Source organism: Peromyscus californicus, unplaced genomic scaffold (genome assembly GCF_007827085.1).
Source record: "Peromyscus californicus insignis strain IS unplaced genomic scaffold, ASM782708v3 Scaffold_7__1_contigs__length_154581171, whole genome shotgun sequence".
Taxonomy (NCBI): Eukaryota; Metazoa; Chordata; class Mammalia; order Rodentia; family Cricetidae; genus Peromyscus; species Peromyscus californicus.
The window spans coordinates 140,053,711-140,123,810 of NW_026294595.1; the positions used below are offsets into that span (position 1 = coordinate 140,053,711).

Consider the following 70,100-nt stretch of genomic DNA (forward strand, 5'->3'; position numbering starts at 1 on the left):
CATCCATCTATCTATCTATCATCTATCTGTCTTCTATCCACCTATCCATGCACCAATCTAATAATCCATCCACCCACTTATCCATCAATCCATTTGCCCATGTCCTCATCTGTCCATTCCTCTACTTATCCATTTATTTACTCATCTGTTTACCCACCCACCCATCTCTCATTCACCCACCCACCCACACACCCATTTCAACCATCCATCCCCCATCCATCTATGCACCCAACCACCCAGCCATCATATTTCCTGAATGCCTTTCGTGTCTATCTCACTGCAACTCTGGACAAACTGGGCTGTCCCCAAATCAGCAGTTCCTACCGTTTTGCGAGTTAAGAGCACAATACCTAAAACAAACAAACAAACAAACAAACAAACAAACAACACATGCACATCCATGCCAGATGCTGCTCTCCTCTGCAGAGATTCTTGGTGGTCCTGAGGACGGGGACACCATGATACAGTGGGGAACTGTCTTGAAGAAAATTGCCTACCAGAAGTCATGCCGGGGCGGGCCCACCACCAGTGACTGAGCACCAGGTAAAGGTGCTTCTCCCTCAGGGTAGCTCTGATGGGCCCTCAGCTCTGGTGCCTAGGCCCCAGCACTGCCTTGCTACTTCATGGTCAAGTTGCCAAGTCCCCCCTCCCCTCCCCTGCCCTGGGGCCACTTTCTAGTAGACTTCCATGTCTCTCAATGGGCTTTGCAGATGGGCCACTGGGTTCCGAGAGGGCACGGTGGATGTTTTAATGACTTCCAGTCTCCATGGCTCACACCAGGCAGGCGCCTGCAGATGCTCCAGAAACATTTCCTGAATGTATTCTGATGAATTTCCTTGTCCCCAACAGGAGGGTTCTCCTCAGACAGTAAGAGAAAGGGATGGCCCTGCCACCAGATGCCAGGGCCTGGGGGTTGCTGGCCTGCTTCAGGGAAATGTACTAGGTTGCCAACGAAACTGTAAATAACCATGGGAACAGCAGTCAAGTTCATTGGTTGCTCTGAAGCTGGGGGAAGGGGCCTGGCTGATGTCAGGGCTGTGGCTAGGGGGCAGGCAGAGGCTGGACTGGCACTCACTGCTGGTGGTGGGGGATGGGAACCTGCCCATCTTACTGAGCAAATCATTTCAAAATTACAACTAGCACCACCCCTTCACACTCTATTTCTAAAAACATTTTTGTAACAGCTAGGGAGGGGCGCATGTGAGTAACACAACACACTTGTTGTGGTCAGAGGACAATCTGTGGAACTGGTTGTCTCATTTCACTGTGTGGGGCCCAGGGATCAAACTCATGGTTAGGGACTGGTGACCTGAGCCACCCCCCCTTTTTTTGTTCAGAGCCATCTCTCCACTACTGGAAACTCCTCCATGAAACAAACACTCATTAAGAGGCTCCTATGTACAACCACTAAATGTTGGGGCTCCAATGCTGGCTGCTCCTCTCCCTTGTCACCTGGGTAGATTGTGACATCTGAAATCTAGAATGGCCATGTGCCAACATTGCCAGTAGATTTCCATGCATCCCTTATCTTCCCAGTTGCTCAGGCGACAGAAGTATTCCGATTATGGGTGAAGACCCAGGCTCAGGGGATCAGCAGCATGCACACGGCCACCCAGCCCACTGTGGCAGAGGAAAATAGATGACTTCTAGATCCTTGGCTTCTGTGAGGTTAGTTCCACAGCCAGGATGAAATGGGTCCACAAATTCTAGCTGTACTGGGCCACTTGGGATTAAATAATCCACATGAAGGGCCAGGGAGTGGCCCTTCTGCCCTGTGCTCCCCACCTCTTCTTTCCCCGGGGCTAGAAGGACTATGACTCTACCTTCAAGTCTAGCAGTCTAGCAGTCTGCCACGTGGCCAACATTTCCTGGATGGCTCACCTTGGAAGGCTGATCCAGGAGTCCCCACCCTCAGGTCTTTGGACTATGCCAATTCATGATACCTAAGATCCTTGCAGGTACCATGGGGCGAATTCTCCTGGTCCCAGGCAACCCCTCTTAGGCCACTGGGGTTTTTACAGAGCAAGAAGCAATGAGGATGCTACCCTGAGCCCCTAAGGTAGAGAGGGTACCAGAATGAAGATGCAGATATACCAGGCTCTCAGCAAACCCCTGGCTTGTTTTTGTCCACACACCAACCACAAGCATCCTAGTATATTGGGGTCATCAACCTTCCTCCCACTGTGGGCTCCTGGGAGAGGTGGTGGACATGTAAGCACTTAAAACTCAGACCTAGGTCAGCCTTCCTCTTCCGCTGCTGCAGCAGCCTTGGAGCTGGGGACAAACAGTACAGCCTCAGAGACCAGTCACATCCTCAGCTTCCCTCAACCTGGGCAAACGCTGAGTTACCATGGTGACGCTGCAGCCCCCAAGATGCAGTGGTTGCAGACAGCATGGGTAGTTGGAGGGCTCAGGGCTGAGGGTGGACAGTCTAGACCAGGAGGCCAGGCAGCTGGGTGGGCTGGGTGGGGGAGGAGGGAAGGGAGGCCTCCTCTAGGCCTGGCTGGTAATTGCTGCTAAGTGAGGGGCTGTCATTGAACCCAACATGTGAGCGGTGAGGGCCCACTCCACACCCTGTAATTACTGCACCAGACAGCGGTGCCAGCTTGTGGCCTGGAGAGGGGGGCGGTGCAAAGTAGACAGGAAGCTCTCATCCACCTGAGCCAGCGGGCTGCAAGGCCCTCTCTCTCATCGAAGGCAGTCTCCCCAGCTCCCCCTCCCCCGCTCCACCCCCCTGCCTGGTTCTTCCCACATCACTGGGCTGGAACAAGAGCGTTCTGTAATCTTGACCTCCGAGCTTACAGAACCCAAGGCGAGCTTGCAGAACCCAAGGCGGGCCAGGAGCCAGATAAGGTAGCGCTCTGGAGTGCTGTGATGGGCAGGGACTCAAAGCTGATCACAGTCCCAGGCCCTTTAAAGGCCTCAGGCAGTCATTACTGTTCCTGGGCCTCAGTCTCCTCGACAGACTCTCAATCCACAGGGATCCCTCTCCAGCAGGGGTGGGCAAGAATTCACTTTTGGAAACCAGATTTCACTGGGAGGTAGCCACGCCCCTTTGTGTCTGTGCCATGCAAGGCTTCCTTCCTGCTTCAAGTTGCAACAGACACCATATGGTCCTCAATGGAAATATTTACTATCTGTCCCTTCCAGAAGTCTGTGGTCCATGCGTTCTGGGCATAACCAATGGAGATCTACCCGCTCCAGCTCTACACAGAGCCCCTTCTGGGTCTTTGCCCAAAGCTACACAGATGCCACCGCCGTCAGGCACCCTCTGCTGCCAGGGTTTGGGCAGGGGTGGCAGCAGGCAGGGCTGGAGCCATACTGTGGGCCAATGGCGCCACCTGCTGTGAGTGTCTGAAGCATTTCTACAGGAACGCCTCCTGGGCCAGCAGAGGAGACCAGCTCCACCAGGAAGGTACAACCATCGGGCGCCAAGGCCAAGCCACAGGAGGGCTCAGCCCCACAGCAGGGCCCTTTTGTCTTCCACTGGACTGTGGTCTAGAGAAGTGCACAACTTGGCCCACAATCCAGAACCGAGTCCCTTCTCACACATAGCAGCCTTGAATCCTTGCCCAGCAGCTCAGGAAATTCTTTCTTTTCTAGGTCTTGGTCTCTTGGTTCTTGACAGTATTTTAGGAATACATACATAATATTTAATCTGTAACATTCTCCAGAAAGCCTGGGATAGGTGACATCCTCTTTTCTTCTTTTTCTTTTTTTTAAACAGATACACAACCTACAGCACAGAGGAACTAAGTCACCCACGTAAGAGTCACACAATGAGTACACAACAGAGCCAGGATGCAAATCTAGGCTGTGAAACTAGTCTCCACAAGACGGTACTGAGCAAACACCCATTTATTTCTGGTGGTGGGTCCATAGTGTGGCCCCAAGGATGCGGTCTGGGGCACAAACAGAGGCATGAGCTACAGAGGGCATGAGAAGGAGAGGCCAGGCCCGGGGCTCTCCTTGCTCTCCTGCCTCAGGCAACACTGCGCAGTACAGAAGGAAATCATTACTTCAACTATAAATAAATCTACTCTCTGTGGAAGCCACTGTCCAGGTGATGAGGCCCAGCCTCTCCACGACTCCTTCCCAGATGCCCTGCAGTCCAAACCCAGGAAGAGAAACCACCACACACCTGAAGTTCATCCTGGCTCTTGGAGCCAGAGCAACAGTGGAGAAGAGGTCACTGGCCCCCTTCACTGCTACACTGCGTCCAGGGTGAGCCTGGCACTCCTTTTTGGACCACCCTCCACAGGAAAGACAGGAGTCCCCCTCCAGTCACGGTCCTACAGGTGACTCTGAAGCCAACACTTATAGCTGCTCTGAGGAACCAGCTGAGCCCCCAGGCCACACCAAGAGTCACCAGCAGCGCTGACTGTAGAGTGGCCTGTTTCCGCTGCTCCTGGGCTGGTCACTGTTGCCCCTGGGTGACAAAATACTCATCGTCATCGTCTTCCTCCTTCTGGCTGTTCCGGAGCAGCAGCTCCAGGTCAGGGCTGGGGCCTAGGCCCTTCGAGAGCTTAGGGTCACCATCACCTTGGGGGTAGACACACCACAGTCACTAACCTAGCAACCTTCTCTAGAGATGATCCTATACCTTCCCAGGGTGCCAGCGCCATGCAGCACACGTCCCGAGCTACAGCGACAGTGGGTGAGAGGCAGCTGGATGGCGGGCGGGACAGTCAGTACTACTAAGCCATGGGAAGGAGGCCACCATACCTCTGGAATGCAGGGCCTTGAGGGCCACATGCAGGGAGATGCCAGAGAGGCAGAGGGCAAAGCCCAGCCAGTTCAGGAGGCTGATCTGGTCACCCAGCAGGTGAGCTGCCAACAGCAGTGTGCAGACTTCCTGTGGGCAGAGGCAGGACATGGAGTCAGAAGCTGGCATGACGGGATGACTCATAGGGCAGAAGTGGGAACCTCTCTGCTCAGATCATCGGCCTGCAGGCCTCCCAGTGTTACTGAGATGCAGGTGCACAGGGGCTTTCCATAGACTCTCAGCAAAAGCAGAAAGCCATCGAGCCCCAGAGGATGACACAGGCGTCCCACAGGGAGTCTGCCACTGCTAGGCACCCATAGCTGGACAGACAACCGCCAGCATGGCGGTGGTGAGACAGGCCTCTCTTCATCATAGGCAGAGGACCCTGACACCCAAAGGTTCACTTTGGGTGTCACTGCTCCAGCATGGGGTTACCTGTCCAGAGGGAAGCTCCTCCACAGATCTGACCTGTGTGCCCAGCTTTCAGTGATGGACTTTTCACTGATCAACCTAGACGAGGGCTCCAGGCCACTGCATATAACCACGCTGCAGTTAAGTGCAGTGCAGGCACACCCCAGGCCTGGTGGTGAGACCTGGTCTGCGTCTTCAGCTGTGTGCACTGGTTAGAAAGGACACTTCCTCAGCGCTGCAGGGGCAAGATCACATCACATCCAGGGCCACACTCTGCAGCCTCTTCTCCCGCCCTCTCCAGATGCAGAAACAGGGACAGAAGCTGCTAAGAAAAGCCCTCATGGGGCTCCTTCTAGGGTAGGTCTGGGGTCACTTCCCAGTGAGTACCTTAAAAATGCCAGCGATGGAGAGAGTGAGGCTAGATGTTCTGGAGACCAGGAGAAACTCAGAGAAGCCTAAGCCAAAGGCCAGAATCCCACCAAGGAGGAGGCTCCCAAGAACCCGCAGGAGCAGCCCTGTGTCCTGGAAGCGGAAGATTTTCTCTGAGGTGGACAAATGGAGACCTGAAACCAACAGAGAGAGAGAGAGAGAGAGAGAGAGAGAGAGAGGGGAGACAGGGCCTAGGCAGCCTGCTGGCCCTACTCAACAGCCTCTGTGCAATGGGGGCCTAGGCAGTCTGCTGGCCCTACTCAACAGCATCTGTGCTTCTTTAGCACAGAATGGAGGCCTGGTTTGCTGACTGTCTGAGGTAGGAGAAACGATGTGTGTGTGTGTGTGTGTGTGTGTGTGTGTGTGTGTGTGTGTGTGTGTGTTCAAACAGTCCCACCCAGATGGCCTGAGACTCAGGGACCACAGTGGCACTATAGAACTCAGGGCAATACATGTCCATTATCAGAACAGGGAAGTACTGAACCTGTGGGATGCAGGACTTCTTTAGATTATGTGCATGCGTACATATATGCGTGTACGCTAGGCATATGCTCTACCACTGAGCTATACAGCCCAGCCCAAATTTAGGCCTTGCTACTACAAAGCTATGTACAGACCTGGGAGGAGCGATGTCTCCTTTCTGGTTACTGGTTCCCCTACTGAGAGAATGACAGGACTCTGACTAGATTGTCATTTCTCCAACAAGCAGTATAGTCTAATGAATAGATCTCAAAATGAAAAAGAAAAAAACTCAAAAAACTCCAGAGCGGAGTGTGGTGGTGCACACCTGTGACCCCACACCTGGGAGGTGGGGCGGATGACTGGCTCAAGTATCAGTTACATAGAAAGTTCAAGACCAGCCTGGGCTACACAAGACCCGACCCGACCCAACCCAACCCGACCCAACCACACATGTAAGTACAGGACAACGCTGAAGCCCCTTGCTTCAGGGAACACTGAACAACACATCAGTCTTTGCTTCAGTTTGGGGGAGCCGTGGCCCCTCCTTAAAGAGTTCCTGGGCTCTTCCCACAGCAAGGCCCCCACAGTGTATGTGTGGGGGGGAGGTCAGTATCCACTGGGCACAGTAGACACAGATGGGAGCTGAAGTGGACAAGAACTTTGGGGGTCGAGGAGGGGCAGGGGGCACAGAAATTTGACAACACTGTGCCCCATGCCAGGAGCCTGGCGATGCAGGCCATCTTGTTTGGTGCTGGGCTCAGCAGTACTGCAAAGGCAGTGGCAAATTGAGGAATCCGGGGAAGAGCAACATAAGTAATGAAGGCGCTTGGGGGATTAATTTACCAGAGAAGATTAAAGGAGCTAAATCCACGCAGCTTTGCTAAGTGGCGGCGACCAGGGGCTTTTGGATGAGGTTTGCAGAGCGGGGAACAGTGAGGACGCCTGGGGAGGGGGTGAGTGTGGTGTTTGCTACAAGGGGCATAATGAAGGAATGGGGAGAGATTTTAAAAAGGAAAAGCATGAAGCTCCACACACAAGTTTCCTGGACAACGGGGCTGCGGAATCATTTTCTCAGGGAGGCTGGAGACGCTTCGCTGCTTGAAACTTAAATGGATGTGGGATGGAATTTTCGGTAATGACCCTGAGGACAGTTGGGACTCTGAGAAGGAGGGTAAACAAGGGACAAAGACTAATCCCAAAGCACTGGAGGAAAGGAGGTGGTAACATCCTGCCCACTTGTACAACCCCCTGGCCTTGCCTCTTCTCTGGATGTGCCCAGGCTGTCCCCCAACCCCAGCTGTGGGAGCTGCCACTCTGCCCATGCTCCCCGAGCACACACAGCAGAGCCTCCGGTCCCTGCTTCCCAGGGTGTCCTGGTATCATCAATCCATACACCCACCACTCATTCTCCACCATTCCCCTTTCTGACCCAAGTACTCCACCCGGGGCAGACCCCGACTCTGCTCCTGGGGGCATGTGTACCATGTGACAGTGGGCCAAGCCTCCTGATGCCAGGCTGCTGGGCACCAAGTCTGGTTTGCTTATGAGCTATGGGACTTTGGGCATGCTTTCACCTCCTCGGTTCCTCAGTTTCTTCCTTTTGCCAAATAAGGACGGAAACAATCCTCCACATCTAGTTACTGGGGGAATGAAAAACTAGTGCATCAACAGTTCCACTACCTCTGGAGCTGTCCACACCCTCTGCACTGACTCCTTTATTTCACACATAACTTCTGTGCACCCTTGTCATGAGATTCTAGTCATTCTGTGTGTGTCTGTCCAGTCCCAAACCACAGCAGCTGGGGAGGGACTGAGTTCTAGATCTGGGCAACCTCTGTGGCTAGCACTGTGCTGAGCCCAGAGCAGTAATGTGGGTTCTGCTGTACTACAGTGTTCAGAGGTAGAAGACAGAGCGTACCTTCAAATATGGCAAAGAGAGGGAAGAGGCCCAGGAACATGAGCGGCTGCAGGTGGAACATGGTGTCAATGGGGTTCTGAAGGCCTGCAGAACAGGACATGGGGAGCTGTCAGACCTGGCCTGCTGGCCTATGTCTGCCCGACCCCCACCCCTCGCCAGGGGCTCACCCAGATCAGCTTTCTGCAGAAGCATTTGTGTGAGGGTCCAGCGGATGCCGCCGATGAATGAAGCTCCCAGCACCAAGGCAAAGCCCTCCACGTTGAACTGTGTGGACTTATAGGTAAACATGAAGAGGCCCCCAGCAATGAGAAGGACCACCAGGACCAGGGCTGCACGCTAGGAGAGGAACAGTATGGCTCACTGGGAGCTTGGGGTTCAAACCACACCCTAGGAGGGGAACAGTATGGCTCACTGGGAGCTTGGGGTTCAAGCCACACCCTAGGAGGAGAACAGTGCGGCTCACTGGGAGCTTGGGGTTCAAGCCACACCCTAGGAGGAGAACAGTGCGGCTCACTGGGAGCTCTGGGCTCAAGCATGTGCCATATCTGAAGCTGGGGAAGTGAAGCTGTTCTGTGCCTCTTCACTTCCAGAGGTCCTGGCCTACTGACAGACACAAGGCTACATACAGCTGGCATGTTTCTAGTATCATACTTATTTTGAAATTCTGAAGTGCTGGTGCCCATTCCAGACTCTAAGTGCCCCCCGCCAAAAACAAAAACCACCAAATGGCTCCAAGGGAACCCCAGGGCCCCAGGCCAACGCTGGCCCTCCTGCACTTGTTTCTAGCCCTTCTGCCATTCACCCGTTTCTAGGTCCCCTCCCCAAGAAAGGCATTTCAGAGACCCAGGCCAGCAATCTCCTGTCACAGAGTGACAAGTCACTGCTTAGATTTCCTCTTCCATCCCGGGCATCTGCAGTGACAGGAGGGAAGGGGACGCAGGGCCTCACCAGCTCCTCCAGCTTGAAGATCAGAGAAAAGATCAGGATGAACAGCACAGCAGACGATTTGGTCATTGTGTACCTGGAACAGAGATACCCACAATGCACGGCTGCAGACCCCCACCCGAGGGCAAGCAGGCCCCAAAGAGCAAAAGCAGCCAGCCAGTGGGGTCTGTGCAGACATGCGAGCTTTCATGGGAAGAAGTCTCTAAGAGGCCTGACGGTCACTGGGAGAGGAGCAGCGGGTGTGACACCGAGTTTACTGAGTTCTGTTCTTTACCTGGCTATATTGGCAGAGACCAGGTAAGAAGGATGAGAGAAGCTTAGACAAAGAGACATGAGGGACCGCACTCTCTGAAGCCAGGCATCAGAGCTGTGACTGCTGACCAGCTGGGTTCTGACAGGCAGTGCTCCACGGTCTGGTCCTCCACTCAGCTGCCTGCCGCCCCCATCCCCCATCCCCTATCCCACCCCACCAAGCAACTGTGGCTGCTCTGTCCAGTTCCCTGGCTTCCCCTGACTGCCTGGCAGGCAGGCGCAGCATCTCTCTCTGCACTGGGCTTCCGAAGAGCTGGAGGCTTCGTGGAGGGCTGCTGGGTGCCAGCAAGGAGCTGAGGGAGAGCGAGGGCTGGTCCCCGAGACTGATGGAGTAGTTGGCCCGCTGCTGGCTCTACAGACTGCCAGCTGGACGGAGCAAGTGAGCTTGGCCTGAGCGGCGGGCAGAGGGTGTGGCCAGTACTCACAGCGACACGGTGATGTAGAGAAAGCTCCAGTTGGACAAGCCCACATCCAGTGCTGTTGCCAGTGCTGTGGGGACAGGGGACACCCAGCCAGGGCAGCCGGTTGGCAAGCATGTGGCTGAGGCACCTGAGGCCCTGACTGCCCTTCCTTTCCACCAAGCAACTCCAGGTTGACATCCGGCCCAAACAGCCCATCCTGATTGGCCAGGCCTGTCGGTCTCCTCTGTGAATTTCAACAGCTCCAGACAAGAGCATAAACCTGACCCAGTCAAACTGCTATGGGGCACCTGGCCCTCCACAGCAGTGCGGCCTGCCGACCCCCCCTCCTCCCTCACCATTAGAGTTCTTCCTTTCTAACTTCACACTCCCAGGGCCAGAGGTTCCCATCCGCCCTTGAGGTCTTGCCCACTCAAGACTAGTCCTGGGAAATCTTTTAGCCCAACCTGGTGTGGCCACTACCGTGAGGCTCCCGTTTTGCACCTGGTGGAGCCCACTGAAGCCCACGTGAGCCAGCGAGGACGGGGGCGCTGCCTGCTTTGCTGAGATGCACCAGCGGGAGAGGGGTGAGGAGGAAAGGTAGGGTGTGGCCTCAAGGCCACAGGGCTCCTCTGATTTCTAGCCTAGGCTCTCCAGCAGCCCTCCGCATGCTGGACCTACCTGTGGGGGCCACTCTTCTGAGGTAGTCAGTCCAGCTGAGCACCACTCGGGCCCTGTGGCTGGAACACTGAACCAGCGCCCTGGACAGGGCCGAGAAGAGGAAGATCACGGCCAGGTGCAGCATGGTCATGAAGAGGGGAAAGTGGAAGCTCTGTGGGGCCGGAAGCAGACAGCAGGCGTGGAGAGATGCCCCACAGCCCCTCCATCTCCTCCCTGTGGTGGCAGGGTCCAACCCAGTGCCTCCCCGCTCCCTGACGTCAGGGGCCAAGCCAGTGCTCTACATCGGGGACTCAGCCACACAGTGACTCCTTGGAACCCCAGTGTGGAGGTCACACAGAGAAGTGGCAGCCCAGGGGCTCAATCCCTGCCGAGTTTCATCACAACCTGCTGGTCACCTGCTTAGCCCTCTCAGGGCCAATGTCCAGGAAAAGCCACCATCACCCAACACAACTGTACCAACTCCAGCACCTTCGGGCCAGCCCTGTACTGGTGAGGCCGTTACCTTTGTCAGCCATTTGTTGTAGAAGGTGATGCCTATGGAGAAGCAGTAGTAGAGCAGGACCAGGCCCAGCGTCAGCACGGCCTTCCACACAAAGGCTACGTCAAGGGCCCACCTCCCCATCCGTGGGCCAGCAGGAACAGGAGCCGCTCTTGAAGATGGTTGGCGGGAAGACGCAGCAGAGCTGGACCACGGTTCTCAAAGGACAGTTCCCCTAACTGGAAGGGTCCTCTTCACCTCCATGGTGAGGAATGTGCACTGGGCCCCAGATGGAGTCCTCACCTAAGGGGCTGGTGGCCAGAGCCAAACTGTTCCATGGCTAGCTGGATACACAGGTCACAGATCCCCAGCTCTGCTGCTGGAAAGAAGGAAAGGAGGGTCTGGCCACAGTGAGACTGCAGAGGCAATGGGTGCTACCCCAGTACAGTGGACATTCGCACTGTCCTCCACGGGTCCCCACTAAAGTGACCTTTCAACAGATAAGTGTGGTCATGTCAGATCTTGTTTTAACCCTTCAGCGGCTCCTAGTTCCCTTCACAAAGGCCGAAGCTGCCTGCAGTTCTGAGGTCTGACCTGGTCTAGCCTGTCTCTGCCAATCTGCCCCCGGCACACAAGGGATGGAGGGGGTGCTACACCCAAGCCACCCTTCCCTCCTTCCTCAGTACAGACTCTCTCCCTCAGGGACCTATCTACAAGCTACCACTGCTCTCCTACTTTCCTTTTGTAGCAACTGAGAGAAGTGTGATCTGAGTAGACCTCTTTCTTCTCAGTGCTGTAGACAGAACCCAGGGCCTCATGCTAGGGACCAGGCTACCATTGAGCCACGCCGCCATCCCCTTGAGTAATGCTGCTGTTCCTGGAAGGTTGCACTCCACAAGGGCTCACACACACCTGGCACTCTCTATGTTCTCATTTGGTCTGGTGACCCCATGACAGAGTGTGTGTGGATGAGATTTCAGGGGACTTAGGTCTTGAGGAGCTAAAGTGGACCAGGTGTACCTTGTCCTGGTCTCTAACAGCTACTCCCAGAGAGGAGGTGCCCGCCAAACCAAACTACCATTTGTTATGAGTGCCCAGGGCAAGCCTGGCTCAGGGAACACTGGGGACCTGGCTCTGCCTGGTGAGCCTTGGCCCACTGTTAGGTGGACTACAGTGTTTCCTCTCCACCATGCTGAAATGCCAGCTCCTGTGGGAACCTTCCAGAATCATGCGATCAGACTTCTCCCCTACCAGTCTGGACAGTCCACTCTGCACTCTGGAACCTGTTATCACATCCCCTCCCTGATGGCAAACGGGGCTGGCTCTGGGCTTTGTCAAAAGGACTCCTGGACTGTGGCTATCTTCAGAGGAGTTTGGAACTCTGGGTGGTGTCCCAGAGGCAGCTCCAGGCATTCAGTGAGCAGGGACTACAGGCCCTACCCAAGGAGCTAAGAAGTGTTCTGCATTCCAAGCACCTCTGATATTCACAAAGGCAGGGGACTTGCTTCTGATTTCTGTAAACATAGTTTTCCGGAGCTCTACAATCCACTGAAATTGCTAAGAATTCCATGTATGCTGTCAAGGTGGAACCAAGAGTTCCCATTCTGGAAAACCCACTTTGTTGACAACAGCTCACATCTCTGGGGCTGCTGACATGTTAGCTGCGAGATGACCTTATGGTGGGCTCACTATTCTATAGCAAGAGGAACCCACCAGCGGCCTCACGGTGACTCCAGCACCACTGTGCCTGAAGTGACAGATGGAAACGTTTTATTTCACCCTCAACTACCTTCCTTTCGTACTATAGTTTGGGCACCACTAGTTTTTAGGTTAATGAACAGGCTGTGATTAGACATGGTGGGTCAGGGGAGAGTTACTGCCCTACTGGTCTAATGCAGTCTTGCATCTTGACATGCTTTCTGCAGGCTAACATTTCCCCAGCATGCAGCCTGGTCCGGTCCCCGTGAGCCCCTAGAAGCAGATCCAAATGCTGACCTGACCTATTCACCTGGGCCACTAATCTTAGGCTCTTGTTTGCACTGCTAGACAGTTTGGGACACAGGCTCAAGGTCCACATTCTCTCAATGCTCAGGCTCCGAAGCCTGGCACTACTGAACCTTTCTGGGAGGAGTCAGTCCTCTGTCCTGTAATCCATTAGCAAATCCCTGTCTCTACCCACGGGATGCCAGAAAGTATTATGTCCCCAACCCCAAGGTGTAACACCCAGACTGTCCAGAAGGTATGTACCTTGCAGTGCTGGCCTAGCATGTGGAGGGCCTGGGTTGAGTCTCCAACACTGCAGGAAACACACTATGTTCCCTGTGAACAATGCTTTCCCTACCCAGGCAGTGGCGGAGCATGTCACATGCCAGGACAGCCTGTTCCCTTTTCTTTCAACTGACTGGCCTGCCTACTTCTGCTCAGTTCCTACTTGGTCACTATGGTGCTCTCTGTCCACTTTCAAACCCGCCTTTTCCTTCTGAGAGCTTGTTTAGCTCCCCACCTTCAGGGAGCACCATGTGTCCGCAAACACAAGGCCAAGCCTCAGCTGGAAAGGCCCCCAGGAAGCACACAGACATTCACTCCATGTGTTATCATTAAGCGGTGGCTTGCCTCTCACTGGATATACAAACGGCTAAGGTCCTCCTCCCTCACTCTGTGGTAAGGGAGAGCAACTATGCAATTGCATCTGCCCAAGGAATTCTGTCTCCCTTTTCTCAAGAAACAGCAGCTACCTCAGAGCAGGGCGGGGCAACGCTGTAGCACCTGGCTACCCTCCACCACTTCAGCTGTAACATGGGTTGTGTAGCTTAGTGCTTCAAAGCATGGGCTCTAACACCCAAGACCTGTGAGTAAACCCTCTGTGTCCACCTACTACTGAGATTCCAAGTGACCTGGCCTGTGTGGACTGTTTCTCTAACCATGTGCAGGGTGTCCTTGGCATGGGAAGCAGCATTTGACACTGACTCACGGTCACCTCCTACAGCACAGCTTTCCAGTGTCAGCCCCAGGCCCTCACCTCAGTCTGTCAGGCTGTTCACACGGGCCACCACTACCCTTTCCCTCTTCGGGGCCAAGTTTCTGTGGCTCCCTCTTGAAACTGGCCACTTCCTCCTCGGAGACCTACTGGGCGAAACTTGTCAAACTCTGGAGTCCTCTGCAACTCAGTCAGTCAGAACTGGTCCCTGAGGGGTGGAACCCAGCTCCTTTTCTGCCTTCATTCCCATCCCACCATGACACCCCAATCTTCCTGTGAGGACAGAGGGACCTAACTGCCATTTAGGTAGCTCCAATTGACAGCTCAACCTCAAGGTGCCCCAAGGAGCCATCTTAATATTCCTTAGGTCTCCACCCTACTCTGAAGTCACTTAGGACAGTCATCCTGACAACCGTTCACTTCGGCCAATGAAATCATCGCTGTCCCCTGCATTCCTCACCCCCTGCCCTGTCAAGTCCACCTCTAGTTATTTGTTGATCCATCCATTTCTCTTCCCTTCTCCACCACCGCAGTCTAAGCCACAGTAACCTTTCACCTACTGCCCGCACTTCAGAAAGAGCGGGAGGCTGGTGCTGTGGTTAGTGGTGTCAACCTGACACCGTCTACAGTCACCTGGGAGAGGGGCCTTGGAGCACATCAGTAAGAGATTCTCTAGATCCGGTTAACTCATGTGAGGAGACCCATCTAGTCGTGGGCAGGGCCTCCCAGACTGCATAACGATGGGGAAGGGACATGAGCGCGCATTCACAGCTCTCTGCTTCCGGGCTGTGGATGCGATGTGACCAGCTGTTTCAGCTCTTGCCGCCCTGACTCCCCCACGATGGACTGCACACGGAACTGCGGGGAAAGTTCAGCCCTTCCTTCCTGAAGTTGCTTTTGTCAGAGTACGCTACCACAGCGACAGGGAAAGACGAAGACATTCGGCTTCAACAGACTGCAGACCCGGGGCTGGGTCCCCAAGTCCTCCTAGGACCCCGCCTGCCAGAGCCCTGCAACCTCACGCTCAGCCGGTGTCCCCGGCTACCTGATGCTCTCTGCTGCTGGCCCCTTCCCCCAGGGCCCCCACTGCGCGTGGCACTTCCCACCGCGTGACGTCTGTGTTTGCTCACGTGTCACTGCCCCGCCAGCCCGGCAGCGTCCATCTGGTTCCCCCAAGACTCGGCCCCTCGTAAATGATTGGTGAATGCCAGGCGAACGGGCCCACGGCCAAGTGAGGGCTGGGGAAACTGAGGACCAGGCCGGGAAGGAGCGCAAGGGTCCCGCCCACCACGCTCAAACTTACCTCCGCCTAGGCGCTCGCCCCGGAGACTCCTGCCGGAAGCGCGAGCTGGGCACTGGGCAGCTGGAGGAGAGACTTCCGCCGGAAGCCGGCGATGGTGGGTGGGGCCAGAGCATTTTTCTCTAGCTAAGCCGGCCACAGCAGGCCGTGCAACCCGGTCTGTGTCCCTAAACTGGCGTGCCAGGACTGAATCACATATACTAGTAACTCTCGTTTGCTTTTTTCCTTCTGGGACCTCAAGCAGCTGGGAAATGATTAAATTTTAGAAATGTAGGAAGTCTGGTCAAAGTAATAACGGACACTTGAGAAATTACATATACCTATACACTTGTGAGAATTATTCAATAGGTTGAGTAGGTAAAAATCATCCCAGAGGAAATGGAACCCAGAAGGAAGGGGTGTAGTCTTACTGGGAGCCCAGGAAAGCGGGTTGCAGTGATTTCAGGACGCCAATCTAGCACAACCAGATTCGATTCATTTTAGGTGCAGGGCATGTGGGCAAGAGAACCTCTAAGCCACGCAAGCTAGGGCTGCAGACCCGAGCCGGCCCAGTTCTCTGCTTTTGCTCTTTTGGGCTCTGTACTAGGACTGGCTGCAAACAGGGATCCTTGCACATGACTTGGCTGGGCTCCTGGCTCCTAGCAGAAGGCTCAAGGCCAGAGTGTAAGCTGTGCTTTGTGCACAGTGCTGCTGTAGGCCGCTGCCAGCTGGCATCCCGCAAGCATTAGTTCATTCAATGCTTCCTAGGACCTACAATGGTACCCATCGCAGCCCAAGGTCTTGGCTTCATTCAGCCCTCAAGGCCTGTGTTGCATGCACTTTCTATGCCTTCTGAAAGCGCCTGTCCTCACCCCCTTCCGACAGTGGCAAGAGGAAGTATCTATTTTCATCACTGCCCTCATTCAAGCCTCCCAGCTACCAAGGCTGCTGATGGGAGCAACAGCTTAAAACACCAGCTGGAAGGCTGGGCACCGAGTACAGGCAGCACACCGGGTCCAGAACATGTCTTCTTTGAAAGGCACAAGTACTCGAGCTGTTCCCTGGCTGTGTCCCTGGCAGGGAAAAGAGGGAGGAGGGGATCTTGGGGGTGTACAGTATGCCTTTCCACGTTGTACCCAGCAGGGCTGAGCAGGAAACACGCTGTCCTGGTACCACAATCTGTGAGCTTCCTTCGCCAGCAGGTGTGAGTAGTCTGTGCATGACACAGTGGGATAGATGAGGAGGGGAGAGGAAGGGCTCCCGGAAGGTGGCTGGGAGCCCTCCAGAAGCTCCCAGGCACAATGGAATGAAGGTGTCAGGTGACTCCCTACCCTTGGGGCAGGGAGCAAGTGCAGAGGAACAGGTGTGTATAGGAAGCAGTCTACATGAAAGAGTATTTATTGAAAACACGGTCACTGACAGGAAGCTCCTGGCTGCTCTCTGGTTACAGTCGTAGCTCATGACTGCGAGCATTACATTTTTACTCTCAATTTTATCTTCCCTTAAACATTCTATCCTAGAATAGGATGATCTTATATAAATATATATACACGTCTGTATAAGTATGGCCTATAGTAAAGAAAATATATAGTACACTCTTCATTGGGTAGTACCACCATGCCAGGCTACCAGTACTGAATACCACCATGTTAACATGCGTCCAAGGAGAGAGGCTGTGCGTGTGCTTCAAGTGCTGCAGCACCAGAGAAGGCCCATGGCACAGCTGTGGCCCTAGCCGCTTCTTGAAATCATGGCTAATGGCAGAAACCACAGCGCCAGGAAGGAAAGACGGGGAAGGCGACCTGCCCCGAGCCAGGAGCCAGAGGGAAGCAAACAAAAGGGCCTGTCACTAAGGGCATGGGAGCAGTCTTCCTCAGCAAGGAAAAGATGGAAATGGAGGAGAGCTGGGGGCCTCAACCTGACTTTCCCTGCAGTGTTCCTGGAGCCTAAGAGAGCAGGACTCAGGCTGGAGGCTTCTACCTGGCCAGGATGAGACCCAGTGCTTGGGGAAGAGATTGCTACCTGTCCTGATTCCTACATGGGCAAGAGAGATGGATACCTCTAGAGACAGAGATGTAAGGGCCAACCCCGAGGCAGCAGCATCTTGGCACAGGATGAGGCTGGAATGAGCCCTCAGAGACCTACTAAGCAAAAGCACTCAGCCTGTCCTTGCCTGAGCCACCTGAAGACAGTCACTCCAAGGCTCTCACGATTCCCAGGACTCCAGTCCCCATGGGCAGCCTTTCCAGCATCTGCTCCAGCCCACATGAGTTCTCCAGAAAACCAGAATAGGCTCGGGAGGGGATGGCCGTCAGTAAGTCCGGTTCCAGGTGCAGACTCAGGGTGGGAGGCAGAGCATCTTGAGTTCACTCCTCCAGGCCCGACCCCAGGCTCTGTGGTGCTGAGGAGGGCGGCATGCCCTGACTTCGTGACTCCTAGTGAATGAGGACCAAGAGAAGCTCTGGGTCCCATTGGGTCTGAGGAGTAGTCACCACAATCACTATAGAGTCTGTACAAGTAGAAGGCAAGGCACAGGCTGCCAGTGTCTCTCCTGGGCCCCAGTTCCTTCTCGCTCATCCGTAGTGATAGACGAAGTCATAGCTGCTGGGCTCCTTGGGGACGGGTGGTGGTGCCTCGGGGATCTGGATGTTCTCCAAGTCCAGAAGCCGCAGCTTCATCTCCATGCTCAGCAGCGTGTCCAGGTCGCTCTTGGTGAGCTCACTGGACATGTCCTTCCCCAGGAGGGCGCTGAGTCCATCTATCCAGATGCAGTACTGTGGGCAAGTTGCAAATGTCACACAGTGGCCCCAAGGGCTGCAGTGGGACTCAGGGCAGTGCTGTTTGGTACCATTCAGAATATGCAAAGCTCACAGGAGACAAGAGCAGGGACGGCTGGGGGACTGTCACTATCAACTATAGGATTCTAGGGGGGATTTATGTGAAAACTTTAAAAAATAATATAAAATGGAATTTACAGTGCAATTAAGGAATAAGAGAAGATGGAAACCAGTCCTGGCAGTGGCAAGAAACGGGAGCGGGAAACACACTCAATGAAAAGAGAATGCAGACAGGGACTTGGGAGTGCTATTTTTTTTTTTTTTAACCTTTTTAGAGCTTTACTGGGAGAAAGGGAGGGAGAGAGAGGGAGGGAGGGGAGGGAGGGAAGGAGGGAGAGGAGGGACAGATGGAAGGAGAGAGTGGAAAGAGAAGAAGGGCTTTTTTTTTTTAAAGTAAATTATGTTAAAATAATTTTTTTAGCCGGGCGGTGGTGGCTCACGCCTTTAATCCCAGCACTCGGGAGGCAGAGGCAGGCGGATCTCTGTGAGTTCGAGGCCAGCCTGGTCTACAGCGCGAGCTCCAGGAAAGGCGCAAAGCTACACAGAGAAACCCTGTCTCGAAAAACCAAAAAAAAAAAAAAAAAATAATAATAATTTTTTTAAAGGAAAGTACAAAAGAAATTGATACAGCTTTCATGGTGGAACATGCTTATAACATCCAAGCACTTGGGAGATGAAAGCAGGGGGATCAGGGGTTCAAGGCTAGCCTTAGCTACACGGGAAGTCTGAGGCCAGCTCCAGGCTATCTGAGACCCTGTCTCAGATAAACAAACAAACAACAACAATCAAGCCGAAGCTCTCAGAATGCAATGGTACAGCAGAGCTGTGCTCTGGAGTCTAATGCTGTTCCCTTTGGGCCTTGCTCACTCGGCTGTCATCCCAACAAAGCCCTGCTGGGCCTAGTACCTGCTCCTCCTGAAGCTGACCCCAAGTGCTCAACGACAGGCCCTTAGTTAACAATGAGTTAACTGAATTGGGCACTAACGTCTTCCTGGGCTACAGGTGAACTGGGAGTCCCTTGTTAGGGGGAGCAGATCCATCTAGCTCCATAGCCTGATTGCATCTGTTCCATGGAACTGGGACTCAACTCACCTGGGAAGTTGTGACTGCAAGATTACAAAGAGGAAAACCATCCCCATGCCAGGCCTAACCGTCTAATAACTGCCAGCTGCTCCTAAGGAGTAAGGCAAAGGCTTGCCTTTAATCCCAGCCCTCCAGAGGCAAAGGAAGAAGGACCTCTGTGAGTTCAAGGCCAGCCTGGTCTACATATTACAAAAAAAAGTGAAGTGGCGAGTCCAACCCAGTGGTAGAAGGCCCACACTTGGCGATCCATCGTGGCCACCTGCTTTCAGGGGGACAGTGCTGTGCTGGCCACACCTCTTCTCTGACTGAAGAGCCACAATTAGGGCACTGCTGTTCAAGGCAGTGTGGCACAATGCTTACCTCATACTTATTAGGAGCGATGAAATTCAGTGTCTCATCAGGATCATACAGGATGGAGAAAGCCAATTCCAACACCTCCTACAGAGAAAGAGTTTGAGTGACTAGGAGCAATGACCAGTTAGGTCACTGAGGTCCCTGGGCATGCACCTAGGTGTGAGTTAACTGGCCTTAACTCACCCACTCCTTGGCACAGTCACACCTAAGAGGTGGTAGTAGTTTTTAAATCTGGAACTCAGTGTGGGGGCGCCTGCCTCGATCCCAGCAGGTGGGAAGTTGAGGATTTGAGATGAATCTGGGCTACATGGGAAGACCCACCCTCCTCAAAAAAGCAAACAAACAAACAAAACCTGATTGCAGCAAGGTACTTTTAACATTCAGAACCTTGAATGCCAGGACCATAGACCACCCTATGTTTTTATCTCATCTCCCAAGATGACTGACTGGCTTCCTCTTTCTATGGTGCTGGACTCTGCACAAAAAAGTCCTGAGAGTTAAACATCCCAAAAAAAACAAATTACTGACGAGCTGAGACAGTCTGAGCACCAAGAAAATAACCTCCGTACAAAGAGTCACACGTGATCGACTTAAACCCATGAGCTCATAAGAACACTAAAAACACAGAATGGAGACATAAAAATTGGTCATCACTGTGTGGTACCAGGAAACAACCCACTGCTTTAAGAGCAGTGATATGAAAGGAGAGTCAGGTCACTCGTCAGCCTTTTCCATACACTGCCATGGGGAAGCCCGCAGCAGAGAAAGGCAGGTTTCTTCACTGAGAAGCGGTTCAGCTCGTTAGTAAATGGAATACTCCTAGTTTGCAAACCTTAGCTGTGGAGGAGCTACAGTCTGCTGACATGACAGAGCACCACCCAGCCATTATGGGACTCCTGATAGGCCCAAATGCCATCTAGGATATGGCCATGCCAGGGCAGTCAAACAGGAACCAAATCAAACCTCTAGGTCCCTGTGCCAATTTACAGATTGGGGACAGAAGCAAAGCACAGAGTCAGTCAGCAAAACCCGGACTCTGGGAAATGACCACATAAGCAACATGGTCTATTAATCTAATAAACTGCAAAGATGGGAAGAAGATGGAGGGAATGCATGAATGAAGGACTTAGAGATGCACACACCGCAGCAAGCAGACCCACCAGAACTGATTTAAAACTGGGCACAATGCGTGCATGTGTACACATGACAGTAACAGGACAGCGGGTGGGCACTTCAAGGCGAATGGAATACTTGATATTAAGTAATTGCTTTTTATCTTCTGCTAGGTGTGATATGTGACTCTGTGGTTGTGTCCTTTAGAGCACACAGTAGATACTCATGAATGAAGTGGGGTCTTCCAGAGTCAGAAGGAGAAGTGGGTGGCAGAATTTGCCAGGGTTGCTGAGGCTGTGTCTTGAGATCTATTTATTTTTATAGTATTCAAAGCCCTTGATATGGAGTGTACAGGAATAATCTACAGTGGGAAGAGAGTTGCGTGCACCTTGAACCTGTGTCTGCAGACATCATGGGCAGGTGCAGGGGCTCAGGACAGCCTCCCCACTCACCTTGTTCTGTTTCAGGGCGTTCTTCTCTTTCATGTGGGGACAGTCTTTCCCAGTGACAATGGCCTTAATATCTGCAACAGGAACTGACAAAGAATGGGAATTAACATCTGGAAGCTGATGCTGCAAACTGGTTCAGCACTGGCCTCAGTGCTGGAAGAGAAGCCTCGGGCAGGTGCCAGGATGCAGTAGCTCCCAGGCTCAAGGGTCCTCCCAGCTCAGGGGGGTGTGCATGTGTGAACATGCCCTGCTCTTTGGTCTCTTCCTGTAGACCTGGCGGTGTCAAAGCTCACAGATGCTACTTGGGCTCACCTCCGTCAAGTGGAGCCTTGGGCACCCCCCCACTTCTCTTTCCAACAGTGGCGGTGGCAAAGAGCCCAAAGCAAAGGGCACTGCAGCTAACAGTGAGGCCGCCACCTGCCAGACAGTGCCCCGTGGAAATGTATGCACGTCTCACACAGTCCTCCGTGGGTAGAAGTCTGCATTAATCCCACTGTACAGTATAGTAGTGCGGATTAACTCGCAACACCTAGCATTAGCAACTAACCAGGGGCTAAGCCAGGGGTTTCATTTAGACTCCGCAGCCTTAGAGCCTCTGTGCTCCTCACCGCCTTTCAATGGAGGCCTGTCCTGCTCTTCATGACCTACACACAGCCACATGTGGGAGCTCAGTAACTCTCCCAACCCTGAGGTGGGCCAGGGAGAGGATCTTTAGCATGCCTGAGACCAAACACTGGGTTTGAGAAGCCAGGACTAGCTCTCAGGGGACCATTGAGTATGGGTGTCACAGCACACCAACAGAGACATCCACCTACTTTTCTCCTGCAGGGACTCAAACGTCACCTCCCCTTGAGGGTTGTCATCCAAGTCACCATAGTGCAGGACCTTGTGGTTCAGTGCCAAGCGGCAATGCCAGAACCGCTCTGGAACACAAGGGCGGCAAACAGGTGAGGCATGGGCAGTGCTGGGCAAAGGGACACCGACAGAGCCACCCCGGCAAGCATCTCAGGCAGGCTCCCAGGGCCCCAGCCGCCCCCTGACCTTGCCGCCGACGGTTTCCGATTTTTCGGAAGCTGCTGCCCTCACACAGCCGGTTCAGGCGCTGTTGCTTGATCAGCTCCAGGATCTCGGGCTGGATTTTCTCCCGAAGCTCCCTGTGGCACACCCCCAAGTCAGCAGAGACCACGGATGGCGGTGCTCGAGGCCGGTGGCAGGCTGCCTCCCTCACGGGCTCTCCCGGTTGACACTTACACAATCGGTGGGGACTGGAAGTCGTCCTGGCTCATCCTCTCAGACTGGCGCAACCGCAGAATCTCTGAATAGCTCAGGCTGCGAAGCTTGCTCTTGAACTGGTCCAAAGAGTTGGGTTTAGAGGGCAGAGCCCGGGTGATCTGTTCTCGGACGACTTGCATAACCTGGGCAAAGAAGGTAGCCACAGGCCACTCTGAAAATGGACAGGCCCCCTAGAGACCAAGGCTCTCCCTCACCCTGTGTAGAGTCCTGATTCCTAATGGACACCTTCTCAGGTGGCGACTCGGGTCACGTGACTGATGGTGACAGGAGCTTCATTTTTCACACATTTAAGTAGACATGGTGGTAGGAACATGGGTTCTGATCTCATTCTTTTTTTTTTTTTTTTATTTTCTGGTTTCGTTGAGACAGGGTTTCTCTGTGTAGCCCTGGCCTTCCTGGAACTCACTCTCTAGATCAGGCTGGCTTTGAACTCACAGAGATCTACCTGCTTCTGCCTCCCCAGTGCTGGGATTAAAGGCATTCGCCACCACCACCTGGCCTGATCTCAACTCTTGAATGCTCTTAAACATATTCTTTCAGCAAGATTAAACATGCTTATGCCTCCATCCCCTTGTCTCTACAGAGAGGAAGGCATCCTGCTTGCTGTCCACTGCCATGAAACAGGAGATGCTACATGGAAGGCAGGTCCAGTGCCCAGCAGATAGGGGTGTCACAATGTGCCCGTCTCCCTAAAAGAACTGTTAGAGCAGAAGGCAGGATGCTTGCCCTCCCATTGTATAGCAGCATAGTGAGGAACGAAAATACACACACACACACACACACACACTCACACAAGTCTTATAGGCACTTCTTTCTTTTTTACACTTTCTATGATTTTGTTGTTTTGTTTTATTTTCTTGAGATAGGGTCTTGCTATGCAAACCAGGCTGACCTAGAATGCATGACCCACCAACCTCACAGGCATGCACCACCATGCCAGCTCCCTTCTAAAATTTCCACAATGAGATAGATGGTCAGCCTCAAAACACTGGGCTCCTGGACTGTTGGCCTGTGAGGGCCTAGCACAGTGCTGCACACTGGGGCACTCAGAGCACTGAGGCCTGACAAGGACCATGGTGTTCACAGCATGCCAGCCTCCCTGCCTTGCTGACACTGGTTGTTCACGGAACTCATCTACCATACTGTGGCCGTGACAGGCACAGCTCCCCTGCTCAGCTATTCCCAACCCCTGTGGAGGACAGCGGCAGGTGTTAGCTTCCTCAGGCAAATGAAGGTCTTGGGCACCATGAGGAAGACGCCCGCTCAAGGTTACAAAGGGAGTCACAGCAGCTGAGCCAGGCTCCCCTTCAACCTCGTGACTCAGCACGGCCGACCAAGCTGGTTTTCCAGCTCGGGGATTCCCCAGGCGCTGGCCGGCTGTCGGCGGCTGCAGCGGGCCGGTCGTCTTCTGCCAGCCTCTGAGCGGCCGGCAGCGCTGACCTTGTTGAAGTCCTCGGCTGTCGCCCTCATCTCCTTCCAGGTCTTGTTCAGCAGCTGGATGCAGATTCCAAAGAGCTCTTCAAAGGCGCGGTCATGGGTGAAGAACATCGGATGGTAGTCATTGCGTCCTTCATTTGCTGTGGAGAGAAACGCCAAGCGTGGCAGCTCTGCCCTCAGGCACACAGGGCAGACACCTAGATTCTCTGCACTCAAGTCCTGAGGACAAGGAAAACAGACCACAGACTACAGCCATCAAGGAGCAGGAAGGGCCGTCCCTCAAGGTCTTAGCTCTCCCCAGGGGTTTTCTCCCTTGGTCCCTCTCTACCCTGTTACAAGCTCAGCTAGACCTAACACACAGTACTCGGGGGTGTCAGAGACACCTCAGATTACCTCAGATCACTAGCTCAGACAAAACGGCAGCCATGATCACCATGAACAGGTAAGATGGATGGTAAGCTCATGACCCCTGCCTAAGGCCCTCCAGTCCCCCTGACAGTCTGCTGCTGTCCATCATCTCTAGCTGGAGACCGGCTTGCCGAGCAGGAGAGGTGCAGACTTACGGAGCTCCCCGACCTGCAGGATCTCACAGAGCATCTTGGTGAGCTCAATGGCACTGCGGCCGAAAGGACACTCGTGCTTGTCTTCCCGGCTACTGTTCTCCAGCACAATCTATAAGCAGAGAAGAAAGAGGGGGTTGGGGGAGAGAAGCATGGGTGGGCACCAGGACTGCCAGGCAGCCCCTGCCTTTACCCGGATGTAGGTGTCCTGGTGGACTTTGGCCAGATACAGCATGTTGTCCAAAGCCAGCATTCCAGGAGGAGTCTGGGTGAAGTCCAAGGCTGGGTTGATATGGTTCTGGAGAAACCAGGAGACCAGGTGAGAAGATGGAATGTGTGGAATGACCTGGGGGCATCCCCTGCCCTCCCTTTCTCTTGGCTCCACCCTAGAGTGTCCAGCTCCTGGAGCACAGACTAAGGCTGCCTCGTCATGTGCCCCAGCAGCTGGCAGGCCAGCACTGAGTAAGCACACATACAGCTAAACCAATCTCACTCCCAGATGAGTGGTGTTTAACTAGAAAACAGTCACTCTAGCTTTGTGAAGAGCAAGCTGTGCTGGGGAACTGATTCACACAGGCTGTGGGTGCCATCCCTTCCTCTCCACTGTAGGACAGGGGAGGCGGTGGAAGCAGAGGTGAGGAAGCACACCATTAAGGTGAGCACAGAGCACCAGAGCTAGACCTACTCCAGGCATGTGGTCCCCTCTCCTCTACTGAGGCTGGCTTCCTGGGCCTGTAACTAATGGATCCAGTTTGCATGCCCCGATGATATATGCCCACTGAATGCCCATGGCCAAGGCAAACTGAGCACACAGGCCCTCCCCTCTTTCTGTCTGCTCCTCCAGGGCTCCCACTATGGGGGTCGGGGGGCTGCCAGTAGGCCCCCTGACTTCCTGTCTGGGAGGCGCGCTCTGGGTACTTACAGTAAACCCCAGCATTTTATAGTCCTTGGTATACATGGCCTTGCGCTTTTCAGTCCCGCTCCCAGGGACATTGCTAGGGTCCGACTCTGCGTCAAATGCAATCCTCCTCAGTTCAAATATGATGTCTCTCTGAGCCTGGAAGGTACAACAGTAGGCAGGTCAACTGCCAGCCGAAGGGAGCAAGGAAGAGAACAGGAGGGCGTGTGCTCCCAAGTCTCTCTTGGGAGAGACCGGCAACAGGACAGAAGGACAGAAGAGGGCTCTGTCCCAAGTCCCCAGAGATGCAGCCCCACTAGCTCTGTCGGGGCTGACAGACACTCCGCACAGCGCGGCCCACACCGAGGCTGCAATGACCACAGCCGTGCGGAAACAGCACACTGTACACCAGGCGGCCCAGCACCTGCCTGGTCATTGGGGTCCATCTTCGTCATCATTCTTTCTTCCAGGAGGTTAAAGGTCAGGACTTGAAGGACATACAGCTGATGGGCCATCTCCGTTTTGATTGGACGATTCCCTCGGATCACGTGCTAGAAAAAGCAAAGGCAGGAGCAGGGCTCAAGGACTGTCTTTTTCCTAGAGAGCCACATCCATGCTGGGGGGCGGGGGACAAGCACGCTGGACAGGGATGACTTCCTCCTTGCCAGAGCCTGCGTGCTCTTGAGGGCTGGAGTGGGGGGGCTGGACCGAGCCTGAGTAGATTCATGCAGGCAGGCCTTCCTCTCCACTCTTGGGCAGGGGAGGCCGAATGAGGGTGAAGGCTCAATCTCAGACACCAGAGGTGGGGAGCACACCACCAAGGTGAGGACGGCCCACCAGACCTAGTCCCACCCAGGCTTCACCTCACAGGCCTAAAGCCAGGGCAACAGTGAGGGCGTGGAAAAGGGCCACTGGTAGACAGCTTTACAACAAATCGCTTTAAACGGTACGGAGCCACCTATAAGGAAAGCCACTTGATTTCCCCATCCAACCTCACGCCACCCTCCCACTCCTCTCTCCTCTGCACCCCATGTAGGTCCTGTATCCCCCAAATCATGGCCCTGCCCACACTTTAGCTATCCGCTCTATCGCCCACTGGTGGCTCCTCGGCTTCCTCTGACCTGATGCTCTCCTCACCTTCTCTCACCTTGCGGCTTTTCTCCCTGCCTGTCCTGGCTAATCAGCTTGGGTGTGGCACATGGGTCTCTCAGCCCCGGTCCTTACCCCCACAACACCCTGCTTTTCCTCCTTGCTCCCTCGACTTCTCAACCAATACCCCTGCCCCACATCCTGAATCCTGTCACTCTGGGTTCTTGTCCAGCTTCTGCCAGGTCCTGTGTCCTTCAGGTCTTACTCAGCAGCCCGACTCTAGAACCTCTCTGTACAGTGTAGCAGCCACTAGTCACTTGTGGGTATTTGTGATTGTGGCCGAGTCACAGCAGCCACCCTCTAAGTGCTGGACAGATTCCCCATAGCTAGGGCCACCAGCACAGCACAGAGCACTACAGCAGCATGGGACTTCCTGTGGTGGCCCACAGAGGCTCCCTAGTGAGACCTTACTCAAGGTCAGAGAATCTGCCCAGCGGGGCTACACGATGGGAGGATTTGACCAGGAGCGTGTTTACCAGGTGTTTGGAAGGGTCTACACTTGGCTGTATGGTGTGCTTTGATCTTGCAAGGGGAGGTCTTTTGCCTCTCTCCTTGGCATATTATAAAAAGCCCTTTTGAATAAAGCTCTGGAAGGCTGGGTATTGACCCAGGGCCCTCCTGAAGCTATCCTGTGTCACTGTCTTTCTTATCATCTCTATCTTTCTACCTAATATTTCCTCATTCCTCTCTCCTCCACCCAAGAACCCTTCGACAGGTGGGGGTAGTCAGAGCTGATTTCCCACAGTCTCCCACAACTTCTACACAACCCTGCCCTAGCACTAACTCTGCAAAGCTCCCCTAACTCAATACCCCCCACCCACCCACCCCCGTCCCCTACCATCTGCTCTGACTCTAGACCAGGCTTTTGGACCTATGCAATACAAGTTGATGGCCCTAGGCTCACATGGTTGGTGAACACTGGCCAGGTCTAAACTATGGTATGCAGTGTTTACAACACACCAGACCCGGAAGCCTTGGTGTGAAGAGTGAAGGCTGGCATGTGTCACTGATGCCTCATGAACTGCCAGGAGCCACGTGACTTCTTCAGGAGACAAGGCCTGAGAACAGCACAAACAGGTTCTCCTGGAGGCAAGGCCCGGGAGAATTTAACCCGTTTTTGGCAAGGCCGATGGATAGTTCACTGCATAATTCCAGGCATGACCCCAGGAGCATATGGGCTACCCGCTCTCCTTGCTCTCCTTATACAAACCGTACTGCTGGCTGCCCTAGTCTCACTTTCTTAGAGCTAGGGATGAAGTGGCTTTCATATAGGAAAAACATCCCTCTGATGACTCTCCTCTGGCTGAGCCAGAGGGGAAGTTGTTAAAAATACACGATGGACCTGATTCAGCTCCTAAAGTCTTTGATGTATCAGGTGTGGCCATGAACTCAGGATTCTCAAGAACAGGATGTTGCCTTTCCATGGCACTTTGTGACCAGCCTGAAAGAGTCACAGTAGTTCATGACATTACACATTTGCCTAACTGTCCTGGAGAGAATGATTCTGACCACAGGAGTCTAGGAGAAATACAAACAGATGATATCAAGAGTTAATGGGAACAGTCTAGGAACAGGGAACGAAGCCGAATCATAGGACTCCACAGTGCCCTCCTTCCTAACAGCTGTGCCAACACCGTAGGAAGCTGAGGAAGGGGACATGAGAACAAGAAATAGGCAGTGCCATAAGAGTCATGCAGTTCACAGGATGATAGGAGAAAACCTGGTAGATCCTCCATAGATAGAATAGTACCGAATGAAGAATGAACTGATTCAGCCGTGGCTGATGAGTCAATTGTGAGAACTTAGATTTGACTAGAGGTAAACATTAACCACTAGAGGCAAACCTCTCTTTCACGTTGCATGATGCCGTAACTGCAATGCTGCCAACGGGCACACTGTCCTACCTGTGGGTGTGCCTAGTTAGAAAACGTCCTTTGCTGCTTGCAACGTTGCTCATGCTTCTAATATTAAAGCTATGAATCAAGCAGGCAATGGTTACCGGTGGGAAAGTTGGGGGACGGGAGGGCAATGAGGTGAGGGAACAAACTGGCAATTGTTGTAATTACTATTAGAAACTTAAGGGAACAAATCTGATTGTAAAACTGTTCATGTAAACGGTATAAATAAAAACGGCCCAGGCTATCTGGGACCACTTGTTTGAAACAGGTGGTCAGAATTTTGTCATTGCGCCTATCTGTCCCAGGCCATTGGACCTGTTAGGAGCAAGGCTCCCAGCAATGAATGTATCTATTGCATGCTGAAATGTTTTTGGTATCATGTGTTAAATAAACCAGACATTAAGCTCCATTTCTCCCATTCCCTTAACACTGCTGATGGAGCATCTCAAAGTCCACACCAGGCTTGAGTTCTATTTCCCCTAGCTGGGCCTATCCCAGGCCTCATCCTCAGCTGTAGACCTCAGGCGGTCTGCTTTTTCTACATCTCTGCTGCCCAGTCCAGACACCAAAGCCACACACAGTGGGATGAACCCCACTGAAATCAAAGTCATCCATTCAGGCCCCTGGTTCTTCCAAGCAGCATCCTCTCAGGACAGAACTTCCGGAAGCAGAATGTGTGTGGAACCAGACCTGCCCGGCTGCCCTCAGAACAGAACTGGGATGCCTCCTGCCTTCTAACTCCTGCTGACACAGGCCCTCTCCATCTCTCCAGCATGCCTCTTACTAGCTGAAGCTCGGGTATCCTCTCAGCCCCCAAGGCCATGCCCTCCTCCTTTGCTCTGCCACCCAGCTTATTGTCTCCTCTCCATCTCCTCTTCTACCTTGCCCCAAATTTCCTCCCCGACTGCTCCCTCTCCCTACCACCCTACTGCACCCTGTATGTCCATCTCTATTCCTTCCTCCTCACATCTCTCCCTCATTCAGAAGACGGCTATGAAGAGAGGTGAACATCAATGTGCTCTTGGGTTTTGCTCACCTTTCTCAGGTGAAGGGGAGGGAGGTGCTCTCCAGCAATGGCCGCAGCTCTTTAGTGTCACTCAGAGTATGCTTCTCCACTGCCTAGCAAATCAGTTAAGCCCTGATGCTCAGCTGCCTACTCTGTGGGACTCTCTTCTGATCCATCAAGCTAAGCCTCAGCCATGGTAGATTTTTCCCCAGAAGTGCCTCCCCACACCTGCACGAAGAGGGGGTACCTAGGCAGCTGTTCTGGTGTGCCCACAACAGTGCACAGCAGCCTACGCACTCCCCACACTGTAGGGTCAGCGTTTCAAGCATTTGCTGGGAGAGGGCTTGCAGTGACCTGGGGACCCAGTCACGCAAGGTAAAGCCAGTGGACTCTGCAGGCTTGCTCAGAGCTCTCTTTTGGAGCTCTCTCAACACACACACACACACACACACACACACACACACACACACACACACACACACACACACACAGTCTCTCTCATGCACCCTGCCAGGCATAGTCTATACATTAGCTCCTTCAGTCCTCGCACCCAGCTGAGCAAATCAAAGTCCAGGGATTCGAGGTCAGCTGCTCAAGATCAAAGCAAACTGGAAAATGGCTAAAGCCCACCATCAGCACCAAATCTTTCATGCTTGACTCTGATGTTTCGTTTATTACCTTCATTGCTGTCTCTGGGTTTTCCTTTGTTTCTGACAACTAATAAACTCTCTTCCTTTTAGCCCAGATCTTAGCTCCTGTTCCCACTTCCCATAGCCCACATCACCACCACAGTAACCTCTGCAAGTGCCCAGCTCCTACAGCACGGTCTGTGGTGACCTAGAATCCAGTGTACCTCCACCACCATCTTGAATCTCAGCCATGCTGGGGAGGGAGACTAAAGCCTGATCTGACCAGGTGCTCAGCAGAGATCTGCCCCTTGCTCCACCCCTGTACTGCTGGTTGCTGTGGTTAGGCTGGGTGTCTTGCCTGTGTGCCTGACATTTGCAGTTCCTTGAAAGGTTTCCTGACCCCTCCCCTGCAAAGCAGATCTCACTGGCCCTGCCTTTTCCTGGCCACGGCTGTGCTGGACCCCACCTTTCCTACCAGAGCACAAGGTTGAGAGCAGGTCCACCCCCTCATCTGTCAGCGCCTTGTATGCTCCAGGTTTCTGAATTTCTAGGCTGTTGCTGACTCTCCTTTTTTTGTGTTTACCAGTTTTGAAGTCGTAACAAGCAGCAGAGATAGCGTTTACCTCTTCTCCCTGGAAGGGCTGCCATCTCTTGGGAGCAGTGGGAATATGTGGTGGCTTGAAAGAAAATGGACCCCAAAGGAAGCGGCACTATTGGGAGGTGTGGCTTTGATGGGGGAAGTGTGTCAGTGTGGAGGTGGGCTTTGAAGTCTCATATATGCTCAAGCCACGCCCACTGAGACAGTCTACTTCCTGTTGCCTGCATATCAACACGTGCAGCTCCTTCTCCAGCACCATGTCTGCCTGCACCCCACCCTGCTCCCCGCCATAATGATAACAGACTAAACTCTGAACTGTAAGACACCGCCTCAATTAAATGTTTTCCTTTATAGGGGGTATGGTGGTCATAGTGTCTCTTCACAGCAATAGAATCCCTAACTAAACAGGATGGCTTCTCAGAGGCAGCTTGGCTCAGGAGTTCAAGAAAAAGCTCAGGTTTCAGAAGCACCCAGCACTGTAACAGGTAATAACAGGAAGCCGGCTCTGTGCCCCCCACCCTCAATGGCAATAATCACAGCCCCCACTGGAATGGTGACAACTACCAGCAACAGTAACAAGCACTAACAAGGCAGTCCCTAGGAACTCACGTTCAGGATTATGGACCGAAGGTGCTTCTGCGCAAAGGCGTTGGCCATGTCCTAGGGAGGGAAATCAAGAGACGTACGGTAAGGCAGGTGTACCTCTGACTGCTGTCGGGGGACTGTGTCCTCACAGCCTTGAATGCTTTCCTTTCGATTGAAAAGTGAAGAAATCCACGGACCATCACACTTATCTTACTCTAAAAATTTCCCTGCTTCTTTTCGTGAGTGCAAATGAACTCAGTTTCCCTTCGAACGGGCACAGTAAGCTGCACATCTTCACAGGGGACTCTTGAGGACAAGACACACGTGAGACAAGGATGCTGGCGATGGACACTGCAGGCAGAACACACAGCAGCACACGCACCGTTCCAGGCAGACAGCTGAAGAACCCTGGGCTGCAGACTACTCTGAGGCCAGGGCCTTGGCCCAGCACAAATGCCTGGTTCCTTGTGGCTGGTTTAGAGAGTGATATGCTGTGTGCCTCTGGGTAATCTTTCACGGTGGTCTCACCTTCCCCATCACATTTGGCTGAAACTTTGACAGTAACATTTTATTTATTAAATATCTAGAAAATAAAGTATTCTAAAAGGTGAGTCCTCCACAGAGATTTTTAAGGGCCCATCGGCATCATTTTGACCATCTTTTAAAAAGACACACAAGGGACTACAATGATTGTCATTCAAGCTCCTCCCAAGCTTGCTGGGGATCACTCTGCCATGACACTGTCACCCTGAGGAGCTTTTGAAATGTCACCTAAACAAAATGGTCCCATATGAGAATGCTTCTGATATTCTCACAGCTTTTCTCAAACTCTCAGTCTCTTCCTTCCAATGTCAGCATTATGTCTTAGTGATGTTGCCTTGGTTACCTTTATGGACGTTTGTAAGTCAGCGGGCCTGAGGGGGCTGCTGCTCTCCTGTGTGTTCCCTCCTGTTTCTAAGCCTCTGTCCACGTCCCCCATGTCTGGCCAGGAGCATCCAGGTTTACTGTGAGCCCCGAGCATAACCTGGCTAGCAGAGGACGGTGCCTAGAAGCTTCTCTGGTAGCCACAAGATGTCAGGTAAGACTATAGACACCTACCGGTAGACTTGACAAGCTTCTCCTTGGGTGGGGAGCACACCCTCCTTCAGGTCCTTCAGGGAGCCTTTCCAAAGCTCCCTCTACCCAAGAATAAGCACCAAAATTCTTTTTAATCTTAAAAAATTTGTGCATGGGAGTTTTGACTGTGTGTGTCCACGTGGGCAGTATCTGAGGAGGCTGGAAGAGGGTGTCAGATCCCCGGAACTAGAGTTAGAAACGATTGTGAACCTCCACGTGGGTGCTGGGAACTGAACCTGGGTCCTCTGCAGAGCCAGGCCATCTCGTCACTCAAACTCCCTTTTGTAAACTGTCTAAGCCTTCTCATTATCTATCTAGGAAGAGTCCAGATTTACCCCCACTCTGGCTTTGGCAGCCAGGAGGTGACACATTCTTGGGATCATATGGAAGAAAGTCAGGCTGTTTCGCATCTGATTCCAAGCTAATTCCAGACTCACACAAAGGTATCCTGAGGGCGTGTCTGGCCACTCTCCCAGAGTGGGCATCCCTCAGTCCTCCTATGAGTCTCACCTACGGTGCCTTTCTAGCATTCCAGTAAACAGACATATGCCACCTTTCCAGGGCCTTGGTTCCCTGAGCAGCCAGTCCAGCCCATATGCTTCCTGTCCAGCTTTGACCTCCCCACCAGGAAGAGCCAGGCCCTCTGCGACAGCAGCGCTACTTACAGTGACGGGCAGGTCTAGAGGGTTAAGATGCTTGTCCTGCCAGCAGAAAAGCAAAAAGCACAGAGAAGCAGACAGGGTGAGCTTTCGGCTTATGGTTAACACGACAGGAAGGGAGATGGTCACAGAGCCACACCGTCTAGACAGACAGGACAGACAGACCCTGGATGTTCCTCTACTAGAGAGACCCTCTAGTAAAGGAACTCCTGAGAGCCTGGTGCATGACCCCACTTGAACTTCATTTAGTGGGCCCACGATAGTGACAGAGAATTAGAAAGCCTTACTTCTGTACACTCTGTGCGCTTTTACCAGACATCTGGTACGTTAGGATTAGAAGGTGCTTAGAGCTTGTTTAATTCTGACCTTTCATTTCACAAAAAGAGGCACTCAGACTTGGAAGGCTGATACACGTGCCTAGCCAGAGGAAGGACAAGCACTCTGCCCAGGTCCTCCTTAACCAGCTTCTAGGTCCCACACTACAAAACAGGGGTCTCTTGTGACTAATGACATCACCGTGAGTGAGTGCTCAGGGCAGATGCTGTCACTCCCACAGTTACAGAAAGCAACTAAAGATGAGACAAGGAAGAGCCTGTCATGACTGCATGCACCACACAGCTGGTGACGGAGGAAGGAGGCTGAGGATGTACAACTTGGTACTTAGTCCCAGTGGCAGTCAGAGGGTCTCCCCTTCCCTCTTCTTGGTCCTCTAACCCAGGGATTAGCAAACTAAAGGCCCAGTGTGTGTGTTGTCTGTATAAACACTCTGACTGGAAGATATCTGTACCACTGTTTACCTCTTGTCTGAAGCTGCCTTTGGCTTCAAGAGCCGAGCTCGAAGGGTTGCCCTAAGAAGTGAAAAACATTTACTTTCTGATGCTTCAGAGGAAACCCCTTCAGAACTCTGCTCTGATCCTGGAAGCATAAGCCCCCCACTCCAGTTCTTTCCTGGGGCTTCCTTAGCAAAAACACCCTCCTGGGCTCTGGCCAGGAGGGCTGGGGAGGAACTCTTGGGGGCACAGCTCTCTCTTTGACCTGAAGAGCTGGCACTGTGGTGTTCTCTGAGAAGAGCTCAGGAGAAAAGGTTAGAAAGCCAGGCACAGACCTGTCGCTTGTCTTCAGGGGCCTTCAGGAACAGCGCGTTAATCAGAGCGATGGCATAGGTCTGGATCTCCTGGTTGGAGCTGTGTCAACAGAGACAGAGGCAGAAGGATCAGAGAACTGAAGAGCAAAAGGATGATGTTCACAGACAGCTTATAACACTCAGACTGTGATCAAACAACGACCTGGGGCTAAGTCAGGAAAGCATTTCGAGCAGGCACACACCTGACCCCGTGATTCACAGGAGGGATTTATCCAAGACAGTAATCAGAAAGCTGTGCATGATTTATTGACAAGCTGTTACACTAGAGTCCTATTAAAAAGACAAGAATGTTAAGTAATCCAAATGCTCTCGCTGGGGGCTGTTTAATATGCGAGACTCCTAAGGGCCTCCTAAAAATCGTGCTTTGGGGTGAAGATTATTAACCTGGGACTCAGGGATGGGCTTGGAGTATCTGTGAAGCCCAGATATGGTACAGTGAGTATCTAGCTGACTGCATGTGACCTTCTCAAGGAGAGGAAAGCTCAGTTGGTACTGGTTTCCACAGGCATCTGGGATGCAGAACAGGGTTAGAAGTATCCTTGTAAAAGATCTTGATATGGGAAAATGTTCAAGATGTATTATTCAGTCAGAAAAAGAAGTAATAACATAGGTACATATCAGAGTGCATAGCAAGATCTCAATTTTGGCAAAAATATGCAAAGGAAAAGACTATAGAGACATTCAACTTAGTGTTTAGCAGTGGTTCTGTCTGGAGTGGGATAATGAGCAAATAATGTACTGTTCATGTTTTTCCATATTTTCAAAGTTTTGACTACGAGTTTATCTTACTTTAAGTAAATAAAACAACCACAAGCATTTCCCCAGAATCTTATAATGCTGGCTTGGGGCTTCCATCTGCCACATTGTGGGTGCCTCCTGTGGCTTCCTCCAGAGGGCCAACAGCTTCCTGGTCAGGAAGGTCCCTTGCTGAGCATATGTACACTGGTGACAGTGTGGACTAAATATTCATGAGGAAGCCTAAGAGATGTCACAATTCTCTACTGTTCTCAGGGAGGCAGCTGAGGTCACCTCCAACTCAGAGAAGAGAGAGGAGTAAGGTCGCCAGGACCCAAGAAATCCCTATCCAGAGTCTGTGAGCGCCTTCCACCCTGGCTCTTCATGTATGAAAGCTGGGGTTGAGGAATCCTTTAGAAGTGACAAGGCGAAGCCAGGGGAGGTGGTACACACCTGTAATTGGAAGATATAATTGGAGAGATGGAAGAGGATCATGAGTTCAGGGCCAGCCTGGACAGCATGAGACCTGCCCCTCCTCCCAAAACAGTGACAAGGTGAGATCAGTGCACAAAGTCATCACGTGCATCCTAGATTAATGGGGAAATGGGTTAGGGGCACTACTGGGTTGTGCTGGCCAGTTTTATGTCAACTTGACACAAGCAAAGGTCATCTAAGAGGGACCTCAATTGAGAATGTGGGGATCTAAGCAAACCTGTGGATCATTTCCTTAGTTAGTGATTGATGTGGGAGGAGCCAGCTCAATGTGGGTGGGGCCATCTTTGGGGTGGTGGTCCTGGGTTCTGTATAAAAGCAGGCTGAGCAAGCCATGAGGAGCAAGCCAGTAAGCAAGCAGCAGCCCTTCAAGGCCTCTGCATCAGCTCCTGCCTCCAGACTCCTGCCCTGTTGAGTTCCTGTCCTGACTTCCTTTAATGATGAACAGTGATGTGGAAGCATAAGCCGAATAAACCCTCTACTCCCCAACCTGCTTTTGGTCACGGTGCTTATCACTGCAAGAGTGACCCCAATTAGGACAGAAATTGGTCCCAGGAGTGGAGTATTGCTGTGGTAGACTTGTCCATGTATTTCTGGGAGGATTGTGGAAGGATTTTAGAACTTTGGGCTAGAAAAGCCATTGAGTGTTCAAAGCTTGGTGAGCTGTTCTGTGGGAGCTTGGAAGATAAGAACGTTGAGAAAAATGCAGAGGATGACGGCCTGGTTTGTGAAATTTCAGAGGGAAGCTAAAACTCTACCAGTCCATTTGTGTTAAGACTCTGTGATTCTACTCAGCTGGAGCTGAAGAATCTGCTGTGATTAATAAGAGACCAGCACCACTGAAGTGTAACCTTTGCTTTATTGAGACACTTGATGCTGGTCTGCTGGAGCTGATAAATTAGCAGTGATTAAGAAGAGACCAGCATCACTAAGGTGAAATCTTCTGGAAGTGTTTCCTGAGAGCACAGAGAAGCTGTGTTCCAGAGGTGGCCAAGGTTGTACCTCATGCTGACAGCCAGACTTGGTAATGTGTAAGAGTCACCCAGGTGGTACTGGTTTTGAAGGCATGAAGGAGTACTGGAGAGCAGCTGAGGCTTGGCACTGTGAGAGGCCAGGAGAGGCCATCGGTGAGGGTGCAGCTTCAGTGGCAGTTGAAGGCCCAGGACTGAGGGGGTCATGCAAAGAAGTTGAGGCTTGGCACCATGAAGAGAGCCCATGAGAGGCTATTGGTGAGAGTGCAGCCCAGTGTCAGCAGAGGACCCCAGTACGTTAGAGATGCCAGCACCATGGGATGACCACTAAGAAGAGCAGCAGCAGTGGAGGGGAGCAGCTGGAGCCTAGAGGACAAGCTGTGGGAACTGACCCAAGCCCCTCAGAAGAGATCATGAGTTATTTACAGTTGAAGTTTGGTTTTGCTTTGTTCAGATTGTGAATGTGCCCTGGTTCTTCCCTCTTGAAGTAAGAAAGTATTTATTTTTGATTTTACAGGAGCTCAGTTGAGAGACTTTAAACTTAAAAAAAAAAGATTTAAGAGTTTTTCAGAGACTTTGGATTTTAATAGAGACCATATTTTTAAAGAGACAACTTCTAAAGTGTTTGAATTTTGTAAGGCTGTGGGACTTCTTAAGTTTGTAAAGTGTTTTATATTGTGATGTCTTTATTAATGTGAGATCTTGGGGAAAGGAAAGGTTCTGGTTTCACAGTAATGATGTGTTCGTGTGTCAGGTTGACAAGAGGTCAGTTGTGCTAGCCAGTTTTATGTCAACTGGACACAGGCTAGAATCATCTGAGCGGAGGAACCTCAACTGAGAAAATGCCTCCGTAAGATCAGGTTGTAGGTAAGCCTGCAGAGCATTTTCTTAATTAGTGATTGATGGGAGGGCCCAGCCCATTGTAGGTGGGGCCATTCCTGGGCTGGTGGTCCTGGGTGAAGCTGCATCTGCCTTGCATCTGGGAGACTATCCTAGATATATACATCCTCTGGGCCCCACAGGGGATCTAGCCCCGTTCCAATCAAGTCTAACAAGCAGGAAGGAGTGAGAATCAGTGTCAATCGACAGTGTTATCACCCTTCTTTGGGCAAGTTCGGTCCCTACAATCATGAACACTGGCTCACAGTGGTGCCTGTGTGTCACCTGGTTTATTATAGGCTAAATACGTGTCCTGGTAAAGTAAGCTTGTTTAAAAAAAGCAAACTAAAACCCTGACTTCGGGTTAGGTATTAATCTGGGCTGGCTAGCATGCTAGCTCTTAAACTTCTTTGATCCACATAGGTATGGAAGGTGGAGATGACGCACACATCCAGAGATGAGGGAACTGAGGCCAAAAGACTCAAACAGGGAGTTCAAAGCCAAGCCCTGGCATGCCACAAAGCCTGGATCTGAGCTGGCATCCCAAACTCACATGGAGCCCACACTTTTGATGTTACCACCACACTGTTGCCACCATAGTAAATGACCACCCAACCACCCAAGCTCCTACTTAAATCAGGAAGGGGGTTCAAAAATGGCTGAGTTCTTGTTCCCAGGGAGCTCAGAACTTCCGATGGGCAACAGGTAGTAAAATACAGCATTTTACACAAATATCATTGTCATGGGTACAAATAAGACTATCAGTCCCACGGAAGAGGGCGTGTCTAAGCCTGCCTGGCAGCTGGGGTCTGAACTATGAGAAGAATGCCCAGAGGAGGAGGAGGTGCTGAGGGAGTGTGCAGGGCTAGGCAGACTGTAAGGCGGAGGAGGGCGGGGCCCTTACTCACACTTGCAGGTGGGAGATGAGCTGTCCCACGGTGATTTCCTCTGCTATCTTCTGGTACAGGCTCTGGCTGTTTAATACCATGCTCTCTAGGATGGCCAGGGACCGCTGAAGGATGGACACATCGACCATCGGCTGGCTCACGTACCCTGCAATCTAGACCCAGGGAGAGGCACACTGGATGGTAAGCTTGGAAACCCCTGATGCTCTCTTCTCAGCATCCTGCCTCTCTGTGGGTAACAGGGGCCAGGCCGATCCTAACATCTGATTATGAGTGCCCTGGCCAATGGACCAGGATCCCTCAGCACGGATACTTCCATCTTAAGTGACAGTATCCATTCAACTGTGTTTCTTCAAAATGTTTAACAACTTAATCCTTTTCAAAATAAGGGTTTGGGGCTGGGGATTTAGCTCAGTGGTAGAGCACTTGCCTAGCAAGCACAAGGTCCTGGGTTCGGTCCTCAGCTCCAGAAAATTAAATAAAATAAAATAAAATAAGGGTTCAACCTGAGATGGACCTACTCTATTGATTCTTGGATCTTATCTTTACCTGCTCTTCCAACTCCCTTACAGAGTTAGACATCAGACTTGGAAGAATCCTTTAGCTAAACCCCTCTTCCCAATTCCCTCCTTACACCACAAGTTTCTAACATTGGGAAGTTCTCAATGGTTCAAGCCAAAGATATGAACTGCTAGTCAACGGACAGCAGAACATTCACTGGTTTTTATTCAGTGTTCTGAGCTGAGACTGCCCCTTCTGGTAGCAGAAAAGAGGGCAGACTCGGAAGGGCAGACTGCTCCAGTTCATCTCACAACCCAAGCAGGCTACTTGGCAGATTAGTACAAAGGAAGCACATTTGCAAATGAGATGCAGTCTTCACTCAGAAGAGCTGAGGAAGCAGGTAGCTCAGCGCTGATGACTGGCTGCTTTGTGCCAGCCTCACTGACCACCAGCTCTACTCTGAGCCCTGTCCTTGGTGCAGGCCCTGAGAGAAGACAAATTGTGAATTGAGATCTTTTCCTGGGCAAGTGACAAAGCCTCTCTTGAGACCAGGCTGTGGAAACTGAGCCACACCCCCCAGGGATGTGGTCAGGGGGCAAACAAAGGAGCCACTACAAGCTGCTCAGGAGGCTGTTCAGCAGGCCAAGGGAAGTGAGTTCATTTTTAATCTGGTGACATTTCCAACATATGATGGGTTTATCAAGTAAGAACCTACAGTAAATTGAGGAGCATCTGTTAGTGTAAACCGTTCAGGAGTCCTGGGAAGATCATTGCTTAAGGATGAAAACTCCAGCCCCAGGGAATACGAAGCTGATTCCTGCCAGAGACTCCAGGCTGCAGTGCCTACTCCCCTTATGCCCAGAGAACTCACAGGGAGAGGGAGGAGACAAACGGAATGTTGGAGACCTCACCTGCTTAATGAAGGTGATGGAAACCATGTCCCAGGAGACAATGCCATGGTCCATGAGCTCTAAGAAGGCAGTCAGGGTGAATGCCAGCATCTCACTGTAGCTGAGACATGTGCAACACACACAGAATACAGAGATTCAGATCCAGGGAGCACAAGTGTGAGGGCAGCTACAAAAGGGACAGATCTCAGTGTACACCCACGGGAAATCTGTGGAAGCAGCGGCCAGGGCCTGCAGCGCCCAGCCAGCTGCAGGGCAGATGTGGCCCAGGTACCTACACTGGAAAGCGGCTGGACTGCAGGCACCTAGGCTTGTCTTCGCCATCTTGCTTCATCTCTGGGTTAGTCTGTTAGCTATCTCTCAAAACAAAGACCTCTGTCAAACTGACACTGGCCAGGGCACCAACGAGAGCTTATGTCTCATGTTACCCTTCAGGCCGAGAGGCAGCAGGGCGAGGGAGACAGCCCAGGTGTGGAAGTGCCTTCGGTTTCTGTCTGAGCAGCTGCCATGCTGGTTTTGTCTTCCCCAACTCTAGCTTCCTCCTCTGGAAGACGGAGTGAGTCTCACAGCATTAGACTCACAGGGCCATGGGAAGAGCAAGCTGATGAGGTCTGCTGTGCCCTTAGAATAACACGGTGTAAGGATTAAACAGCTGCCTTTTGTCTTTCCTGACAGGTTTAATCATTCTTGCCGTGGCGTGGTACTCTATAGTTGCCGAGCCAGGGCCCTGTTTGCCGGCGGTAATAACGCTGCTCACAGAACAGAGTGTCAGCCCCATTTCGGAGAGGAGGAGACTAAGGCTGGTCTGCTGCAGCCCAGCACTCTCCCAACGGTGGCCAGAGGCTTCCGCTTTGGTGCAGCTGGAGGATCCAAGACTTTAAAACAAATACCTAGGATTAGCTGCTTGGCTTGGCTGACAGTTTGGGGAGCTGATCCGTCGCCTGCGAGATTTCTGACTCCCTGACTGCTTAGGCTCCACGGGCTTAGATGGAGAACTGGGCACCTGTCACTCACTGCTGATCATAAATAGGGCACAGCTACCACAGCCACCTAAGTCTGGAGGGCAGTAGTGGTGTCCAGGGGCGGTGCCAAGTCCTGAGCTCCTCCTGTGACATCCAGAGGGAGGCATGCACATCGGTGAGAGAAGATGGGACAAGGGAGGGCAGGCACGGTCGCTAAAGATCATCAACAGTTCCCATCTCTCCCCTGACCCTCACTAGGCCAAGCACTTCCCATAAATCATCAGGTCTGCTGTGCACTGACTTCCTTCCTAACGTTCAGGGCCCCTACTCTGACTACTCACCTAGCACAGCACTGGGTCACTCCACCCATGAGAGTCCCCTGGACTCTGAGATGCAGGACCCCAACAGGGATGAAAACTCTATGTGTGTGGACTTGGACTCCTTATTGACACCATGGAAGTGCAAACAGGAGCCCTGCAGGTCATGGGACTCTGAAATTCCATGGGAGACTTTGGAGACACTCACTGGGACAGGAGCTTGGTTCCGCTCTCCACGAGCCTTGTCAGCACAACGATGCCGTCCATGTTGATGAACTCAGTGGCAAAAGTCACGTCGGCTGAGAGCTTAGCCAGCTCCTTCATGGCATCCAGCCGGATCTCCATACTGGATGACTGGGTCCTTTCCATCAGCTGGCGTGCAGCCCGGGACTAGGAGGCCAGGGACAAAAGAGAAGCCATCTGCTCCTACAGCAGGTTACTACTGTGGGCTCGCAGCCGAGCCCCAGGCAGTTAGGTTTTCACATGGCTTAGGAACTGCTAAATCAATGTTTATGGGTCCAGTAAGAGAATTTCCAGCGTTCTGAGACTGATCTGTAGTTATCTGTATCTTTCCCTTTTCTATATCCCTCTAGCCCATGGATTTGTTTTATTTTTAAAATCACATTTCTTTTGTGTGTGTATGCATGTGCATGCCATACCCTGAGTGTGGCGATCAGAGCTTAAGTCAAGGGGAGGTTCTTTTCTTCCACCATGAGGTGGAAGGGATAGAACTCAGGCCATCAGTTCTTGACCAAGAACTTAACCCACTGAGCCATGTTGCTGGCCCCAGTCTACAGATTTTTTTTCTTTTTTAAATTCCTACCAAAAAAAAAATAAAGAAAGAAAACTGGGATACCTCCTGTGTAAGTCTGCAGAAGCAGATCTGGCCTAACAGGGAGCTTTCTGCTGATGAACACTACCTGACAGCAGGGGTTTCTACTGGAAAGCCGAGCCCCACCCCGGAAACAAATGAGGGGAACTTGACATCATCTGTAGAGGCCGAGGGCCCTGCCCGCGAATTTAATCTGATGGCCCTGACGGAGCCTTCTAATTCCAAGCATGACCTAAAGTTCTAGATTACCCTGCCCCAAAGGAATCACGCTGGTGAAATGTGAAGGACAGAGGACCTGGAAGTCACAATTAGGACAGCTTCATGGACATGAAGGCTGGTGAGGACATATGCCTCCCGCCATGGGTCTGCCCCAAGCAAGACGCTTGCCTCCTGCAGCCTGGCATGTCCACCCGTCACTCCTCGTGCTGAACTTACTACCACACAGTCAGACTCCACTTCATACAGAGGTCTATCACATGCTCTGCACTTCTGAGGTCTGTCCCATGAAATCAGCAGGGCACAGTGTGTGTTTGCAGGGAGATGGGGCAGTTGAGGTTCTTACATGGAGAAGTTCCTCCACGAGCGAAGGGAGGTGAACAGGATGCTAAGGAAACTGGCGGAGCCTCACAGGCCCGGGTCTGACCCGGGCTTGGCTACTTCTTCAGCTGTACAAGTGGTAAGCTACTCAACCTAAGTCCTCCTTGTCTGTAAAATGGGCTATCGAGAATCCCTCTTGATTCTTTGGTAGGATGAACCGATGTGATCAGAAGTTAGAGAAACACAAGGTAAGTGCTGCCTGGCACTCTTCTACCCGCCCCTCCTCAGACAAGCTGGTCCTTCCTTCAACAAGAGAACATGGCCTTAAGTTTCCTACAAGGGTGGCAAAGGCTGGGCCCTGGTGATCCTCTCTGCCACAGGACCCCTCCCAGTCCTGATATACACGGTGGCACCCTTACCCCTTCCCTGCACCTCCACACGAAAAACTGCAAGGGGCCTCTGGGCTGGAGAGCAGGGTACAGGGGCTGAACACAAGGACCTTTCACTTCTTTGCCAAATTAACAAGTTCTGAAACACGTTAGTGTGTTTTACCTATTTCTCACACAAGCATTTGGACTCCACATCTCCCGAGTCCCTGTCCTGCCTCTACTGCCCTTAGAGACTGAGCTCCCCGTACAGCAGCAGACGTAAGCTCCTCTACTCTGCCCCCAACGGTCTCTCAAATACCTGGCTGCTCACTCTCCTGTCAGAACTAGCGCTGTGGCGCTGGGGCAGTCTGTACCTCTGGCTGCCCTGCTCTCCCCCTACCCTCTGTGCTCATCACAACTGCAGGCCACATCTTCCCTCTCCCGCTCTCTGGCCCAGTCACTTCACATCCTTCCTCACCACTACCCCCCACCCCACCCACACCCCTTGTTGTTGTTTTGAGACAAGGTACTGTCTGTACAATCTATAGCTCAGATTGGCCTTGACCAGCCTATAGCTGAAGATGACTGAACTCATGATCCTCCAGCCTCTCCCTCCCAAATGTTGGGATCACAGGCCTGTGCTACTACTCCTGGCTCCTGCTTTTTACTCCCTTTCCAGTTCTTCCTTTCGTCACCTTTAAGGGTTGCTTGCATAGAATGAGGGGATCCCCTTAAGTTCCCCTCTGCCCCCACACCCAGCACTCTGTCACATTCACCAAGGTTCCCTCTTAAGTCTTCCTCATGTCTGTCACCCATCAGCCCACTGCCTTTGCTGGGACATGAGCATACCTTACCAACCTCAGAGGTCACCCCCCACCAGCCTCCCTCACCTGCCTGTGAATGTGTCCTTTCTAACACTCAAAGGGAAGCACGGGCCACTTTCTTTGTGGATTCTCTTTCTTTCCTAGTAAAGTTTGAGCCCACAGACAGCTTCGTGAGTAACTTTAGGACTGGTCTCCAGAGCTCTAGGCCACCAGTGCTGCCCCAGCACACCTTGAAGCCCTGGTTTCTACATGGAAACATGTCTTCCTTCGGTTAGTTCCAGCTTTACCCTCTAGGCTCAGGCTCCAGAAAAGCTTTCTGGAAACCCCCATGCTGAGTTCCTGAGAGCCCGAGCGACTCTCTCCAAATGCCAAGAGGCTGTCTGCTGCCCGTGCTCACGAGCTGTCAGCCAGGCCATGAGGGTGAGGGGTTTCTTCTCAATCTCTGTAGTTCCAAACTGCTACAGCAGAGTTGGTCCCACTAAAGTACTGGTGTGTGCTAGTTAAACTGGAATACCTACCGGGGAGATGGCCAGTTGTAAGATGGTCCCATTCTTAATGTCATTTCGGGTCTGGGTAGCAAAGAATCAAAGAAAACAAAAAGACAACATTAAAACAGTGCATGGAGGTGACCCTAAGGACTTGTGGTCATTTTAAAAGCGTAACTGATCCGGCAGCAGTACTGCATGCCTTTAATCCCAGCACTTGGGAGGCAGAACCAGGCGGACCTTTGTGAGTTCGAGGCCAGCCAGGTCTACAGAGCGAGTTCCAAAACAGGCACCAAAACTACATGGAGAAACCCTGTCTTGAAAAAACCAAAAAAAAGTGTAACTGACTCTCCTCATCTGCAGATGATTCAACCAGCAGTGAAGGAAGGTTTTCTTTGAATGTCACGGCCTTTCTTCTTGGAGGAGCCCTAAGCATTGCTGGGTAGCAGGCACTTCATGGCCTGCCCATTGCGTGAGGCACGTTCTCTATTGTATTTTAATGTGCAGGGGATGTGCCTAGGTGACAGGCAGCTACCATGCCATCTGTACATGCAGAGTCTGGTGTCCCGGCTTCTAGGGAATACTCCCCATGGGGACTGAGGGACAACTGTAGCCCACTGAGGCTATGCAGCCAGGCCTCCTCCTGCTTGCTCCTTCCAAAGAGATCCTAAGATTCTCCTCAAGAGCTCCGGGTCTCAAGAAGCAAAAGGCACTCAGTCATCGGGGAGCAGGCTGGTGTGCTCCACGCTGTCAAAAGGGCAACTCTTTAACCAGGAAATGAAGCCACCGGCCGGCCAGGAAGCTGGAGAGTGCCATCTCCTTGGCAGGTCCCTTGCAGGCTAAGCTTGCCCTGCCCTTGGTTACTTTGTACTCACCTGCTCGGTGACATAGAGCTGGGGCCCGTCTGCGTAGCGGAGTGTGTAGTACTCCGGGTTTGGCAGTGACCACCTGTGAGAAAGAAAACAGAACACCCTTTGGCTTCTCTTCTGGGCTTGTCTAGAGCAGTAACAAAATGATTTTCAACAGTCGCTCAGGGACCGGCCAGCCTGTCTGGAGCACAGTGGAACCCAAACAAAGCTTTTGGCAGAGCTCCTGAAAGTCCCCCTTCACCATCAGTGACGGTCAGCACCACAGAAGAAGGTGCAGACAGAGGGGTGTGGGTCTCACATACTACCCAGACCTCCCAAAGGGCACTCCTGCGTCCAAGAATAACTGAGACTCTCAGGACGCCCTAGGGACATCCTCATTAGCTGTCTTTCCTTGGTATGACAATGACCCAGCCCAACTGGTCACCCTCTGTACAAGTTCCTCCCGGGCCGGGCAGCCTCCCTCAGCCTTAGCTGTCACTGTGGAAAGGAAGTCATTTCAACCTACCCATCGCACACTTCCTTGATGATGGATGCCAGAGGCCGTTTCTGAAAGAGAGGGGAGGAGATCCTTCACCATATGCTATGTTGCCAGCAGGACCACTCAACTTCTCACGAGCAAGAAGCCTTTCCCAAGCCACAGTGACTACCTTCCCTGGGGAGGTCCAGGCCCAGGGAGCAACTTCCTGTCGCTGCCCTTCCTTAGGAAGCCAGTGGCCTCCGGGGCTTAAACACATCCTCCTCTGTGCACCTGACCCTCCTTACAGCTCTGACTATCACACAGGAGCATACCTGGTCGATTTCAAGGAGCTGGGCGTTAGCACCTGGCCATTCAATGGCCACTTTAACAATATCCGATGGCGGCGGCATTGTTCCTAGTGGGCCCTACTTCAAGACACAGACACAGCTGCCTGGAGAGAGAACCAAACAGAAGCAAAGGTCAGACTGTGCTTCCTCTTCATTCTCGCTGTCCACTTGGGAGGTCTGAAGACGGCATCGAAAGTGACACATGGAACTACGCGGCGTGCAGTTTTGAAGTTCATGCCGCAGCCTCTCCTTGGGCAGCTGTCTCCTTAGATCCAATCAGCCGTAGAAACGGGACAAAGCTCTCTATCATCACAGCTCAGGCAGCAGCAAGGTCTGCCAGTGTGACAGTCAGTGTGAGGGGTCAACAAGACTAGGCGGGAGCAGAGCTCGCTGAGTGTGAATTCCCATCTTGGGGCCTCGGGAGGAGAGAAACATGTGCTCTGGAGCAGAGAGGAAGAGACAGTCTTTTCTTGGTTGAGTGGTTAGCTGAAGGGGCCGGGCCACTTCTGCTCAACAGTCACACTCAGAAGACCCCAGTGTCGGCAGGCCCAGCCTGCTCTCTCCTCCCCACTTGCTGTGGTCACCCCTGCCCCTTCAAAGGACACAGTGTGGAGCCTCCTCCCGTGGGATAACGTGGAGTTGAGAAAATGGAGAAGAGAGCTGAGACAGGAAATGCTATTTTGGTCCCTAGCGCCAAGGGCAAGGGCTGCCAGGAACCTGAGCAGGCAGTAAGGGTGCTCTCACACAAAGACCCCTCTACAGGGCAGGGCTGTGGAAGTGCATCTGAGCCCTGCCCCCACTGCTCTTCAGAATAAAGGGAAATAAATCATCTGGGGCAAGTCTGGGAGATGGGCTCATGTGACTGGTATCCTAGGCAACTCTGGTGGCTTAGTGGTATTCTGGGCAGCACCGAGGCTCTCTCCAAGGTCTGACAAAGGCAGTCACTCTGCTGATGGATTATTTCAATGTATATTTACACTCCTTGCCTACAGGTTCGGGAGAGGGTGCTCTGTTAATGAAAAAGACCTTTTGCCTCCTCAAGGTTCAGCCACTCGCCCGCAGTTCATGCCTGGCTAATGGGGACCGCCTGCCTCTGTTGGCGTGTGTGACACCGCTGTTGCTAAGCTGTTAATCATGTGTGCTATCAATTTTCCAGCCCCAACAGATGCCAGTTCTCACAGCCTGGTGGGCGCAAACCTCTCTAGTGAAAAGGGTTCGCGCAGTGTGTCCTCTACACCCCCAGGCAGGGGAGGAAGCTTACTGGACCGTTTCCTAAGGGGTGGGCTGTGTCAAGAGTCAGCTGTCAAAAACACCAGGGTGTGGAAGTGCGTCCACTTCTGCTTCCCAGCAGCCCTCAGGAAGAGGCAGGACAGTGCTCGCCTTGAAGAGGACAAGAGTGAGGCTTGGTCATGTCCTAGTTGACCCACAAGTGAGTGGGCGGCTGTCCCTGCAGCTCCCGACAGAACCTGATGTGTAGTTTTATGTGCCTAGGTCCACAGACCTCTAAAAGGAAACTGGCCCCGTGAGGCTAACCTCTGGAGGAGGGTGCTGCTCTAGGACAGCAGGGCAGAGCATGCTGTGACCCTGAGAGTAGGCTATCCCTCGGTGTGGTGAGGTACTGCTGTCACCGGAGGCAAGACTCCAGTGGTGAGCCCACTTCTAAGAACTGACATGTAATGTGCATGGGTCTTAAGCATATCTACACCTATGTGCATACATATACAGATTATAAAAACAGAAGCACACACGAGTCTCCCTTAAACCTACCACCCCAGACAATGCACTAGCCCTCCTCCTGGCCCCTGCTGACTTCCCTGCCAAGAAGCTGGGCCTGTTTTTGTGCTTCCTACAAATGGAAGTGGACAATTCAGCTTTCCAGACCATTTGTCAACCTGGGATTTTTCTTTTCAAAGTAAGTGGGGCCTGGGTCGATGGCTCTGTGGGTAGAAGCACATGTGCATGCACATGCACATACAGGGCTCCGTAGGTAGAAGCACATATGCATGCACATGCACATGCACACACAGGGCTCTGTGGGTAGAAGCACATATGCATGCACATGCACATGCACACACAGGGCTCTGTGGGTAGAAGCACATATGCATGCACATGCACACACAGGGAGTAGCAGGCATTCTGAAAAGAGCACCAGGCTGGGACACTGTCCTTGCTGAAGAAAGCAGGTGGACTCAGAGCTCAGAACTGTCATGGCTCCTACAAATCCGTCTTTACCCAAGTCTCTGTCTTCTGTTCTGGAAGCATGAGTGTGTTGGTTCTAAAGTGTCCTGGGTGCCCTTTGCGTTGCCAGTTCATGATTCCAAAGCAGAACATAAAAATGCCCAAATGAGGATGACCTTTCTAAAGGTCTTCAAGGAAGTTAACCCTTATTCTGCCATCGGGAAACACACCATACTCTCTGGACTTCTTCCTGAGCACTCCTTTTGAAGGTGACAAGCTCAGTTGTCGTCACGACTTTGTTTTGGTTCTAAGTGACTTAGTTATCACATCATCAAAGCTGGTCCTGAATGATTCATTTCAAAACTCTACCCATGTTACATAGAGCAGGAGAATCTCCAGCCACCCAGGTCACCCGAGGGAGAGCAACAAGCCTGTCGTCAGCGAATGTCTTCCCCACAGTCAAGCAGACTATTGGCTCTGAGTGACATCCCAGCCGCCACAGCTGAAGGGAAGGAAGAGAACACTCAGCTGCAGTGGAACACATCTGATTCCATCTCTGAACCTGAAAGACACTGACTAAAGAGAGAGGCTGGGGGTAACAGACAGGAGAGCAGTAAACTTATGGCTTCAGGGCGAGCATCAGGGCAAGCCAGAGCTACTCACAAACCAAAGCCATAGAAAGGCCATGAGCCCAAAGGAAGCCATCCTACACAGCGGACATGAGGCCATAGGAAAGCCATGAGCCTCGCAAAGGAAGCCATGCTACACAGCGGACGTGAGGCCATAGGAAAGCCATGAGCCCAAAGGAAGCCATCCTACACAGCGGATGTGAGGCCATAAACCAGCAATGAGAAAAATCCCAAGAGACGGGCAAAGCCTGACCACTTTCCAGATGCCGCGGTGACACTTCCTAAACAAAATGTCCCTGGGGACAGCCCTTTACACTAGCCGGCAATGCTGTTCGCTGCAAGGGAAAAGTCCAAGACCAAGACTGGCCCAAGCTGGAAGAAACTACAATGGAGGCCAAAACAGACAGTGGTGTCATGGCGTGAGGTGACGGATGTGCCCAGTGGGCACTTAGCTAACACTGGCTAAATTCATGAGCAAAACCCACTTAGGGAGGACTGATGTGCTTACAGCAGCCCGCTCACAGGGTGACTCCGGGGTCCTCAGACATGATGCTCATGTACAGACAGCCAATAACTCATTGCTTCTGTGTCATTTTATAGCTGATGCCTCAGGAACCCTGAAAACATTCTCTTTTTTTATCGGAAAGGCGGTCAAAGTTCAGAGAAACTCATCCTCCATCCTACTCATCCGACTGGAAGGGAGGGAGGGAGGAAGGGAGGGACGCCGGAGGGAGGAGCAAGAGAGAAGTGAGTACATCGGAACTGGGTCACAATGATGTCCAAGTTCTCTGTCTTCCCTCCACACTGTCCTCCCTCTGATGAGGATAACATGAGCTAACAGTTACACAGTGCGAGACCCCACTGGAAGCTACTTCCCTCCGCCTCCTTCACTGAGCACTGAGGTTCTAAGCCAGGGCTCTGAGCTTGCTAGGAGAGGGCTCTGCATCCCCAGCCCTATCTTAATCTTATTTGATTTGATTTGAAGACAGGGTGGTCTCCTAAAGTTGCCTAGGCCTAACTTGTGATCCTCCTGTTGCCTGGGCCACTTGGACCACACAGCCAACCTGTAGGGGTGTGCTTTCTATACACGGGGAAGTCAGGGCATCCTCAGTCACCTTGAATCACTTGGTCACCAGGTGGTCAAGTGTTAGAAACCCGTATCAAAGAAGGCGGCCTGTATGTGACCATCACAGTTACTCAGTGGAGACTTCAGGTCCACGCACCGAAAGAAAAGCCAGAGATGCTCAGAGACCTGTCCAACAGAAAATGGCCTTCCATGGTCTACAGAAGGCTGCCACACTGCCACAGGCGGTGCTCCACACTCCCACAGGCGGTGCTCAGGCCAGTCTAGGCAGACCCTTCCTGGTTGTTGGTGGCCAAGCTCCCTCATTTCTCCTGTACCTTTGCAAATTCCCTTCTACTAGCTGTCAGAGAGCTCCTATTCAAGCTTCAAAGCCCAGTTCGGACATCACCTCCCCTTTGTTCCATTCTCCCATGTGCATGTACTGTTCCCACATTGTGTCACCACAAACTTCTTCACTGGCTCCTCCTGCAGAAAAAGACCTCTGTACACGGAAACCCATGGCTCTGGCTTCTTCCACTCCTACAAACCAGAGCCAGCTCCCAACAGACAGGAGGCAGGAACTGTTCCCATCAAGTCCGGAAGCCTTGCAACACTGTATCCTCACACAATTCGGCCTTGCAACACTGTATCCTCACACAATTCGTTTTCAGAACTCAGAACAAGCCTTACAGGTGAATCAAGTTGGGGGAAAACAATCTTTTCTTCCCCTTAGAACCAGGAGGAGGGAGAAGGGAGGATTTCCCAGACAAAGAGCACTCAGGGATGAAGGATTTCCTTGCAGGGAAGCCCTCTAGCACGTGCCTGCTTACTCTCTTCATTTTCATTTTAGAAAGGAAGTGGGAAATTAGGTCGAAGCAATTCAATAACATTGCAAAATCCTCAGGGCTATAAATAGCTACTTGCTCCACCACTCACAGTACTGCGTGCAGTTCAATAGCAATCGTCCAGCACGAGAGCACTGGAGTCCCACTCCCAGCCCACAGCCCTTGCTGGCCCGGATGACCCTCCACCCTTCCCCCTCCCCTGCTTTCTTTATTCACTACCTCAGGGATGCTACACAAGCCTCTGGGACTGAGCAAGATCCCAGTCCCCTGCAGCTGCCTTGAAGGCACCACAAATACAGAAATGATGGAGCAAACAGAAGAGGGTTCCACACAGATCCCAGAGCCCTGGGAGGACAGGACCAGTGCTGGCCTCCAACGACACAGTCAGTGCGGGGAAACAGTCTCCAAGTGGCTCCTGGAAGAGGTGCATCATGAGAGAAGGCCGTGAAGTTCCGCCATCACCCCTGCAGGGAAGCATCAGACTGAACCTCCGGCCAGCAGAACTGGAGCCCAGCTTAGGAAGGGAACGACACTCTCTCCCAGAAGGTGTAGGGGATAGAGGATGCCATAAGGTTCCCAGCTCCCCCTGCCCCCAGCTGGTAGGGATCCCTGTGTGCTTTCTGCTCTGTTCTGCTTGCCATGAGTGGGGGAGGCCTGGGTGAGTTTGGTTTATGTTTCCTGTGACAGAATGCTGCCACACCAAGGAGGTAACTAGAGGTCACACCCTCTTTTTAATCAAGATCACAATCTCAGTAGAGGCTTCTCCCTGTCATCTTTTTATCTGAAGTGACTCAGTTTCCCTCAGTTTCCCCACACTGAACTAGAGTGTGGCCCTTAGGTGCAGAAGGGGAAATGCCACAGGATAGAAGGTCGGGACCAGCAGACCCGCAGGAGCAGAGGGAGCTCCTTTGTAGTGACATTTGAACACAGGCCTCCCCAGCTGGGGCTAAGAGCCACCATGCACAAAGACAACGTATGGCATCTTTCCCTGAGCTCACTCACCCTCAGCCACCTTGTGGAACTTCTGTTCTTAGAGAACAGTGGGCTATTGGTCTTATCAGGACATCCACACTTAGGCCGGCTCCAAGGTAGTGTCCACACTTATCCCTGTGCAAACCATGAACCCCTCACGTGCCCCCTTGAAAACCATACCAACTCTGCACCTTTGCTGTCCATCAGCTCCGACACCCTGGCCGAATGGCCAACTTCTACGTGTCAGACAAGCCCTCCTTTGTGGGTTCCTAATCCCTGATCCTCAGGTACTGGTGATGGTGCTATCGTGTGTGTTGCTAGTTCTCGCTACACACCTTCACGACTGTAGATGTTATAATCCTATCTCTGAAGCTTCTGACCTGGTAACTGGACACATACTAGACACATGACATACTCCTTAGGAGTCGGCACTAATGTGGAAGTACCCCTCCAGCCCACACCCTCTGGATTGGGACCTGCCTTCAGATGCAATCCAGGATGGTTCACAGCACCATGAGGTCCTGAAAAAGGCCCTAGACCAGCTGTTCTCAACCTGTGGGTCACGATCCCTTTGCAGGTCACACAACCCTCTCACAGGAGTTGCCTAAGACCATCCAGCATATCAGATATTTATATTACGACTCATTACAGTAGCAAAATTATATGAATAGATGAAAATGAGAATAATGTTTATGGTTGGGGGTCACCACAAAGTGCAGAACTATACTAAAGGGTCCCAGCATTCAGAAGGTTGAGAGCCACTGTTCTAGATCAATGGCTCTCCACACTGGCTGTGTACCCCCAGTAACTAGCTGGGTCACTGAAGCCTCCCCCAGATGATCTTACTGGAGGCTAAGATGGAGAGCCTGCTCTAAGAAGAGAAGCAGCCTGAGGACAGGGTCACTGAAGGGCACACCTACTCCCTACCTACCAGCCCCCAGTCTGCAGCAGGATGCCTGGCAAAGAGCTATGTCCACAGAATTCCAACCCAAAAGGCCCCAGGCCTGTCTCCAACAGTAATGAACCATTAGTGACTGCAGTATCCATGTCCCAAAACTTGCACATTCCTGACTATAATTATGCAGACAAGTAATTCAGAAAGGGTCAGATTTAAGGGGGAACAGAAACTGAGACAGAAAATATAGATGAATTTTAAGAAACTGTTTCTCAGGCCTGGAGAGATGGCTCAGTGGGTAAGAGTACTGGCTGCTTTTGCAGAGGACCTGGGTTCAAAGCAACACCCACATGGCAGCTAACAACTGTCTGTAACTCCAGTTCTAGGGGATCGACATCCTCTTCTGGCCTCCATAGGCACACATATGGTGATATAAATACCTGCAGGCAAAACACTCATAAAGTTAAAAAAAAAAAAATTGAAGAACTTTCTCACCAACAGATTAGCATTGGTTATACAAGGAGAAAGAGCTTGGATAGGACAGGGTGAGGCAGGATACGAGTGGCCTGGGTTGTCCCTGAAGCCCCAGGCTATGGGCCCAACTCCTTCAATAGAGACCACAAGAACACAGCATTGTTCTCTGAAAATGAGGCCAAGCCTTTCCTCTCATTTCATAAAGAAGGGAACTGCCAAGGCCAGGCCAGGACACCAGTTAGGGACACACACAAAAAAAAAGAAAAAAGAAAAAAAAAAAGAAAAGAAAAAAGAAAAAGAAAAGAAAAAAAGCCCAGCCTCCACTTCCGGATCAGTCCTCGCCTGCCACACAGCTCTGTTACAAGCATAAATGTCTCTGGACTGGATGTGGAGGCAGGGGATGAACTGTTTTCCAGCCTTGACCCTCCCATAAAGTAGTGGCACTGAGTGATGAGGGCCATGCATCCTGGAGCAGCCAGACCTGCATTTGGATCCCAGCTTTGACAACTTCCTTATTAGAGTTAAACCAAGGATTAGAACCAACCTTGCTCCTTGTAAAAGCTACGTGGACATAAAACGGAATAATGCATGCCCAAAGTAAGAAGAATTCCAACTGTGTGAACTGACAGAACTCCTGGAGTCACGTATCCCAGCACTAAGGAGCCCTACCTGCCACCCTGTGGTATTCTGTGGGCCAAACAGGGGAACAGGTGTAAGGGCAGTGGGAGAGGAAAACCCACAAAAAAGTGGTGTTGTTGCTACTATGCCCAGTGCAGAGGCTTGTTCTGGTCCCATTGCAGGACAGCACCATGAGAGGCATGTAACGGTTACTCAGCCAATGGGTGCTAGTAACCCCAACTCAATGAGCACTCCCAGGGGGGTGAGGAATTCGGTGCCATAAGCAGCCAGGCAGGTAAGTAAATAAACCAAGCAGCTTCCACACAGGGACCCAGCAAGCTGCGAAGCTCTACCCTGCCTAGAAGTTCAAATTCAGTTTTCTTGGGGGGAGGAGGGACACACCCATCATGCAGCTGGACCAAGACACCACTTGGCAACTTCTGACACCCAAGGGATTCTGGGTCTTCTCACACCATGTGCTCTCTTGTGCACACACTAGTCATCTTATGTGATATGATTTGGTCTTTCTAAGTCCACCCTGAGCATCCTGAAGATGAAGGCTGTCGCTTACACTGTCCAGTCACCTCAAGGGGCCTAGAACAGTGCTGGCCTCATGGACAGCACTCAGTGAGCAACTGTTGAACTAGCTCACCCTGAATGGCAGCTCCAGTCCAGTATCCCCAGCATCTCTGAGATCCTACAGGCTGTGGAAGGTTCTCTGCCCCTGACCCCAGGACCAGGTGGCATTAATGCAGATGGGCTAAGGGATGGTGACTTGATCAGAGGACTTGCCTTGTGGGTTTTTCTTTTTCTTTTGATTTGGAGTCTCAGTACAATGCCCAGGCTGGTTCTGAACTTCTGTATTCAGGGGATCCTTCTGCCCCAGCCTCCACAGCGCTCTGTCTAAAGGTGCACACCTCCAAACCCAAGACAGGTTTTTCTCAACTATGTTTGCTTGTGAGTCACCTAAGAAGACAGAATGCTAGAATATGCTAAATATTGGTGCAAGTTTTTTTTTTAAAGTCTGACCTCCACAACCTGCACCCCAAACTTTCCTGCCACCTCTCAGAGGCAGCATAAAGCATAAAAATTATGAGATTCAAGAGTAACAAACAAGATGGGCATGGTGATGCATGCCTTTAATCAGAGGTTAGCCTGGTCTACAGATCAAGTACCAGGACAACAAAGGCTACACAGAGAAATCCTGTCTCGGAAAACATCACACACACACACACACACACACACACACACACACACACACACACACACACCATCTGCCTGCCAAAAAGAGCAACAGATAGAGGCCTAGCCTTGTCTCCTTCGCTCACAAACTGTAGAATGAATCTGGGCAGGTAAGATCTTTCAGGAACTTTGCTATTTTTAATCTGTAAATGCAAATAATGATAGTCTCCTCAAAAGACCATAATGCAGTTTAAACACCCTCACGTATACACAGTACTGAGCACTTCACAGCCACCCACAGTCACCCTAGTCTTGTGGTTACAGACCACTTGACAAATGGCTGCTGCTGCGCTTCTGTGCAGTGAGAAGGGCTGTCCCAAGTGTGAAGTACACACCGGAGTCCAAGAAGTTAGCGCGCGCGCGCGCGCGCGCACACACACACACACACACACACACATAGTCAATAACTCTGTTAACACGATTTTACATTGATTATGTGAACTATTAATTATATTCTGAAATATATTAAATAAAACATTAATACATTATTTTCACTTGCTTATTTTACATTCTTGAGATGTGACTGTTAGAAAAGTTTAATTAACAAACGTGATTTGCATTATTTTTCTTTTGGAGAGCCCGGGGTTAGCCTACTGCCTGACACACAGGAGCATACCAAAAGGTGGCTTCCATGCCCCACAGTGGGGATGTCAAGGGCTGCGCTTGCGTCCCATTCCTCTGGACACATCCACGCCCTTCGTTCATTTATTTAGTAAATATTTATAGTGTCTACCCTGCTGAGATGTTATGGGTGCATGGAGCAACATCAGGTGAGGTCTTCCTACATGCTGGGGCAAGCAGACATCAATCCACACTTGAAACAGTTGTAAAGCTACAAGTATAAGCGCTCTGAGGAACACCAGAGCGTTCAGAGTGCGGCACCAGGGTCAGAACTCGGGACCCCGGAAGCCTCCTGAAGGAAGACTGGAAGGATGAAAAAAGTTTACTAGACTAGACCGAGGGACCGATTCTGAGAGAGGCCAGAGAGAGGGATGCAGAAGGAACCTAACCAGGCCGGGGAGCAGCCTGAGTCCAGGGAGGGCGGCGAAGGACCAGATCTCCAGGGCCCGGAAAGAGGGGAGGGTGGAGACCGGCCTCGGAGCATCCCAGGCATTGCAGCGCTGCGGGAGAAGCTGATGAGAGCGGCCTGGATCGAAGCTGGGCGGCGGAGAGGGAAAGGAGAGGGCCGGTATCGACGGCAGGGGGATGATCGGGCCAGCGCCGTGCCCGGACTTGGAGCTCAGGCAGCCACTGCCCTCGGCCTCAACCCCATCCTCGGTCCCAGGTCCCCCATCCTCAGTGCTCCGTCCCTCCGCCCCCGGCCCCGCGCGCCCCACACTCACCCGGCGCCCGCCGAGGCCCAGCTCCGCGCCCGTGTCCCGCCGCCGCTCCTCTGGCCTCGTCCGCCCCGCCCTCCTGGGGCCCCGCCCCGCGCAGGCCGGCCCGGGCTCCTATTGCTCATCTTTGCCGTCAAGCTAAAAATTCTTGCTTCCATTGGGGTGTTTGTCTGTCACTAAAGAGGAGGCGGGACTAACTGAGGGCGCGGGCTGGAGCTACGCCGGCCGGCCCCGCCCCTCCGCGGAGGCCTCTTAAAGAGACAGATTGCCTTTCTCCTGCAGGCTATTGGGTCTGAAGGAACGAGATTTCCCAGCAGACACTAGAGGCTGCTCCCCACCCAAACTTTTTTTCTTTTATTTTTGTACACACCCTACGGGTGAAGGAGGTTCGGGGGAGAGCTCTGGGTCCTTGCGACACATTGTTGTAAGGAGCAAGCTGTCCTCTGGTGACGCTCACCTGATCGGCTCAGTGGTGGGAATAGCTGATTTGGGGAACTGAGTGGGAGGTGACAGTCGTGTCAGAGGCTATGAGCAGCCGAGATGGAGCTAATTATACCGGCACCCAGGCCTGACCGTGGGCGCTGAGCAGAGGCAGAGGGGTACAGCTCAGCTGTGCAGTTGGTAGGGATCCGTGGGAGGTGGCGTTCGTCACCGCACCTGCGGATCTAACAAGGCCGGGCACCGCGCCAAGGACTCACTCCTGCCATCTCCCTAATGCTCCTGGCAGGCTGGTAGGGAGGGCAGTATGCAATCCCCAGTTGCACAAGAGAAGACTGGGGTGGGGTGGGGGTCCTATGGGACCAACTATACAGTCGGAGATAGACAGCAAGACACTATCTCCCTGTTTAATTCCATTTTTTTAAAAAATCATTTCTCTTAGCACATCCTTACGACAATCCCAGAAGACAGACATCTTGTTATCCATTCTGTAGAGAAACAGACACCGAGCAGAGAGAGGAAATAATGGCCACGTTTCATGTGGTATTTCACTGTCTTTGAAGCAGTTTTATAGGCACTGTTACACCAACTCCTGCAAATGTTTTAGAATAGAAAAGGATTGTTATCAACTGGTGAATAGGGTGGTACCCAGGCAGCAGAATTACCCTCACAGTCACAGTGCTAATAAAGCCCCTGCAGGGGCTGTCAGCTCACAACACTTCCAATAGGTCCACATACTGCTTGCTTCCAGCCAGTCTGTCTTTGTTCTAGCGAAATGCACCATGGATAAATGCGGGTTGCCGTGTTCCAATATAGCTTTATTCCCGAACATAAACAGTGGCCTGGGATAGCGTACCCACCCTTGTCTACATCACCATGCTGGATGCCAAACCCCTCCGCCGCTCAATGGGAGTTCATAAGACCCTGTCAGATTCATACTATTCTCATTTATTGTCATTCAGAGTGTTGTGAGCATCCTCATTGTTGTGGGATGTTAGTTTGTTTGCTTGCTTATTTTGAAACAGGGTGCTGCAGGAATATTTAAACAAATATCTACCCCACCCAGAAGTACCAATAAGTTCGTTGGTCTCACTTACAGAACACGGTTCTTAGTTCGCTTTCTGTTGCTGTGATAAAACATCATGGCCAAAAGCAACTTGGGGAGGAAAAGGTTTACTTGGCTTATACCTCCATGGTCCATCACTGAGGACAAGCAGGGCAGGAATTCAAAGCAGGAACCTGGAAGCAAGAACCGAAGCAGAGGCCATGGCGGAACACTTCTTGCTCAGCCCGCTTTCTTATACAACCCAGCTCAACCTGACCAAGGGTAACACCCTCCCCCCACGACAGTGGGCTGGGCCCTGGGCTGGGCCCTCCCCTCCCACATCAATCACTAATCAAGACTCTACAGCCTTGCTTATAGGCCGATCTAATGGAGGAGGCATCTTCTCAACTGAGGCTCCCTCTTCCCAGATGACTCTAGCTTGTGTCAGGTTGACAAAAACCAGACATCACAGTGGGTGAGGGATTATTTACAGAAGTGGGGGGGGACCCCAATAGCCACACCACCAGAAAGACTCACCTCAGCACAGATGATGGCTTCCCCATAGTAGCACAGAGTCCCCTCTTCCACCAACTTCCCACCCTCTATACTCCAGTCTAGAGCCTGCAGAGCCCACAGGCCGTGTGCAGTTCGAACGAAATCCCATACAACTGACTGAGAAGTCTACCACTCCTCATGATGGCCTTCAGTCAGCCTCCTGCCTTGAGCTAGCCCAAATAGGATGCCAGGCTCTGTCCTCTGGCCTTTTCCTAATACCGTGGGATGTTCTGCAGTTACTCTTCTGGGCAACATCCCCTGATTCCCTCTGCCTCCCCTTTTACTCCAGCTCTTGAGCACCTTTCTTTCCCTGAACCCCCAGGGTACTTACTCAGCAACCTTTAATATAAGTTAGAATAGAACTTGCTGGAAATCTGGTTCCCCCGGAGCAGTGACTTGGTGGGACTTGCTAGCTGTCCACCAGAGGCCCTTCCCCTGCTTCTGTAGTGACATGGCTACCCCACCCTTACCCCAGGACTCACTTCCTAGCCTCAAAGACCGAAAGCCAGCTGGGTACCTCCTTCTCAGCAGTGGACACGAAGGTGTGAAACCTCAGGCTGAGATGTGAAGTCAGCTGGCACATCCTCCCTATCCGTCTTCCTCATGGGCTGCACCCAACCTTGACCCTGTGATGACCATGATGTGCAGGGCAATGACAGAGCCGCCATGCGGAGAATGGTCCCCAAATGGTCACCTGAAGTAGAAAGCCCTCCACTGGCCCAGAAATGCTCAGAGACAGTTGCCTTGTTCTTTGTCAGTGACTTTTGGGACTAGATCGGTCTCAGAGTCACTGTGTAGCAGAGGATGACCCTGAACTCTTCCTGCCCCTCCTGCTTCCACCTCCTGAGTACCGGGATTACAGGCATGAATCACCACACCTGGTCTATGCAGCCTGGAGATAGGACCCAGGGCCTCCTGCACACCAGACAAACGATCCACCAACAGAGCCCCACCCCCAGCTCTGTCAGTGACTCCAAAGACATTCACACAACTTTGAGAGGAAACCTCCTTAACGTTTGTGTCTCCAGTTCCTCTCCCTGGTCCTGGCCATACTCAGCACACACTGGTCCCAGGAACGATCATTGTGGGGCTGGCAATTCTTTTCCTTTTGGTCTTTGCCTATGGGTTCTTAGGAGTATGATATTTAAGGGGGTTTCCCCTCCAGGTTGTGTGAGTCCAGGATCAGCTCTTTTAAAGCTCACTGAGGGAGCAGCACCATGGCTCAAAGGATAAAGGTGCTTGCCTAAGGAGCCGGGTTCAATTCCAGGGACCCCCATGGTGGAAAAAGAGAACTGACTCTTGCAACTCATCCTTTGATCTCTACACTTGTGCCCTGACACACCATCAATGCATCAATGTAGCAAAAACATTGTCTAAATCGCCACAACAGAGCTGGGGGCGTGGATCAGATGGTCCAGGAGCTATCTTTAGCAGTAAAGGAGCTTCCTGAGAGGCTAGTGGCTAACTCACAGGGTGACAGGAAGCTGCAGTGACCAGAGACACTTTGAGAGCTCAGGTTGCCAAAATGAATTGATTCTGTTCCTTTCTCCCCCTCCTTGAGCAGAACTTTCTTTGATGAGCGTTGGAGTCCTGTCAGCCAAGTTTGGGCAATATTTCCTCCTTTTAGCTAAGCTGCCCTGGAATGAACAGCTCAACTCAGCACAACAGGACCCGTTTCCCAGCCCTGCCCCCATCATGCGACCCCAGCTCAGCCACTGGGCAGCCAAGATCAGGTCCCCTGTCTGTGACTGGGGTTGAGTCGGTGGAGTAACTCAGCTGAGAGCCGTGATAACATGAACCCAACACACGGAGGCAGCGTAAGACTTCTCTGCTGTTGTATGCCCCCCAGAAGAGGTTCTGGACCTTTCTGAGACTCAGAGCAATGGCATAACAACAGTACTAGCTTCAGTGGATAGTCATGATAACTAAATGAGACACAGTAAATATGGAGTGTTTGACACAGTGCCTGGTACATGACAGGCCCTCAATTAACTAGAAGTTTTCAATTTGTGTGTGAGCACGTGTACACGTGCCCATGTTTGTGTGGTGTATGCATATGTGCACTGTGTGGTGAGTAAATGTGGGGGACAGATACTGACACTTGATGTCTTCCTAGATTGCTCTCTACCTTATGTGTGTGTGTGTGTGTGTGTGTGTGTGTGTGTGTGTGTGTGTGTGTGTGTGTGTTGGGGGGGTGCCATGGTGTGTGTGCATGTGGAGGTCAGAGGACAACTTTCAGGAGTTGGTTCTTTCCTTCCACAATGTCTTCCAGGGATCAAAGCCAAATCCTTAGGCTTACTCAGCAAGTGTCTTTACCTGCTGAGCCATCTTCCTAGCCCTGTTACCTTATCCTTTAAGATAACATCTCTCACTGAAGTGAGTCTTACTGTTTTTGGCTACAATGGCTGGCTAGTAAACACCAAGGATCCACCTGTCTTTGCCACCCTGCTCTGGTTGCTTGTCAGCTTCTCTGATCTAACAGGTTTTCACCCCCTACATCTGACTTCCGAGTCTTAGTTGGTAAATAGAATGATAGAGGCTTAGTTTAAACCTACATACAGCAGCCTCAGCAGAGCCAGGCTCATGGAACCAGAAGTCTTGGCTGGCAGGGCACTGGCTGTGGGACTGTGGGGCTTCAGACAATCATTTAACTGTCAGTAGATTTGTGTGCAGCTGCTAAGCTGACAGAAAAACATCATTTGGTGCCCCACATTGGGTGCCAAATGTAGTCAGGCTTTCCTTTGAGCACCTTTGACACAGGATTTATTATTAATTATGAAAGTTTGGCCTTTAGCTTAGGCTTGTCTCTTCTAGCTCTTATAACTCAAATTAACATGTTTCTATTAATCTGTGTTCTGCAATGTGTCTCTTACCTCTCTCCCCTTCTATGTGTCTGACTTGTTCCATGTCTCACTGGTGTCTCTGCCTCTCTTCTTCCCAGAGTCCTCTCTCTACCCAGAAGTCCTGTCTAGTCTCTCCTGCATAGCCATTGGCTACTCAGCTCTTTATTAAACCAATCACAGTGACGCATCTTCACACCATGTAAACAAATGTTCCACAACAGATGTATGCTACCACATTGGGCTTTTACATTGGTTCTGAGGACCCGAACTCAGGTCCTCATTTTACCCACTGAGACATCTCTCCTCTAAGTTTTAAATGGTTCAGTATTTACTGAATGAACTGCCCATAGTTTTTGAGTTCCTCTACAATGACGTCTGAAACTGGAACACAGGGACATGCCCCTCCCAGTTCCCTAATCCCTTTGACCTGCTTTTGTACAGTTCACCCCCCTCCAACCCCACCCCCATGGCCTCACTTCCCTCCTTGCCCAGCAGATCCCTCCTTGACTCCCTTGTCTTCCACCCTGGTGCTCTCTTCCCTACCCAGTTACTTCTGGAAGGAATCCCAACTCTCCTTAGACCAGGGCCCAGCACTGAATGGGGCCAGAGCAAACCACAATATTTTCTGGCTCAAGAAGGCCCTCCCCACAGTGGGGCAAAGCCACTGTACCACGTGGCCCTGGGCAGCACCAGGAGGCTCCTGGGCATCTTCTTACCTCGGCTTGTGACTCCTCACCCTTAGCTGGAGACTTCTTGTTTTCATGGGATGGAGGAAAGACACCATAAAGAACCACGCCCCCGATCTACCACGCCCCCAGCTGGGCAGCACCCCTGCTCCCTGGCACTACTCTCCTTACCAGAAATGTCTCTCTCCTCCCCCCAGATCAGGGCGACTATGCAGGCATGTCCTGCTGTCTTACCTACTCCCAATCCTTGCTGCCACCCCCTGTGTCTGGGACCTTGAATTAGTAATTTTCTCTCTCTCTCTCTCTCTCTCTCTCTCTCTCTCTCTCTCTCTCTCTTGTTTTTTTGAGGCAGGGTTTCTCTGTGTAGCTTTGCACCTTTCCTGTATCTCGCTCGGTAGCCCAGGCTGGCCTCGAACTCACAGAGATCCGCCTGGCTCTGCCTCCCGAGTGCTGGGATTAAAGGCGTGCGCCACCACCGCCATTGCTTCCCAAAAATGCCCAGTGAAAGCAATTTAAGGAAGGAAGCACTTGATTTGGCTCTCAGTTCAAGGGAACAGTCCATCGTGGTGGGGAAGGCATGGCGGCAGGACTGTGATATGGCTGGTCATATCACATCCACAGGTAGGAACCAGAGGGAGATGAATGCTGGTACTCAGCCAGCTTTCTCCTTTTTGTCCAGTCCGGGATCCCAGCCCATGGGATGGCACCACCCACATTCAGGGCGGGTCTTCCCACCTCAGTTAACAGAATCTAGAAACTTCCTCACAGATATGCCCAGGGACTTGTCTCCTAGGTGATTCTAGATCCCGTCAAGTTGACAACCGATATTAACTATTACCAATCTTAAATGTCCCCAAAGCCCCGTGTGTTACAGGCTCAGTCCTCAGCCTGGGGCTATTAGAAGGTGGTAGATACCTGAAAGAGGTGTGGCCTGCGGGAGGTTTTAGGTCACTGGGGTTTAGCCTCAAAGGGGACAGTGGGACATCAGTTTCTTCCTCTTTCTTAGGTTTAGCCATGGTTTGAGCAGTCTTCCTCCACCACAAGCTCAGGCCATGATGTACCACATCACCACAGGTCCAAAGCTCCGTAGTGCCTATCCACCATGGACCAGAGCCTTCCAGACTGTGAGCCAAAAGAAACCTTTTCTCTTTCTAAGCCATGGCTTCCGGTGTTTTTCACCAGCAAAGAACCGGTTGACAAACTGACAGCTTCCTACCACAGCCACGCTCGGGTCATTCCATCAGCATCCAGGGATTCTGTCAGATGGACCACAGTATAGAATGCGGTCCTCTGAGCATGAGAGCGTCCATCTTCACAGGTCAGCTGTGCTCACTGCAGAGACTACCATAAGTGGGCCTGTAGTCCGCTGCTGTTTCCCAGAGGAGCGGGTACCGAGGGTCACTGGACCCTTGCCTGGGAGTCTGGTGGGTTCCTCCGACAACTCCCAGCCGACTGTGTGCAGCTCTGTCCCGGTTGTACATGGCCTTGGAGGGGTCTCAGGAGGTGCTAGAGTGTATAGACTGGGAAATGCTAACTGAAGGGGGAGGGCTCCGTCTCTGCGGCTCTGGGAAAGCCATCATCCATCTGGGTAAAGATTCTTCTGGTGAGGCTGCTTTGAAGTCCCCCATACTTCTGTAAACCGCCCTCCGCCGAGCTCTGTAAGTAAACCAGCAAACTCACTGATGCATTATACTATTGCATTATGCAAGATATATATATAGATATATATATAGATATATATATCTATATATATATTATTTGGTTTGTCCTTGGGTGAATAAGGAGGGGGTAGACACTGTTTCCATCTCCCCGCCATGAGAGGCTGTCTTCAGGGTGATGGGAACATAGCATAACACAATCATTTTTTTTTCTTTCTTTTTTTTTTTTTTTTTGGTTTTTCGAGACAGGGTTTCTCTGTGTAGCTTTGCGCCTTTCCTGGAACTCACTTGGTAGCCCAGGCTGGCCTCGAACTCACAGAGATCCGCCTGGCTCTGCCTCCCGAGTGCTGGGATTAAAGGCGTGCGCCACCACCGCCCGGCAACACAATCATTTTTGTTGTTATTGTGACAGGGTCTCGTGCAGCCCAGACAGGTCTTGCAACTCTGTGTAGCCAAGGATGACTTGAATCCCTGATCTTCCCCCTTAATCTAAATGATGGAGTTTCAGGCATGCACCTCTACTATTCCTGGATTTTATTTTTCACAACCTTAATTTTTAAATTTTCTTCCTTCTGGTCATGTGTGTGTGTGTGTGTGTGTGTGTGTGTGTGTGTGTGTGTACATGCGTGTGTGTGTGTGTGTTAGTCATGGTTCTATTGCTGTGAAGAGACCCCATGATCACTGAAACTCTTATATAAAGGAAAACATTTAATTGGGGCTTGCTTACAGTTCAGAGGTTTAGTCCACTATCATCACGGCAGGGAGCGTGGTGGCACACAGGCAGACATGGTGCTGGAGAAGGAGCCAAGAGTTCTGCATCCAAACCTGCAGGCAGCAGGAAGAGAGAGACACTGGGCCTGGCTTGGGCTTTTGAAAACTCAAAGCCTGCCCCTAGAGACACACTTCCTCCAACAAGGCCAGACCTCCTAATCTTTCTCAAGTAGTACCCGTCCCTGATAACTAAGCATTCAAATAGATGAGCCTATGGGGACCATTCTTATTCAAACCACTACAGTGTATGAGTGTGTGTGTGTGTGTGTGTGTGTGTGTGTGTGTGTGTGTGTGTGTGTGTGTGGTATGCCTGTGTATGTGCGACAGTGTACATTTGGAGACCAGAGGACAACTTCAGGAATCTACTTCCATTTTGAGTTCTGGGAATCGAGCTCAGGTCACCAGGCTTGTGAAACAAGCAGTTTCATCTGCTGAGCTGTCTTGCTGGCTCTTTCCATACCTTCAGAGACAGGCTGCAGATGAGAGTCTGTTGCCAAGCTCCCTCTATGGCTGTCTTCTTAGGGTTTCTATCGCTGTGAAGAGACACCATGACCATGACAACTCTTATAAAGAAAAGCATTTAACTGGGACAGTCTTATAGTTCAGAGGTTTAGTCCATTGTCATCATGGCGGAAGCATGGAGGCAGACGTGGTGCTGGAGAGGTAGCAGTGAGTTCTACATCTGGATCCGCAGGAAGAGTCAGCGAGTCACTGGGTCTGGTTTGAGCTTCTGAGACCTCAAAGCCCACCCCCAGTGACATACCTCCTTCAACAAAACCACACCAGCTCCAACAAGGTCACACCTCCTAATAGTGCCACTCCTATGGGGGTCTTTTTTATTCAAACCACCACAGTGACCTTCTCATTTGATCCTCTGATGCGTAGTCTGGTATCACTCTCATTTTACAAATGAAAAACCTGAGACAGCCATTGTTATTTGGTTAAGAGGAAGCTGGTATTCAGACCTCGTTCTGAGTTCCAGGCCTGAGACTTCTTCTCAACATTACCTTCTCCCTCAGGACAGCTCTCTGCTTCAGATAGAAAGAGAAGCAAAATGGCTTGAAATGGGCAAATGTAGCACGGGGAAGAAATTTATGGAGACTTGGTTCTTTAAGCAGGAAGCAAAGGGCATGAGGCAGCCAGCCAGTCTCGCTTTGGCTTTCAGAGGCGGGGGTTCACATAACTCATGATAACTTAATTTGGGAAAATCGTTCTTCTGGGAACTGGGGCTTCTGGTGCATCTGTGTGCATGGAAGCAGAAGAAGGAAGGGTGGGCACTTGGAGACTGTGGAGAACAGGGTGTTGTCTGCCCCAGGGGGACAAGCTCAGATGGCCTGGAGAGACTGCACTGCTGGAACAGGAAGTTACCCTTTTCAACACCCAAAGTGTGTGTGTGTGTGTGTGTGTGTGTGTGTGTGTGTGTGTGTGTATGTGTGCACGTGTGTGTGTGTGTGGTGTGTGTGTGTGTGTGTGTGTGTGTATGTGTGCACATGTGTGTATGTATGTATGTGTGTGCATGCGTGTGTATGTGTGTGTGCGTGTGTGTGTGTGTGTGTGCGCGCGCGCGCGCGCGCGCGCACGCGATTGTGCACAAAGGGAGGAGGCTAGTCAATGAGATTTGCAAAATTTCCAGCATATATAGTCATAGAAATAATAGCCACCACTTACCAGTGTAACTAGAGGTGGAGGGCAGGCACCAGTTTAAGGATTGTACATTAATTTATTTACTCCTGGGAACTTCTGCACTGCATCGTGTTGAACCTTCACCCCGCCTCTTTGGATCAGGAATTATTCTTATTGCGCTCATTTTTCACAGGCTTAAGCTGGCGCTTACAGAATTAAGCCATTTGCTCTACTGCTATTTAGTAGCAGATCTGGGGCTTGAACAAGTGGACTCTGACCTTGAGGGCCAGAGTGCTGAAACCACTCCATTTCCCTTAGGTCTGGCGCGCCCCCTGGCGCGTCTCCTAGTAACAGCTTCACTGAGGGACAATGTGAGGCTCTGAGATTTCTCCTTTCTTTTTCCTGCCCTTCCTTCCTCCCTCCTCCCCTCCCTCTCCCATCCTTTCTCTCTTGATTTTTTGAAACAGGGCTTTGTGTTGCCCAGGTTAGCCCTGAGCTTGTTATGTAGCCAAAGATGATCTTGAAATCTCCATCCTTCTGCCTCTATCTCCCAAACTTAGGTCTCAGAGGTTTTGTTTGGTTTTGCTGTTGTCTTTGTTGGAGACAGGGTCTCTCTGTGTAGTCCTGGCTGTCCCAGAACTTGCTCTGTAGATCAGGCTGACCTCAGACTCAGAGATCTATCTGCCTCTGCCTCTGAGAGCTGGGATCAAAGATGTATGCCACCACACCCAGTTTCTCAGAGCCTTTAAAAAGGAGTATTTAATTTTTAATTATGTGTATGTGTCAGCATATGGGTATGAGTACATGGCAGGCCAGGAGAGGGAGTTAGATTCCTTGGAGTTGGAGTTACAGGGGCTTTTGAGCAGCCTGACCAGGGTGCTGGGAACTGAACTCAAGTTCTCTGAAAGAGCAGCCAGTGCTCTTAACTGCTGAGCCATCTCTCCAGCCTCCAGAGATTTATGTACCAGCTGTGCAGGTACTCCGTGGGTGGGCTACTCTGGTGTACAAGGGACTGAGGAAGGCTGTGGACTCTTGTGGGAGGTGCACTTGTCTGAACAGGAGCTATGCCCCCAGCAGCACCAGGGTTGGCCCCAGAAACTGCTTTGCCAGCAGTAAGACCTCAGGCGCCAGCAACAGAACATCTTAATTAATAACGTGAAATATTTAGCTAAGTGTGAGGCACGAGTTCCAGCAGATCAACACAGCCCTGGAACAGGCTTAGAAGACATACGTAGTGCAGGCCTAGAATCCCAGCTACTCAGGAGACTGAGGCAAGAGGACGGCAAATGTAAGGCCAGCCTGGGCTACATATAAAGTCAGTTCAAGACTGAGAGTGGAGGATCACAAATTCAAGGCTAGCTTAGGCAACTTGGTGAGAGCCTGTCTCAAAACAAAAAGAGAAAAGTGGACTGAAGATACAATAATGTGGTGGTGCTTTCATCTAGCATGCCCAAGGTCCGAGGCTCTCTTCCCAGCACAAAACAAATAAATAGGACTTGATGCCTCAGAGTCCCTCTATCTTACAATCCCTGTCTTCACCCTGGAAAGCAGTACCTGAGGGGCCGGGTCTGTCTTTCCTTTGCCCCAGCAGGCACCTGAGGAAGTTTTGTTGCATTGACTCAGACTTTGCAGAATAACTAATTACCCTTTATTGAAAATGGAGGCAGCATTCATGGAAGGAACTCAGGGTCACTCTTACTAGGAGGTCTGTCCTGGGGATGAGGCCCGGCAGCCCTGGTGCATTAAATATAGGAAGTCCTCCCTTCAGAACAGATTGTCTGTTTTTTCAACAAGTATCTGTCGAATGCTCCCTATGTGCGACCTAGGTCACCTAAAAGTGAGCCAAACACACTACCATCCTCACATTCATAGCCAAAGAGTGTGTAAGCAAAGAAATGTAAACTCTGTGTGTGTGTATGTGTGAGTGTGCATATATGTGAATATGTGTGTGTGTGTATGAGTGTTTATGGATGTGTATTTGTGAGTGTGGGGTGCAAGTGTGCTGTATGTGTTAGTGTGTGGGTATACAAGTGTGCATGTGGATATGTGTGTGGTGTTTGTGCATGTGGTTGTATAGGTGTGCATGACCATGTGTGTATGTGCTGAGCCAGGGGAGGACATCCAGAGCCCTGTCCCATCATTCTCCATCTCGTTCCCTTGAGAGAGGGTCTCTCACTGAACTCGGAGCTAGGCTGCTACCAGCGATCACAGCTTCCCCAACCAGGAGCCTCCTATTTCTGTCCCCTCAGCACTGAGTTACAGGTGCACACAGACAGGCAGCTTTAGGCTGAAAATTCCAGCTCAGTCCCTCATGGCTGTACAGCCAACCCTTCGCCACACTAAACTGTAACCCAGTCCAGTTCCTCGACATTCTGAAGGTCAGTGAACAAAAACAACAGTGTTGGCTGCTGTAGCTGGTTCCAGGATGGCAGTTCGAATCCATCCTTTCTCCTCTGCCACCCCGTCGGCACCCTCTCCTTCCTGGCCGCCATTTCCACATGAGCGGCTCAGACCTTTCTCATGGGGTATGAGCCCTTACTCTGGCCTTTGGCTAACTGTCATCTCCTAACCCAGCTAAAAGTGTCCCAGTGGTGCTCTGGGTCCCCATTGTTCAGCAGCTTCCTGAGCTCCTCACACTACAGGGTGGCTTACCCCAGCTGCCGTGGCCAATCCTTCCTCAGCCCACTAAACCTGTAGCATGAACCTCCACGTGGCCACATGACTAATCCTTCTTCTGGTCCTTGTTTCTAAGATACCACGGCACAGGCTTTGCCCTGTGCTGGAGAAGACACCCCTACTCCCAAAGATGTTGTCTTGGCATCTCAAGTGAACCTTAAAGAGGCCATTGCCATCCTGCAGGGAGATTGTGTTCAGAGATAGTGTACATTCTTACTACTCAAAGTGTGTATGTGTATATATGCCTGCATATGGATGTGTGGATGTGCATATACATGTGTGTATTTGTATAAGTTTGTATGTGTATGTGTGTACATATGTGTATTTGTATGCATATGTGTGTTTGTGCAAATGTATGTAATCTATTTGTGTATATATGTGGACACGTGTATATATGTCTGTGTGCATGTGTATGTTTATGTCTGTATATGTGAGTGTACATATATGTGTGTGTGACAGGGCAAGACAGTGCCTCCATCTTGTATTGTTGCTGAGACCATTTTAGGTTTGACTAGAATTTGACTTCCTTGACGGAGAGTCTTGGGGGAAATTACCCAGCTCTAGTCTGGGAACACAAGACCAAGATGCCCCAGCTAATTTATCTTGGCCTCTGTCAAACTTCCTGCTCATGCAAACCTCCTCTCCATCTAACTACTTATCTCAGCTTCTGTTAAACTGCTTGTTTTCCCAAAGCCTTCCCCTGAGATTGCCGAGCAAGATACCAGGATGTAGTTTTTGCCCTTAAAAAGTTCATTAAAATCCCAACACAATTTTTTTAAGACTTATTTATTTATTATGTATACAACCTTCTGCTTGCATGCATGCCTACATGCCGGAAGAGGGCACCAGATCTCATTTCAGATGGTTGTGAGCCACCATATGGTTGCTAGGAATTGAACTCAGAACCTCTGGAAGAGCGGCCAATGCTCTTAACCTTTGAGCCATCTCTCCAGTCTCCCCCAACACAATTCTTTACAGACTTTGAAAGAACAATACTCAACTTCATATGGAAAAGCCAAAAATTCAGGATAGCTAAAACAATACTGTATAATAAAGGAACCTCTGGAGGTTTAAGCTCTACTACAGAGCTATAGTAATAAAAACTACATGGTATCGGCATAAAAACAGACAAGTGGATCAATGGAATAGAATTGAAGACCCAGATGTAAATCCACACACCTATGCATACCTGATTTTCGACTAGAAAGCCAAAATTATACAATGGAAAATAGAAAGTATCTTTAACAAATGGTGCTGTTCTAACTGGATGTCGGCATGTAGAAGAATGCAAATTGATCCATATTTATCACCCTGCACAAAACTGAAGTACAAGTGGATCAAAGACCTCCACATAAATCCAGATACATTGAACCTGATAGAAGAGAAAGCGGGAAATAATCTAGAATGTATTGGCACAGGAGACAATTTCCTGAACAGAACACCAATAGCACAGGCACTAAGATTAACAATTAATAAATGGGACCTCATGAAATTAAAAAGTTTCTGTAAGGCAAAGGACACTGTCAATAGGATAAAGTGGCAGCCTACAGAATGGGAAAAGATCTTCACCAACCCCAAATCAGACAGAGGGCTGATTTCCAAAATTTGTAAAGAACTAAAGAAACCAGATATCAACAAACCAAATAATCCAATTAAAAATGGGATACAGATCTAAAGAGAGAATTCTCAACAGAAGAATCTCAAATGACCAAAATACATTTAAAGAATTGTTCAACATCCTTAGTCATCAGGGAAATGCAAATCAAAATGGCTTTGAGATACTATCTTAAACCTATCAGAATGGCTAAGATCAAAAACACTGATGACAGCTTATGTTGGAGAGGATGCAGAGCAAGGGGAACACTCCTCCACTGTTGGTGGGAGTCAAACTTGTACAGCCACTTTGGAAATCAGTGTGGCAGTTTCTCAGAAAATTGGGAATCAATCTTCCTCAAGACCCAGCTATACCACTCTTGGACATATACCCAAGGAATGCTCAATCTTAGCACAAGGACACTTGCTCAACTATGTTCATAGCAGCATTATTTGTAATAGCCAGAACCTGGAAACAACCTAGAAGCCCCTCAACTGAAGAATGGATAAAGAAAATGTGGTACATATACACAATGGAGTACCACTCAGCAGAGAAAAACAATGACATCATGAGGTTTGCAGGCAAATGAATGGAACTAGAAAATATCATCCTGAGTGAGGTAACCCAGACCTAGAAAGACAAATATGGTATGTACTCCCTCATAAGTGGATATTAGCTGTAAAATAAAGGATAGCTATGCTACAAG

The 70,100-nt window shown here is 51.4% G+C and overlaps 2 protein-coding genes across 5 annotated transcripts; both read right to left on the reverse strand.

Moving 5' to 3' along the window:
• Positions 1–3,840: 3,840 nt before the first annotated feature.
• Slc35c2 (solute carrier family 35 member C2) lies at positions 3,841–15,170 on the reverse strand. 2 transcript variants are annotated; one of them, XM_052726467.1, is made up of 10 exons: positions 15,080–15,170; positions 10,824–11,178; positions 10,322–10,472; positions 9,668–9,731; positions 8,934–9,006; positions 8,153–8,321; positions 7,986–8,069; positions 5,564–5,739; positions 4,726–4,855; positions 3,841–4,542 (listed from the first exon to the last, which is right to left on the reverse strand). In XM_052726467.1, exons 2-10 carry the CDS (start codon positions 10,941–10,943, stop codon positions 4,418–4,420), a joined length of 1,092 nt encoding a protein of 363 aa, XP_052582427.1. In that variant the 5' UTR covers positions 10,944–11,178; positions 15,080–15,170; the 3' UTR covers positions 3,841–4,417. The 2 variants fall into 2 exon arrangements, with proteins under 2 accessions (XP_052582427.1, XP_052582428.1); XM_052726468.1 differs by lacking the exons at positions 9,668–9,731; positions 10,824–11,178; positions 15,080–15,170 and having other exon boundaries at positions 10,322–10,419.
• Positions 15,171–16,437: 1,267 nt separating this feature from the next.
• Elmo2 (engulfment and cell motility 2) lies at positions 16,438–55,638 on the reverse strand. 3 transcript variants are annotated; one of them, XM_052726464.1, is made up of 22 exons: positions 55,512–55,638; positions 45,238–45,356; positions 44,954–44,994; positions 44,455–44,527; positions 43,613–43,663; positions 40,742–40,923; positions 39,258–39,357; positions 37,849–38,000; positions 33,825–33,903; positions 32,726–32,761; positions 30,969–31,019; positions 25,508–25,630; positions 25,104–25,238; positions 24,375–24,479; positions 24,185–24,293; positions 23,625–23,761; positions 22,143–22,306; positions 21,933–22,045; positions 21,707–21,814; positions 20,895–20,977; positions 19,336–19,413; positions 16,438–17,829 (listed from the first exon to the last, which is right to left on the reverse strand). In XM_052726464.1, exons 2-22 carry the CDS (start codon positions 45,313–45,315, stop codon positions 17,629–17,631), a joined length of 2,199 nt encoding a protein of 732 aa, XP_052582424.1. In that variant the 5' UTR covers positions 45,316–45,356; positions 55,512–55,638; the 3' UTR covers positions 16,438–17,628. The 3 variants fall into 3 exon arrangements, with proteins under 3 accessions (XP_052582424.1, XP_052582425.1, XP_052582426.1); XM_052726465.1 differs by lacking the exon at positions 55,512–55,638 and adding an exon at positions 47,485–47,508; XM_052726466.1 differs by lacking the exon at positions 32,726–32,761.
• Between the last annotated feature and the right edge of the window lie 14,462 nt (positions 55,639–70,100).

Coding starts and splice junctions, on each gene's coding strand:
- Slc35c2 (XM_052726467.1), bottom strand. CDS start 10,943: ATGGGGAGGTGGGCCCTTGACGTAGCCTTTGTGTGGAAGGCCGTGCTG. Junction 9,732..10,321: donor CAGAAGAGTGGCCCCCACAG/GTAGGTCCAGCA, acceptor CTGTCCCCACAG/CACTGGCAACAGCACTGGAT. Junction 8,070..8,152: donor TCTGCAGAAAGCTGATCTGG/GTGAGCCCCTGG, acceptor CCTGTTCTGCAG/GCCTTCAGAACCCCATTGAC.
- Elmo2 (XM_052726464.1), bottom strand. CDS start 45,315: ATGCCGCCGCCATCGGATATTGTTAAAGTGGCCATTGAATGGCCAGGT. Junction 40,924..43,612: donor TACAACTGGCCATCTCCCCG/GTAGGTATTCCA, acceptor CTGGCCTCCTAG/TCCCGGGCTGCACGCCAGCT. Junction 22,307..23,624: donor CAGCCGAGGACTTCAACAAG/GTCAGCGCTGCC, acceptor TTCTTTGCCCAG/GTTATGCAAGTCGTCCGAGA.